The sequence below is a fragment of the Asterias rubens genome, chromosome 6 (assembly GCF_902459465.1).
Source record: "Asterias rubens chromosome 6, eAstRub1.3, whole genome shotgun sequence".
Taxonomy (NCBI): Eukaryota; Metazoa; Echinodermata; class Asteroidea; order Forcipulatida; family Asteriidae; genus Asterias; species Asterias rubens.
The window spans coordinates 1,263,445-1,335,533 of NC_047067.1; positions in this window are offsets into that span (position 1 = coordinate 1,263,445).

Below are 72,089 nucleotides of genomic sequence, written 5' to 3' on the forward strand. Positions count from 1 at the left end.
GACTTGTGTTTGTTTACATGTTTACTTTTTATATTTTGTGTTTATATTTTATTTTAGGCTACTGTTGTTTTGATGTTTGTTTGTGTAGTTTCATGTTATGAATATCACATTTCGTGGCCCTCATGCCAAATTGGACGGGATTTGCACTAATTAAATAGCAATAAATAGTAAAAACATGAAAAAAAATGCGTTCTGTATGTTTTTTATTTATTTGATTGTTTTAGGCGGTTTATTTGGAAAAAAATGCGTATTAACAAGCAATATTAAATAAAAGGAACTGCATGTTGTATGTTTTCGAAAGTTGATACTTTGAAGGAGTTTAGCAGAGTCAAATCTCCCGTCATTCAGCGATATTAAATCCCCCATCAATCTAAACCACTTATGGGTAAATTGCTAATGGTTGAGTTTGTCACAAGTCAGAATCTAACACAAGAACGGAGCCGTTGTCGGCTGTTTTCAAAGCAATATTCAATGAGTTATTTGGAAGATTTTGTTAAATAAACTATTAGTTTTCTTCGGACTGCTTTGTGAAGGTAGTTTTTTGCATAAAATGTATTGTTTTAAGACACTGGACACTCTTGGTATTTGTCAAAGACCAGTCTTCTCACTTGGTTTATTTCAACATTATGCATAAAATAACAAACCTGTGAAAATTTGAGAGATAATTATGAAAGAAAAACACCCTTGTCACACTAAGTTGAGTGTTTTCAGATGCTTGATTTCGAGACCTCAAATTCTAAATCTAAAGGGTCTCGAAATCATATTCGTGGAAATTTGTTTCTTTCTCAAACCTACATGTACGTTACTTCAGAGGGAACAGTTTCTCACAATGTTTTATACCACCAACCTCTCCCCATTACTCGTTACCAAGTTATTTTGAGTAATTACCAATAGTGTCCACTGCCTTTAAATGTTTTTCTTTTCCATGTGTGATCACATTGTGAATTAACTCCGTGAATCGGGTGAAATGGCTTGAGTATAGTTGTTTGTTTTGTTTATTCATTTGTCTTTATATATTAATTATATTGATTGATTTATTTATTTAATATTTACTGTTTATTTAGTTATTTTACTCGGGGGGGCGGTGAATAGAACTAGTTTCTTTGCTCCTGAATGACTCGAGACCGTTTTCCGCAAACGCTTTTTAAGACAAGGTGCTAGATTGAAAAGTAACTTTAAAGCATGTTTTTAATTGATCCGATTAATCAATCAGAAAAATTCAATCCACAAGCTCCTTGATTCTATACAAGCTTATATCGGTTCCAATGTTCTAAATAGATTCGTCTGAAAAAAAAAATATCCCCTAAATTTTCGTTTCTTGCTTTGATTGTCACAATCGAGTGTGAGAAACAAAGTTTTGTAGTAAAACAGAAACCATGTCTCACCACATTGACCATTTTGATTATATTTTTAAAGGTTTGTTGTATGCTGTGTTTCTTAATAAATAAGTATATTTTAACACTCGGCCAAAAAACAAGTATGTTGAACACAGATGTATATATCATGTTAATTATAAGTGGGAATTTTGTCGTAAATCAGCATTATCTTTCGCTTCAACAAACTCTAATTGTATTGTGTGTTGTTCTTAAACTGTTCCTCAAACACCACACACGTTAAAGATTCTCAGAACCTTTGGTGCCGCGAGCAGTTTAAATAAGCTCTTATATCTTTATTAAAAACCTGTTAAGTTTATTGAGTGGTAGTTTGCATGTACATTACGTGGCACGTAATATCAATACCGATACAATCGTTCAATTTGTTTTCTCTCTCTATGTTTTGCTACGTTTGTATTTATTTGTCAAGCGACACACATAAGAGACTAACAAAACAAACATGCAATCACCATTGTATAATTGAAAACAAATTGACGCGAACATTACGGGCGTTTGATTTAAAGGATAACTATGGTCTTATAGATTTTTGTTGTTACCGTAGTGCTGATTTATTGGCCGAATTAGCACGAAAACTACACTTAAAGTCACCTGTGAAGGGTTCAGATAAATACAGTGTCTACTTGCTGAGAAAACAGCACACAAAAACTGTGTTTGGGTAAATGTTGAAAAAGCAGTTTGCGCAATAAGAAATGAAATCAACCATAATACGATATTTTATTTGTATAAATACAATTTCTTAACGGCGACCTAAAAGAAAATGACAACGGTGTCTCCTTTTCGTTGAAGGCCCCCCTCCGAAGATGGAAAGCCAATGGAAATACAATAAATAGTTTCCGATTGCAGGTGTTTAGCACTTATATGACCGAATTTAAAGACACTGCACACTATTGGTAATTGTCAAAGACTATAGTCTTCTCACTTGGTGTATCACAACATATGCATAAAAAAACAGAACTGTGAAAATTTGAGCTCAATCGGTCGTCAAAGTAAAACACCCTTGTCGCACCATGGTCACATGAAGTTGTGTGCTTTCAGATGCTTGATTTCGAGCCCTCAAAATCTAAATATGAGGTCTCGAAATCAAATTCGTGGAAAGTTACTCATTTCTCGAAAACTACGTTACTTCAGAGGAAGCTGTTTCTTACAATGTTTTATATTATCAACCTCTACCCATTACTCTTTACCAAGTAAGGTTTTATGATAATAATTATTTTGAGTAATTACAAATAGTGTCCACTGCCTTTAAGTGTCATATTATTAGAAAAGTTGTATGGAACATTGGCGAATTGTAATGCACACACATCTGTGTTTTTTAGAAAATGAATGTGGAAACATGTTTTGTTTCAAACATTTCATTTCAGTTCATATAAGATCTATGTCCTATTTATACAGAAGTGACATATACCTTAAAAACAGTACACCATCAGTTATATATGCTTATAAAGAAAGTACGTTTAACTTTTGTTTTCATGATTGAAATTTTTAAACAATTCAAACTATTTTGATAACTTCAACCAACATCATTATAGTATGCATTAATACACAAATTATAAACAAACAAACAATACATACATGTTTTATAGAGGAGAAAATTAGTAATCGACTAGAGTTAAAATGTAATTAAGCGATAAAAGCATTATAGATTTATTTTTGTATTTTTGTTTTGTTCGGATTTCTGATTGTTTATGTATTATTGAAAAAGAACAAAAATTTACATCATTATGGTGTTTAAATAATACCCATTATTGCCAACTCAAACACTTTTGTGTTTTTCTATGATGTTAAGTTAATTCACTCTTGTGTATCCACATGTGACAACACACCCACTGTGCCAATGCTATAACACCCATTTTGACAGGATCGATGTATCTACTTGTTGTTCTCCTCAGCCAAAAAGTTCAATCACCTCCGGTGTATATTATGACATAACATCCACCGTGTCAATTTTAACACCATCACTTATTTATCTTGTTTGTTTGCATAATATAGACCTTTTCGCAAATACCGGGGCGCGCGCGTAAAGCTTGGAATTAGGTGCATTGTGGTCTTGCTGGTATCCAAATTTGATCCATATATATCCCACAATGCACCTCATTCAACAGTCTGCGCTTGCGCATTGGTATTTGCGATAAGGTCTATGATAAAGATTCCTACCAGCACCACGCCCTCTTTGGTTCCCTCTTCTTCAACCCCAAAGTTTAAGTTGAACTCAAATGGCTCATAAAGCGTACAGATGTTCCCCTCTCGACTACTTCAGGCCATTCCCCCTTGCTTCGCTCTTTAATGTGTCTCAGGTCATCTGGTCTGCGGAACAAATTCGATTATGTTGAGTGTATTTTGACTTAGCATGTATTTATGTAGCAGTTTAATCATAATGATTAACCTTTGTGTGTTTGTGTCTGGTAGATGCATGTATCAGATGTTGTCAAATGTCTGGGTCCGGGGAATTTTTTTTTTTTACAATCCAGGAGATGAAATCTTGAGTACGGGTTCCTCTGCAGTCGAGACTTGGAATTGCAACTTGGATTGTAAATTATAAAACACTTTAAAGGAAGATGAGTAGTCTCTTGTCAAGGCTGTGGAAACCCTGGGGCCAAAGTACATCATCATTAAGCGATAAACTGCTGCAAATTGACGTTTGTTTAGCAGGAAAAAGTCTATCGACCCAGTTTTGAAAAGGGTCATAAGTTTTACGAATTGTTTGTGACTTTACAATCCACACAGCTTTTTATAGGAAGTTCGACGACTGCTTAAAGGCACTGGACGGCTTTGATTGTCAAAGACCAGTAACCTTACTAGGTGTATCCAAATATAATGCATAACAGAACAAATCTGTAAAAAGTTTGACTCAATTGGTCATCGAAGTTGACAGAAAATATTGAAAGGAAAAGCACCTTTTTTGTACGAATTTGTTTGCTTTCAGATGCCTAAAAAATTGCCTTCAAATCAAAGTCTTTTAATAATTATGTGTGTGAGAAATTACCTTTTTCGCCAAAACTACGTAACTTCGGGAGCCGTTTCTCACAATGTTTTATAATATCAACAGCTCTCCGTTGCACGTGACCAAGTCAGTTTTAATGCTAACAACTACTTTGAGTAATTACCAATAGTGTTCAGTCCTCTACTTGCCGGAAAAAACACCGTCCGAAATGGTAAGAAAAAGTTGTAGAGTTTTCATGCTTATTAAACCGCGGCTTCTGATACTGTGTTCAAGCTTGAATTGAAGCTAATCTTCTATTACCGTTGTATTAATGCTTATTTGAGTAGAGTGTTAAGGTTTGGAAGTGGTTTGAACTCTACCACAAATTATAACTCTTTAACTGCGGTTTTGAGATTGCTTTGTGAAAATTCTGCTGTTATAATGTGTAGGGGGGGGGGGAGAGGAGGTCCTGTGCAGAAATGTCTGTGTACACGTTTCGTGATCACATCTAAAATTAATGTCGAAAAAAAGAGAGAAAAAATATGGTAAAGGGCACAGTAGCTTTAGATAGCATAAAGAAATTTGAGAATAATTGCACTTCGAAGTAATGTGATTATGGAAAAATATATTAGTTTTAATCCCAACAAACTTGAAGTTGAGAAACCTCAATGTCAAGAACGTATATCAGATTGTTTATTCCTATTTCGGATTAGTCTTCCTGCGTATAGACAAACTGCGAGGCTCTAAAAAGAAATTTTGAAATAAAATTTTCACATGTTGTTGAATATTAAGGTTTTATAAAGGTATAAAACAACTAAACAATTCCAAAAACCAAAGATAAACCTTCTCTTTAAACCTTCTCATTTGTTTTTTAACATTATTATAGAAATTTAACTGCAATCTTTAGCTCATTGATCAAACCTGTACTATTCCTTTAAGACACTTGACACTATTGGTAATTGTCAAAGACCAGTCTCCTCACTTGGTGTATCTCAACAATGCATAAAAAACAAACCTGTGAAAATTTGAGCTCAGTTGCTTGTCGAAGTTGCGAGATAATAATGGAAGAAAAAACACCTTGTCACATGAAGTTATGTGCTTTTAGATGCTTGATTTTGAGACCTCAAAATCAAATTCTGAGGTCTCGAAATCAAATTCGTGGAAAATTACTTCTTTCTCGAAAACTACGTCATTCAAGAGGGAGCCGTTTTCTCATAATGTTTTATACTATCAACCTCTCCCCATTACTCAGTACCAAGTAAGGTTCTGTGCTAATAATTATTTTGAGTAATTATTAATAGTGTCCACTTCAGTTAAGAAAGATCTGTTCGTCTAAGTTAGTGTCAAAGTTTGAAGACAACAGATTTTTTCGATTGCAGATAAGTAGAATAAAATAAGTTTTAACAAACTTGTCAAAAACACATGGACAATATTCTTTTACGCGCAAACGTTATCACATTATTCTCAGACGACACCCCTAAAACAATATAATAGCAAAAACATAACTTGCCTTTTGGCACAGCTTCAACTGCTTTTTTATTCGTAGCCAGATCTGATTAATTACCAGTTTGGCAAACATTTAGGATAATACAAAAACATTCAATGCTTATTAAACGCATCAAACTTTCTCGTCCTAAAACTAATTAGGAAATCAATATCTAAGCATCAGTTAAAATGGCTTTTGCTGCACCTTTACGTTCATCAAATAACGCATTTATTTCAAATCATTCAGGTTTTAAACAGCTACAAAGTTAGCCAATCAAAATCAGCACAACCTTTCGAAATGTGAACCACAAGTAGTTCCACTAAGTAGTTCAAAGCCATCCCACAAATTGTGATATATTTTCAGAATTGTGTTTTGTTTTGTCTTTAGAAAAAGTGTAGGGTAAAAGAAAGTACACATTAGTTCATTTGACATTGCCACTCTCCCTATGTGTAAATTGCAGTGGACGCTATTGGTAATTACTCAAACTAATTGTTAGCATAAAACCTTACTTGGTAACGAGCATTGGAGAGCTGTTGATAGTATAAAACATTGTGAGAAACGGCTCCCTCTGAAGTAACGTAGTTTCGAGAAAGAATGTTCCATTAAAATATTTGAATTTGATTTTGAGACCTGGGAATTAGAATTTGGGGTCCCGAAATCAAGCATCTGAAAGCACACAACTTCGTGTGACAATCGTGTTTTTCTTTCATTATTATCTCGCAACTTCGACGACCAATTGAGTTCAAATTTTCACAGGTTTGTTATTGTGTGTATTATGTTGAGCTATACCAAGTGAGAAGACTAATCTTTGACAATTAATATTTTTGTTATAATAATGTTTTCACTTTAATATTCATGTTATTTTTCAAAGCAATTTCTTTACGAGAGTTGCTATTAAATAACAATTCATAAATACCTCAGACAGTTTCACTATTCCTATTGGTGGAGAGCGCGTCACGTGGGTGTGTATAAACCTTTGTTTATGGCCAGTAAAAAGTGTTGAAACATGGGCGTGACACGCGAGCTTGCACCTGTCCCTATAAGACAGTTTCTTCATTCCTATTGGTCGAGAGCAACGATTGAAACAACTGTGCCACATCACGCGATACGCGCGACGCGCACAGCATTCCCTTAAGGAGTTGTCTACCCGAGGGCGGCGGAGGGCTTTACCATTTCGTCTCGGTAAAATTGTCAAGAACCAGGCCTCGTTGGGATTAAACCACTAGTTGAAAACCTCTTCACCACACATTGATTCCCTTATTAATGTTCAGCTAAAAAGGAAGCTCCACAATCATTACTGAGAAACCCGGTCATTCCAACCGTTGTATTCAAATAGAGTACGGCCCGCACGTGGTAGACATCATTGGAAACGCTTAGGATGTATTTACAATATAGTAAGATTTCGTTATCGACCCTACACAAATTAAGTCGGATTCAAAATAAAATTCTTCATGCCGATTGATTTTGAGAGGGAAATATTTTTGCGGAGATTTATTGGTGATAGCCGATATAATAAGCTCTTTGTAAATTATAGGCCTTATAATAAATATTGTCAACTCACTTGTCCGTCACTCAGCGAAAGTATAGATGATGTGACCTGTGACCTCACATGTTTTTTAAAGAGACACAGAGCCTGGACTTCCTGCAGGCATGCTTTGCACACAACTCAATAGAAGAAAACATAACAACTTATATTTTATGGAGATTGCACTGTCTAATTCTTATCAACTGTTGATATGATGAAAAACTTGACCAGCTTTTACTTCACAACTCTTGGTTTTACGTGGAAATTATGACACAAAATGTCAACTTTCCCATAGGACCAGTGTAGTATCTTGCCTGCCAGAATACTCAAAGAATGTACAAGGTCACACTTATTGCAAACAAGGTTCACATGGTCTATATGACTTGTTTCTAGTGGATTATAATATTTTCACTTTCAACCCACCTTGAAGGTACGTTTGGTGATCTCTCTTAAAATGAATGGCAATCAAAACGTAATGGTTAGAAGCCTACAGCAGAAAAGCATTTTGAGAAACATTTCACTGCGAGATAATGTGGGTATGTAAAAAGATAGCAGTTTTTATGCACTACAATTTGAGTTTAAGAACCGTTAGTGTCACGGATTATTCTTCAAAATATCTCAAAACACGACTTGAACACGTTAGTTTTATTGTATACATCCGTGCACTAACATTCGAACGGTTCCAAAAACCAAAGGTATAGGCCTTTACTATGCTTTTAAACGTGCTATAAGTTGGCATCAAAATGATCGATTATGTTAAATGATTTAGCACTTTTTAAGAGTTTCCTACAGTTTCCTACTGGTGTCTCCTCTAAAAAACTATGACATAATTGTTTACTTTTTGTTCATATCAGATTAGTAAAATAATCTCTTAAAGACAATCCTCTTTTTTCTCTTTTTTTTTTTACACCACGTCCACGTGATATTTAGTACAGACCAACACGGTGGAATGAAGCGACGAGTTTTTATTTACAGAATGGACGACAGAGGTCGCTGTTTGTGGTCACCGCTATTTCCGTATAGTCGTAGACTGATTCCCTTCTTATGATGATGTGTTTTGGTATAAATTGACTGACACTCAGAGGGGTGCGAGTGAAGGTATCTACAACGTGTCAACAAGCTAAATTGTCAAGGAAGTTTTCAAAATCATTTTTTAAACGCACACTTTCGGTATTGCTCTTCAAAGAGGCGGACAAAGCCTGAGCCGGTGCCCAAACATGACTACCGTGGTTTCGAAAATGGCTATAGTTGGATATTGCTGGTGACTATTTCATAGGTTTTAGCGACCAAAATCATAATAACGTACCATAAATATAAACATTGTCTTCTTCATTGTCCCTCCTCATTTAACATAAATTAAATGCAAATGTAAAGGAAAACAGAGCTGCTAAAGTCAAATAAACTCGTCCCGTCTGATTTATCCTTAGAAACAATTTCATTATCAATTGCAACCATTGTATTTATTTCCTTCGTCAGCAAAATGTAATTTCGCGTCTAATGAAAAATAAATTAGCAAATCTCGGCAAGGTGTCATATCACGGTAACCCAACGCGGACTGTGTCTCGCAGTAAAGGCTCGCGAGATAGAACGTGTTTGACAAGGGCGCTCAGGGGGGAAGATAACGACATATAGACGGCAGAGTTTAGGTGTGAATTTCCCGCCTCAATCCAACCTTACTGACCGCCCAGTACCGTCTATTTGTCACCTGTGTTCTCTACTTTCTTACAAATCTTGTTCTCACTCTGCGTAGCCTTATACTTGTTCTTCTCACTAAAACCCAATGAGAGAAAGCACTTACTTTACTGGCTCGTCGCTTTAAATTTGTTCATAGATACTAATCACAAGCTTGGCATATCATAAGGTTTGCGGTAACACTTGAAATCATGAAATCTCTCTATGGTTAACCGTGTTCCTAAAAAGAACCATTGATGTAACAACTGGGCCCTTCGTGGATCTGCTTACCGTAAGCACAGAATCGGCGCTTAAGGAAGCAGGGACTTCTGTGCTTACGGCAAGCGTTTTTTCACAAGTAAGCGGCGAATTTTGGCTTCTGTCGTGCGTACTCCACGTTACTAGGCATTTTACGCTTACAAGGTTGGCGCAGAAATTCGGCGCTTGCACGTAAGCGGGGAATCGTGATCGTAAGCGCAGAATTTGTCACTTGACGTGTTGATCACTGAAAACTTCCTGGTCGAAGCTGATATCAGGGTACTGTGGGGACTGACCCGTTCTGGGTCAGTAATTCTGGGTCAGTAATGACCCAAAAGCTGTGCCAGAAAAGTGTCAAAATCATGCAGAATCCGGGTTAAAATCTAAACTCTTGAACCATTTTGTGGGTTATCCTGACCCCCAAAGTGGTATATTTTGACCAAGGAGTTATTACAGTTGTAATATCAATTTTAGTTTCGTCTGATCTCCAACGATTGTTGGTTTTCACTCTGTTACTTTCGCTTATTCAAAAATAAATTGTGTGTGGGGGGGGGGGGGTACTAAACAAAGTCATGTTTTGTTGTCATTAATATTCTTTATTTCTTATGAAAGACACCGTGGTGCAATAAACGGAGCATGTTGGCGTCACGCATTAAACAGCTTCCAACAAAAATGTTTAGACATTGTCTATGATTTTCTTCCGTGAATGTACCTCTTGCAGTGACTTAGTTAGTGGGCCTTCCCACTCCACAGCACAGCTGCTTGGATGAGAAATGGGGTCTAAGTGACTCCAGTGAAGGGAATGATTGACCTATATTTTGGATAACATTACAGCCTCCTGCGAGTGTCTCATCAAGTCATGAGAGTGGGGCATTGCCCTACAACCACCCCGCCTGACTAACTCACCAAACAACTGACATCTTTAAAGATCAATGTTGATAGGTCAAGGTTAAAACATGCTTCTTCGAAGACTGGGACCAGTAAATGTTTCTTTTGGGAGGAACATGTCATTCTCAATGTTGCATGAAAGACCGGGGTCCTAGTTTTATAGAGCTGCTTTAAAAAGGGAAAGTACACATTTGGTAATTGTCAAAGACCAGTGTCCTCACTTGGTGTATCCCATCATAAGCATAAAATAACAAGCCTGTGAAAATTTGAGCTCAGATGGTCATCGGAGTTGCGAAAAAATGATGAACGAAAAAACACCCTTGTTGGACAAATTTGTGTGCTTTCAGATAGGAATAAAAGACTTCTAGCTAGAAGGAGAAATTACCTCTTTCTCAAAAACTACGTTACTTCAGAGGGAGTCGTTTCTCACAGTGTTTTATACTACCAACAGCTCCCCAATGCTCGTTACCAAGTCAGTCTTTAAAGTCAGTCTTTAAGTTAATATTTTTTTTGAGTAATACCAAACGTGTACCATCCCTATAAGCAGAGAATTTTACTGAAACATTTTCTGCTAACCAGAAAAGATCAATGTTGATAGGTCAAAGTTGAAACATGCTTCTTTGAAAAATGGGATCAGTAACGTTACTTTTGGGAGGAACATGTCATTCTCAATGTTGCATGAAAGACCAGGGGCCAAATTTCATAGAGCTGCTTAAGCAGATAATATTGCTTAACAATTTTCTGCTAAGCAGAAATTAGCAGGATACCAGTCACAAATTGTACTTGTGACGTGGTAGTTACGCTGGTAACCTTATACCGGTAAGCACAATTTTGTTGTGTTTGGCTACTCTTTGAAGCTTAAGCAGCTCTATGACATTGGGCCCAGTCATAATGTTTGTTAAAACCATTGGTGTCATGTTGTGAGTTGAACTTGAGTCATGTATTGAGAGATGATCATAGACGGCTTAAGACAAGTGGGACAAGTTCAAGGGGGAGGGGGCATGTGTTCGTACTGATGGATTGGCTTGTCTAGTAGGCGTTGTAAACCATGCAAGCCCATCAGTAGTACCGCTTCTTAGGTTTCATTAGTTTTGTCAATCTGTTACTGACATAGAAGAGACAAACCAAAAAGAAGAAAAAAGTATGCTTAAAAAAGGAGACCAAACCGATCTGTAAGATTGATAGTTTTTCTGGAGGATCCGGTTGTTTTTAATATTAAACTTTTCGAGTGGAATCATTAAGTGTTCTATTTCCGTTGATGTATGAAATGATGTACTCCTGCCATACACCGGTATAGTGTTGACGATAACTATGCGCGGAGTCGCCGCTAGGGGGCGCTAAATCTTAACCATTCCAAAGAAGTGCCACGCGTATGACGGTTAACATCCGATGCTGATTGTAGTTGATTTGACATTACGTTGAAGGCGTTGACCGTGGTGTAGAAACTACCATAGTGTGAACTTATCCTACAAGCTCTGCTTCTAAAAACGGAACCCTCTGCAGTGTTATATTGACCCTATTCACCTGACGTCATCATCAGAATAATCTTTGATGCGTTTTTTGGGTGGTCAATATCAGTGAAGTGCGCATTTTAGGCGAAGCGGCGTATACACGTAAACATAACTGCCAACCAAAATGGTGAGCGTACGACAGTCGCCGCGTGTGACGTGCGTGGAAGGGGCCAATAGCTGTTTTCATCTCGTTTTTGAAATCTGTTCCGTATAAATGTACTTATCTCTTTTGAAACAAGGAAGGTTGTTGTATCAATTAAATACTAACTTATTACATTAAAAACTGAAAGCTTTGGTGGCAACAATTACCTAATCAGATGATCTCTTTTGAGTGATGTAATTTGTTTATACTGTGAAAAATAAATGAACCTTGAACCTTGAAAACAGGGGCCACCATTTGAGTTACAAAATCATTCAAAAACAATGTCCCTTAACAAGCATTATCTTAAGTACATTCAGTGTACCACCGTGCTCCAGTGGCTAGACTGATGCAGGACTTGTAATCACAATGTTGTCGGTTCGAATCCTCCAAGCTAACCTCTGATTTCACAATGACTCTAGAACAAGTATTGACAAGGTACTGAATCATAATTCTTGATTTGCGCAATTCATAATCATAGACGTTAAACCATGTTTTAATGAGAGAGATTGGCTGTTGCCAGCTTGGTGTTTATATCCCCTTGTAAGGAGTTTGATGAGTTCCCTTGACTTGGAAGATCATCTAAATAAACAAACATACATAAAAACAGAAAGCTCTCACAGCGCTACATTATTGAGCCCATCCCTCAAGAATGTCTACATTTCCATCTCCTTCAACACCTGCTTACTATTCACTGCATCTCCTTCCTCACGTGACAAACCCTCCCACATCCAAGAGTATGAAATGACTTCAGAAGCCATGATCACGTCTCCTCCATTCTCCCGAAAAGTAAACCAATTCTTCCGTGAGCAATTTACAATATCCGGACCCACGTTTTTTGTCTGAAATGGCATAAATGGAATTCCAGGTTCATTTGGAATAAGTTTTTTTTTCTCTCTCTTTTTATCTTTTTATATGACACGTCATGAGTTATGACATAGCTGTTGTTGTGTGGTGAATGTCTCCGACTGAAATTGTTTAATGGATTCTGACAACCGACAAACTGCTGATTTAGGGATGGTGCTTGCCGTTGAAATCTTGACTTCTTCGGGTATCGCAGCAGACTCGGACTCCATAATTAAATTGCTTCAAATGCATTGGGTAGTATATGGGTTGAGTAGTTCAGCAATGAATTCACCTGGCTCATGCCGCACTGCTGGCCATTTGGAGAACAGATAAAAGCCACCCTTTCGTGATTTGAGATAAAACTGTTGGATTTTATTGGACATTAATTGTGGGTATACCATTGCGTTGAGGAAAGATCCTAAGCTCAGTTGTTCCAGTGCCATCAGTCAAATGAAATTGTCTTTTGTCTTATGTATATTTTCATGACAATCTGCGATTGACGGTTTCATGTTGCTCTGCAAAACCAGCCCTGAAAAGCAGGTCCTTTTTAATGTTAGTCGAAGATGCCTACAATAATGTTCGAAATAAAGACGGTTTGTCAGAAGAACATATCCCGGTTGGTTTATCATTCCTCGTCAAAGAAATTGTGATTTGAGGTTATGACTTGAAGACATTATACCCTTGTCGATGTGGTTGTGTCTGTGTTGTATGTGTGGTAGTGTGGAGGGGGTAGCAACAGGGCAAGTTATAGCTAAAGGTGCGATCTCTTTACCAATAATGGTTCATTTTTGACATCCTGTGATCCTAGCCACCGTTTTATGTTCGACTAGGAATTATTATTGTGAGGGAAAAACAAGTTGTAAATCACGGACTCCTCAAGCAAGGAAACACTCTGAGACGTTACTACGACTATTGGGTGACAAGTAGTTCCTTTTATAGCCCCAATCTGCCCTCCATACGCTTGCGCGTAGTCAAAGGTGAAAGGTCAAGTAGTGGAACCATAACCGTAACAGTAGGCGTGTCTTCCAGTCTGACCCTAAGAGTGTGACGTCATGGAGAGAAAGCTTTATAGATATTGAAAAAAGGGGGCATGTTAATGATTTTGCTCCAGTCTAAATGTCAACTCATGAGCACGGCCATCCAAAATGTAATTCACTGTTTCCAAAAAGTGGAGAGAAAAAGGAACAAACATTTTAATAATATTATTGAGGAGGCATAGACATGCGGATTTGAGTTCATTGGTTGCACCCACCGGAAGACGTCAGGGCTCTAGGCGACGGAAAGCATCGATGAAACACTGGGGCCAGAGTATAGTCGGAGAGAGAGAAACAGAGCTGAAAAGTGCAAGGCTGTGAAACGATAATGACTGAAGACGATGTTCTTGGGTTTCAACAGAGAATTGTCTTGGGGTTAAACCGAATCAGCGAGACACAGTAGGTTTGATTGTTACTTGAAGACACAGATAGGAAGATCGGATACATCCTATTTTATTAGGTCAATTGGTTGGAAAGCTTCGCTTTGATGGGTCCAGTCAATCAACGCGCAGTGACGCTTCGATGACCATAGTGTCTCAACTTTCAACATCTTGGGCGTGTGTAATACAAAATGAACTTAGCTCATATCTGTGTCAGCTTTGTACAGACAATGATCTATTTATTCTATAGCTGTCTTATTGGCAAGTTCCGGGTCATTGTTTGAAGGGGGATCGCAATCTGGAGACTTTCTTGGAGTGTTATTTTTTATGACAACTAAAATTGGGGAAAGGTGATTGTTAAGGGCAGGTGGGAATAAAATGATGATCACTGATGAATACTTTGTAATCTTGTAAGGAAATTTACATCCGTTCTGTAGCGGCTTTAGAAAGACGGTCGAACATGACAATAAACTTGACATTGTCCGCATAAAAAGGCAGCTCTTGGTGAAGGGGGCTGGAGCAGGAAAGTCGCTTGAGGGCGCTGTCTAAATACGTCCGTTGTGACACGATTTACTCGAGTGTCACCTCTTAAAAAACGCCCACAGATAAGAGGCGTGTTCAAATTCTAGTTGTAAAGATGTAACACGTGAATCATGTTTACAAATAGAAGACAATTCTTCCCATAAAAGAAAAACACTTCTTTTTAAACACTTCAAGACATTATTGAGGAAAAAATATTTATTGTTCGATATAGTTCGGTGGTTATAAAGTTGTTTACCAGTACCAGTACGTTCTCGTCTTTTATCTTACTACCCGTTGTTGCAGTACCAGTACGTTCTCGTCTTTTATCTTACTACCCGTTGTTGCAGTACCAGTACGTTCTCGTCTTTTATCTTACTAGCCGTTGTTGCAGTACCAGTACGTTCTCGTCTTTTATCTTACTAGCCGTTGTTGCAGTACCAGTACGTTCTCGTCTTTTATCTTACCACCCGTTGTTGCAGTACCAGTACGTTCTCGTCTTTTATCTTACTACCCGTTGTTGCAGTACCAGTACGTTCTCGTCTTTTATCTTACCACCCGTTGTTGCAGTACCAGTACGTTCTCGTCTTTTATCTTACTACCCGTTGTTGCAGTACCAGTACGTTCTCGTCTTTTATCTTACTACCCGTTGTTGCAGTACCAGTACGTTCTCATCTTTTATCTTACTACCCGTTGTTGGAAATTAGAGTCAAGTACACAAATAACTCTGACAAAACTAACTGTTTTTATTATTGTTATCAAATACGTTTCTACCGATTCGACGTATAGTGTGTTTCCTGAAAAACACTGGATGGCAATTAAGTCACCACACTCTTCAAAAATAATTGTTTTTATTTTATGGGAACTCCTAAAAAGAATTGAGAGACGATCTGCAACACCAAATGCAGTCATATTGTATCAACAAGCACAACATACGCTGAGGCCTTCATCCTACAGTAAATCGACAATGGCTGAAAACAAATCAATCAAATCAAAATGAAACTCATCAAACCTAAACGTCTCGGTCGCAGCCGTCAAGAAAAAGATGTGGTTCTACACCAAACGCTATCAATGCCAACGACTTATTCCTAATGATGCAGGACGCTTTGTAATTATTATTGAGAAGACAAACTCAAAAAAGAGTAAGTGGCAGATGGGGTGGAGACTACAGTCACAAGGTCAAAGGTCAGAAAGATGTGATGTACTCCTCCCAATCGGCCACCGATGAGGGGGCAAAAAAATGAGGTAGATGAGGGAAAACAAGAAGGTTATGATTGTGAGATTTATATCTGGCATCAATTATTGAGTATGTAATTCGATCAAGATTGTCCGACTCACCTCTTTAAACGAGGCTTTTCTTATGAATAGCTGCCTCAGAAAAAACAGAAGTCAAAGACTTCGTGTATTCAAGTAAGCCGACTTTTCTAACAGCATCTTCAAGGTGTTTATTGGGAGTTGGACGAGGGAGGTGGAGGTGAATTTACGACGGTCGTTCTGGTAAGAGTCTTGAACTCTCCAAAAAGTGCGTGGGAGATAAAACTGTTTTGATCGGGTTGTGTTTCAACGAAACCTCGATGCGAGGGTATTTTAACTTGTAAAGGTACGGGCGAAAGATCAAATGTAGTCATGTTTTTATGTTGTGTGATTTTGTCACGGACGGGAGACAGATGGCTAAGAGGTGGAAGTTTTAACCATAATACTTTCCCTGAAGTCGAGAGAAGTGGCTCTTAAATACGATTTAAAGCGAGAACATGCATTTTCATTGAGCCATCAGGGGCTGTACTGGGAGGCAATGATGGGCGGTTTATGTGTTGCCCACAGTGGGACAACATTTCATTCACATCCGCTATAGTTTTTTTTAACGTCACTAGTTTTTTTATCTCCTCCTGTGGACATTAAAGGCAAACAAAATGAAAATCAAACAAGAGTAGCCGTGCTCTTTATTATAAGAGCAAAATCTTCCTATAAGAAGACAACTTTTTAGTGCTTCTTATAATTTGCAATAAATGGGAAGACACTATATTTATTAGAAGTTGATATTTAGCTTCAACTTTAGACGCTTCTAGAAAACAGTAGTCACGGCTACGAAAACGGACCTACTCACATCATTCCCACTTCCCTTCAATCTGTCAAAAGAGGGCGCCTTATTGGCAGCCCATCAGAACGATCCTTCATCCGTCTCTGTCATTAATACGCGCGGATGGGGAGGTCTGGTGACGAGTCTGCAATCAGACATCCTCACGACGGCTTTTCATGTTTCCTCCTTTCTACAATGGCGCCCAGAATCTCCATAGCGCTCTCAAACTGCAGGGTAATACTTATCAACACCACGGAAAGATAAGCCTTGTTCGTTGAAAACTTGAGCTTTCCATATTTGTACACGGTGTTTTACAAAACGCCATGTTTTCATTCTTTTGCTATACGATATACATAACTACTGCAAATGTACCAGTTTGTGATGGAACACTATGCTATCCCTAAACAAAATCCCTTGTGGGGTAGGAGGGGTGAATATAGTTGGTGTGGGTTTTATCTTTTACACACTGGAAGTGTCACCATACCCGGGGGCTTTTTTTATGTACATCAAAATTGCCACTGTCAAAGTGCTACTGAATAGGGAATTTTTTTGTTCTAAACCTTAGACAAAAACTGAGGAAAATCTTTGATGATGGCGATTCTATACAACAGAACAAAATTGTTACCCGTTGTCCATCCAGTTCGAAACAAAGCTGATGGTTGGTGTTGTTATTGCTTCAAGACCACGAGTCGCTTCTTGCGCCAACTACACGCCCCTACCTGACCCATGACATTGTCCGCTTAATCGGTCATCATGGTTCTTACATTTACGAATGATTGTCCAGCAAAATAGTTTAACGTCTATCGACCTTTCACTCTTTTTAATAATAGGCCCCTAACCCCCCCAAAACGTAAAGAATTTGGTTCTGACAAATTTAAAAGTAAAGTAAAACTAAAAATTTTGTTTCTAAATGAAACTATACTACGGATTACAACACATCAAATCCAAAACAATGAAACAATGCTCTGTCCTAGTTAAAAACATCACACGCATCTACAAACACGCTATTCCAAACGAAGACATGATGAAAACATTGTGACCAAAAACCAGAACAATGAGAGAATAAAACTCAAGTTCACATACAATTTCATTCTGAATGCTCTCCCTATATACAGACCACGCAGTTTCCCCAAGAAGAAAGAAACTAGATAAAAAAAAAACACAGATCAAAGACAAACTATTACCCGAACGAGAACAAAGTCATAGAAACTTTGCCCAAAAAACACAACACTGATTTTAATTCAATCGTACTGTTTTTATCTTTTGCATTTCGCCTGTATATTGTAATACTTTTCAGAGATGGTTATATTATATTTCGATGTATTTTTGTAAAAATTGTAAATTTTTAGTGTAATTTTTATATAACATATTTTAAGACACGCAAAACCGAAAGGCATTTCACTGTACAAATATTTGTTTTTTACAAGTGACAATAAAACATTATTCTATTATTCTATTCTATTCTGAGAGAATAAAACCCAGATTCCACATCAAATTTTCCTGTTGAGTTCTTTTCCTAAAGACAATAAAGTTCCCCCAAGAAGAACGAAATTCTATAAAGTCAACAACAATTAATTCTGATTGGCTCGAGGAAGCCTCAGTATAAAGCGGAGGCGTTCCATCTTTAGTGTGAAGTTTGTTCGTGCTGAATGTGAGAAAGTCAATTTGAAAATCGTCCACAAGTGAGGTGTGGGTGGATTTGCAGAATGAGACAGGAGAAACAAACAGACAGCAACCTTATTCCTCAATATATTAAGACTCTATCCATTGCCAGACAAAATACAGGTTTGGCAGTTTGTTTTTATAATTAATTTTCATTTTATTTTAACCTGAAGCTGAAAGCTCAGTGATTGTCAAGTTCATTACAAAGACCAATCCACCAGAGATTCCTGAAAGTGTTAGAATGTGGATTAATTATAAGAAGGACGCAAAGAAAGCAATTTTACAAACAGCCAATGATATTATTATACTCAATTAAAAAGTTTCTATCGATTGCCAGACAAACTACAGCATTTGTCAATATTTGATTGACAACAATTTGTTCTTTAAACCGAGTGTAAAAATTCAGTGATTGTCAAACTCATATCGAACACCAATCCGCAAAAGATTTCTCATTGCTATTAATGTCGGGAAAAAACATTTTAAATGGATCTCACGTAACCCTTAGCGCTTAATTCTGCTCAGGTTGCTGCAATAGAAATAAGCAATTAAAGACAATGGACACTATTCGTAATTGTCAAAGACCAGTCTTCTCACTTGGTGTTTATCAACATATGCATAAAATAACAAACCTGTGAAAATTTGAGCTCGATTGGTTGTCGGAGTTGCGAGATAACTATAAAAGAAAAAACACCCTTGTCACACGAAGTTGTGTGCTTTTAGATACTTGATTTCGAGACCTCAAATTCTAAACTTGAGGTCTCGATATCAAATTCTTGAAAAATTACTTCTTTCTCGAAAACTACGTCACTTCAGAAGGAGCCGCTTCTCACAATGTTTTATACTATCAACCTCTCCCCATTACTCGTCATCAAGTAAGGATATGCTGATAAATATTTTGAGTAATTACCAATTGTGTCCACTGCCTTTAAATGTTATTGAACGGGCACAAGATCCTTGACCAAACAAACACACCAGATGCATCTTATTACACCCTTTTTCACATGTTTGTCTGAATGGAGTGTTTTTATAAAATACATAAAGTCACCTGGAAATATATTTTGTTTTCTTTCAAACATAAGAGTATATGCTTACGAACAATAAAACAATTTTTTTAGTAATTGTTTGTCACGATTTATATGTTTAAAAAATATATAAAGTTTTTTTGGGGGGCTGACTCCGCCTACCCCTATTGTGACGTCAATCGAGGCAGACTTTGCCTGCAATGCGTGTAGTAAACACACGTGCAAAGTACATGTATGTCCAAGTCGTGAGTTGGTACATTTCAAAAAGTTTTTTTCTGCATTAAGCAGCAATACACCTGGTCGGCATTTTGAAACGTACAAACTCACGACTTGGTCCGTACATGTACTTTGCAATTGTGTTTACTCTACGCATTACAGGCAAAGTCTGCCTCGATTGACGTCACGAACAGTGCCCTCTCGGGTCGGGGTCTACTCTTAAATTTGTAAATAACATAATAACTGATTTTTTAAAACCTTAGTTAACTGTTTATTCACATTCCACTCATCAAAACACATATATTAGTGACAAAAGCTTTATTTTGAAAAAATACCACTTCCAGGTGACTTTAAGCGGCAATGACTTAACACTCTCTAATTTCGAATGATGTTTTTTACTTTGTTTACATGTATACAACGAATGCAATGATCTCAGTCCCGTCACATAATTATGTGTCATCCACAAAGTGTTACGTGATTATTTGGTCGTGTTTGAAGCTTTGGTATCAATCATATAGGAAGACTTGCGTCAAATCATGTCTCAAGAAAAGAGCCCTTGTTGTTGTTGTTGTTGTTGTTGTTGTTGTTGTTGTTGTTGTTGTTGTTGTTGTTGTTGTTGTTGTTGTTGTTGTTGTTGATGTTACTGCTGTTGATGTTGATGTTACTGTTGTTGATGTATTTTCACAGCCAACGCTCCTCACATACAGATGTACACGTGTTGTGCCCAACTGTATTAATAGTTACTTCCTATACATTTACATGTAAATAAGTTGTTCATTGTTGGTCATCCCGCCAAATCGACTCCTACAATCCAGTATTGATCCAATTTGTATAATCCAATTTGTAGCCAGAGATTCCCTCTTTTCGAAACCACGTTGTTTGGCTTGTGCTATGGACTCCTGAAGCCACCGTACCGAAATCACACAATGTTCAACATAACTATACGGAGTCTAAGCCAGAGCCAAAGTCAAAGCCGTTGTTTCGAAAAGACCAAAATATGCAGCATCACGAATCGAGACCCATTTTATTTATAAATGTCACTTATTAGGCCTATAATACGTTTTCTGTCAGTCCGTGGTGACTGTATTTCCCTCCCTTTCCTGTCATTCTCACTTTGTGTCTACAACTCAATTATTGCTTTCGAGCACTGTCCATTATTTGTAACTCCATGTTGTTTTGTTTTGTATGTTTGTTTGCTTTTATGTTGGGGTGTTTGTTTATTTGTTGGATTGTTGGTGTGTTCGTTGGGAGTGTTGGTGTGTTTGTTGGGGTGTTGTTTGTTTGTTGGATTGTTGTTCGTGTTTTTCTGTTTGTTAGGGGTGTTGCAACACCCATGTCATGTGGGGGTGTTTGTTTGTTTGTCTGTCTGTCTGTCCGTCCGTCCGTCCGTCCGTCCGTCCGTCCGTCCGTCCGTCCGTCCGTCCGTCCGTCCGTCCGTCCGTCCGTCCGTCCGTCCGTCCGTCCGTCCGTCCGTCCGTCCGTCCGTCCGTCCGTCCGTCCGTCCGTCCGTCCGTCCGTCCGTCCGTCCGTCCGTCCGTCCGTCCGTCCGTTTGTTTGTTTGTTTGTTTGTTTGTTTGTTTAGGTTTCGGGGTGTTTGTTTGTTTGTTTGTTTGTTTGTTTGTTTGTTTGTTTGTTTGTTTGTTTGTTTGTTTGTTTGTTTGTTGAGGTTTCGGGGTGTTTATTTCGGTGTTTGACTGGGGGTTCGGTGTTGGGGTTTTGGGGTGCTGCATTGTTCGTTTATTTTGTTATTTGGGGTTGGGTTTCTATTTTTATTTCTTTCTTTAAGGTTTTTAAAACGTTTAATATCCCGTGAGTTTACTCCACTTGGCGTAGAAATAAGAAACTTCTCTCTCCAATCACAATATTACGTAACACCATCCAGTGATTCTTAAAAAATAACATGGGCTTTAGGGGATATTTTTGTTTTTCTTTATTTATATCTTCAATAATTTATTTATTTATTTACTTTTAGGTAAAAAATGTTCTCTTATTTCCCCCTCCCTACAACAGAGTAAAATGGAAACTCAAAGTCACCCCAAACACAGACTCTCGAATGTCCTTAACTAGCCATTCCATCCAGCATTGACCACCTCGACTTCCTCACCAAAAGGTTATGACATAGATGCCGCACTTTCCCTGACCGCAGACGACCCACCGGTCCCTGACCCCACAGCACCGACCAAGACAGCCACAAATTGATTACCGGTGGATTTGTGACAAGTTGTAATTTCATAATATTAACATTATTGACCACTGGAGCTAGTTAGTTTGCTAATTGCACTGATCTCTTACCGGACTCTCTCTAGCAAACCGGGCTGTGCAGTGTTGTTAATTACCTCGCAACGCCCTCGTCGAACCCTCGCATCTTTATCGGCTGAAGTTACACGTTAATCCTCGAGGTCTGTAAGTGGTTATGGCACTGGATTAAAGAGGCGCTTAGACTTGATTATTATGAATAATGAGTACATACGGCATTTAAGTTTGTCATTTATATTTCAATAATTTGTTTTATTAATTTGTTTATTAGGTAAGTTAGTCAGTTAGTTAATTACCCATGTATTTTCATTTGTCTTTATTATATTCTATTTATACTATTTGTTCCCCTTTTTTCTTTAATTTTCATTTTTTTAAAAACTATTCTCATGTTTTTTTTCTGTTCAATTTATTTATTTATTTATTAACTTTTTTGATACTTTTCTTCAAGAATTACCTAATTGAAAAACATTCAAGGCTATTTTTAGACGTAGCATATTTTTTGTTAATTAACAAAATAAGGTTTGATTTAAAGTGTGACAAGATTTCATTTTTGTCCTCAAATTATAAGAATGTGTAAGAACCCCCCCCCCCCCATAAAATCCATTGCCAGGATATTGCTATTAGTTCACACTCGATCTTGATATCAATCAACTTTTGAAACAAATATAAGTTTATTGTAGTTCCCGCAAAACTGCTCTGCAGAAATACTAGCATAGTTAATGTTTTCCAATATTTTTAAGTGAAGTTCCAAGTTCCCCTAATCTTTTCCCATAATGGCAGAAGAGCGAAGATAACCTTTACACTCTGGAGTTGTTACTATTCTAGCAAATCATACAGCAAACCGTCACAATCTCCAAACCCACCCACAACTTCTGTGCCTCCGTGACCATACCGTCACCCCCTCCAGTCCGGACTCTGGCTGGAACCCTTCCTCTCCAAGTTAGAATCCTACTTCCATTCTAGAACAACCCCTTTAAATCACAGAGCATTCACCCCAAGATGAAGTAGCCATGAAAACCCACCCCTTTGCCCGACTCAGTGAAATATGTGTCTTTCTGATAGAGGTTGACAATAACTCTTTAGCCAGATGTAGCCTTGCTTCACAACTGCATGCATTGAAGCTTTCACAACTAGACTTAGCCGGTCATTCGCCTGGTAAAAAAGAAACTACGGATGCCCATGAAGACCAAACAATACTCTGTATCTTGACATGGTGTGATGAATTGGATTTTCAACCACCCGGTTTATATTAGGATTCAAGATTTTTACCTTTTTGTTTTGAATATGAATGTTCTTGAAGGGTAACAACAACATCTGCCCGAAATACAACAAAATTATACCGATAAATAATAATAATAAATCATTGAGAATAGCTTCGGCGTTATTTATTATTGTTTTCGATTTAACTTGTATATGTAAGATTAGAGCAAACAATGACTTGGGGTTGTGTTTTGTGTGTATTTATAAAGGGTGTCGCGGACCCCAATCCTATTTGAATACGGAGGGGTATAATGTGTTTCATGTTGTCTCTTACGTTCTACCGTATTCCCAGCACGTCCGTTGAACTGTTGATTAATTACCATTGCAGACGCTATATTTCGGTGGCCGGGGATTAGGGCGTCGGGAGAAAAAAATGCCTCGTTTTTCCAAAAAGTCTGGACACCAAGAATTTCCAGCCGTAAATTGAATTTAGCAACTTGGGGCAGTGACCAGATCGATCCCTAGTTTTATCTAGTTTGTGAAAGACAATGTGTTTGTCGGTGCCCGACTATGTGCCATTAGTTAATAGCGGATCGAGCCATCGACCTGGGACAGTTATTTCTCGGACATTGTGAGGGACCGGGTTGTTCGGGTTGCTCATGGCCGATTAGCGAGCCGGCAGACCCGTTGCCTGATTAGCAAGACCGTGGTGTACTACGCTGGTCCAGTTTAATTAAACCCCCAGTCCGGGTATCTTGCCAGTGACCCCTTCGCAAATCAATCAAGAGCATAAACCACTCGGGGACGTTTGTTTTGGAGTCTATTAACTGAAAAGAGCAACATCATAATATTGACCACGATGCTACGTTTTGCTTTGGGGTCAGTAGCATGATGTCCTTCCTACCCCCCCCCCCCCGTCCTCCATTGTCCTACTGTCTTGTAACACTTATAACATTTGGAAAGCATGGATCGACCACTATCAGCTATGAAACGTACCGTCTCTATGCGAAACTTGCATAATTAGCTTGTGCGCAATTCCAAGTTATTCAAGGGATCTGAATTTAGAAAAATAGTTTTTAAATTTTGCGTTCGATTGATAATTTGAGTTTAAATGTTGCGTTTTTGATAATTTGCTAAAGAGGCTAGTAAAGATAAATAATAAAGCCCTCTAAACAGAACCCATATCATCAAGAAACAATCGTTAACGAGAAGATCACAGTGGCTGCAACTAAACTCAGCGGAGTACATTTTCCTCAGGAGAAAATGAGTGGCCTTTGTTTAAAGTAGTATGGAAAATGAGGATATCAAGTTTAACACGGATGTGGTCGCTGGTCAACGTCTCCATGTGACATGTTGGGCGTGGTTGGTGGGTCATCTGAAACAAACACGCCCCTAGCACCGATAAATGATGTCACTACGTCACTGCACACAGCAGGGGGTTTTATTGAACATTTAGTTATAAATGAAAACAGGCACAACGTGGACGCCTTTGATTTGTCAGAGCAATTATTGTTTGTCTGATGTCGTTATATCTGACGATTTTGGCAGTTTCTTCAATGGAAATAAAAAACACCCAGTACGGCATTTGCGTTATCGACAACAAACATGTTAATTTTGTTTTTTTGTTAGCAATATTAAACCTAAAAGTGTTACACCTATTCCTTAAATTTGAACACAAACAAATGTGTTTGATATGCAGTAATCTTTAAGACTGTGTGACATTTTACTTTTCGAGAACCACTTCTGTGCCAATTCTTAAAATACATCTTAATATGAAAAATGGGACTGTAAACCCCAAACCTATCACCTTGTTTTATGATCCACTTAAAAATATTCACAGTTTATAACTTTTGTGAAGACCACTTCTGGCCAATTCTTAAAATACCTGAAATGGGTCTATATAACACTGACTAATAACCCCAAAACCTATCATACCCTGTGATGGAAGTGGTTTCTAAAACAACCCAGAACCTGACCCAAGGTTATGATTCATCTACTGACGGTGTTAAGCTTCACAGGAGGCAAGTAAAGTGAAGTCATCTAGAGATACCCGACCAGTCTGGGCGTTACCAGGGGCTGAACATTCACAGCAACATCCTGAGGAAATTGAGTGGCGGGAACCATGCGGGAACCAAACAATGCATCCCAGCGTGACGGCAGACGGGATCCTTCCATGATCCCTCACCCAACCCCGGATCATCCTGCCGGGGGTCCCTCACAAACCGGGAGAGTTTGTTTTGACATTTCGCGCCAAACAGTGACAGGAATATGTTTAAAGACAGTCCAGGTGATAAAATACAACGCTTTGGGTCTTGAGATAGTAATGGATGTTCGGAAGTGCATAGGTGAGGCAGTTATTTTGGACTTGGCAAATACACTCATTTAACCATGCCAGAAAGTCATATTTTTACTATGATCTATTTTTCAATTGTATTTAATGTAGGCATGATGTGTATAAAACACTGACACTTGATCAATAAATGTCAATTAAAGACAACAGCATCGGAAATCATGTCACGAAACAATCAGCTGAAAATGCTTTTCCATCTTAGAAAACAAAGTTTCTTCGAAGATGAATATTGCTTTGAATGAATTTGAAGCAGCAATACTCAATTAGAGACCGAAAACAAAGATAAAGACAATTGGCAGCCAGACAAAATGTCTTCCTTCACAATTTCAGAACGGCTAATAAAGTTCATTAAAATGATACCACACTCAAATTGTGAAGCCAGATTTAACTTTAAAACTCATTCTCAAAATGGTAAAACTACAACACAAAGTGAACCACCCTCTCCCAAAACAACAAATCTAACCATATAAATGTAAAAATGTAATTCATGAAAAATAACAAATAATAAACAAATTATAATAATAACTATTTGATTAAAAAAAATGAATGTAATAAATATTTGAATATACAAGGTAAACTGGAGAAGCAAAGAAATACAAAAGCAACCAAATTCCCATTTCTACTTTACAAAAATGTAAGCTTTAAAGACAGTGGACACTATTGTTAATTGTCGCAGACCAGCCTTCTCACTTGGTGTATCCCAACATTATAATACCAAACCTGTGAAAATTTGAGCTCAATCGGTCGTCGAACTTGCAAGATAATAATGAAAGAAAAAACACCCTTGTCACACGAAGACTTCAAATTCTAAATCTGAGGTCCCGAAATCAAATTCGTGGAAAATTATTTCTTTCTCGAAAACTATATGTTACTTCAGAGGGAGGCGTTTCTCACAATGTTTTATACTATCATTGCTCATTACCAAGTAAGGTTTAAAGCGAAACATTATTTTGAATAGTTACCAATAGTGTCCACTGCCTTTAAACAACAATGAACTCTCGGTTCCTGTGTGAAGTATAGCAGAAGCTTTTTTTAATTATTTGTTGCAAAAATGCTGGTAAACAGTCTCTGTGAAGATGCCCCATCAAACTACTCATTTCCATTTATTTCAACAAGTTTTCTCATCAGTTTTTTGTTTCATCGGGTGACTATGCCAGACTCTCGTTTTTTGACCCCTTTCCAGCGACACACTCACACATCATGCAGAAGAAGAAAAAAAGGGCCAAGCGTAGTCACTCATTTAGTCCAGCTTGCGCGCTCGAGTCAACGGCCGGGAGTCTCAAGTTCAACTCTACAATTATCTTTCCGATAATAATAGAGTAAAACCCCGACGTATACAGTGAAGTGACGTGTAAGTCACCAGCCTCTAACGAATTCATTTCCCTAACCCGGGCAAGTTGATGTACACTGCCTCCTGGTTCGGTTGCATCGCGTATATAATGCGTCCTGTGCTGAAATATGATATTTCCGTGGGCCGTTATTGGGTCCACCTGTATAGTGTAGGATATTTTAGTCTGGTTGCGGAGTGTGTTTGTCTATAGGGGTTGTATGGAATGAGGTTGAATGCGAGACGCGTACACTTGGCTTGTTGTGTCATCATTATCATATTATTATTCAGTGGATCGAAGATTATATGAAGTGGAGTTGTTATTGTTGTAAACAGCTTAAAAACAACAACTATGAGAACATAATCTACCTGGCAAGTAGATACACACATGGTGAAACCACAAACCACCTCACCATGCAATGCCTCAAATCCCATCAATTATGGTTTCAAATACCTGATGACTACTTATTTGTCTTGATAGATGTTGCCACTTTTCTGGTAAAAAAAAAATCTGCGACGATTACTCAAGTTCTCATCGATATGCTATTAGCTTTCTGACAAAGTGTTCGAAATAATACTCCAAGCAAGACATTGATGTCGATTGTAAGATATATATACTCCGTTATAGTAAAATAATGCTCGCATTTACATGATTTGTTAGAAGTGACTGAAATATAAACCAGCACAGACACAAGTCAGCTTTGAAATATAACATTAAGATATTTTCATTTGATGTCAACCAAATTGTGAGGACGGGAAAAGAAAGAAATGGGTTAAGGTCCAGTGTATATGGAACCTCCATGCTGTGTCGTTTACCTGCTTTTAGACGAATTCATGTCGTTTTAATCCAGTCTGATGGCAACAAAATTGCAGCATGTTCGCACATGCAACGTATTAGGGACCACTCTGAATCTGAAATATCAATTAAATGAGTTGAGACGGATGGACAAATTAGAGGATATTGCCTGTCAACATAAATAAAGCTAAAATGTGAGCCTGTGGGCTCCTTCGGGTTGGAATGGGAAATGGTCGCTACTGCACGGTTATTGCTACGGACTTAGCTGTAACGCGCTACCCGACGAGTGACACTGGTAACCCCATTCTCGCGTACTCTGACCAACTACGTATTTAGTTTGTTCTTTAAGGAACCGAAATTAAATAGGCAATTTTCTCTTTTTTATTTGCATCCTATTTATTAACTTGGGGTCAACTTGAGTTTGATGAAAGCTTACTTCAGCAGGATGATTTACGCCAATAAATGTGTTTTTATTTTTCCTGGTCATGGGGTTGTTTTGGTTTATACCGGTGAAGCAAAGTGATGAGAGAAACGTGATTTTAATCCATTGACAGAACACCCCCCCCCCTCCATCCCTAACAACGATCACATCATTGAAATAAATAATGGAGATCCAACAATAGACAGTCCCCACTCAAAACGTCAAGGGATGAAAATAATTGCTGTTTAGTCTGTCGACTATGAGTCTAGCTATTAAATACACCTCATTATTAGCATGTTTTTCAAGTTACCAATAGACTGACATTGTAGGCATTCTTTGTTATAAACAGTTTTTTGTCATTTGCTGGAAAAAAAGGAATGATATTTGTGGTTCGTGGCTTCCTTCTTATTGTGAAAAACATGCCATCAATTTGACGATTGCAATTTGCCAGTAGCCGATGAGCAAAATGTGAACACCCGAGTGTTACATTTAGTGTAAATCTAACAGTTTCACTCCAGGTTTTATAAAACAGCCTCGTTTTTCTTCTGGGAAAAAAAGTTGTTCTCAAAGAGCCGTCAGCTCTTTAGTAGGCGTGTCTTAACCCCCTGGCATATGGTCACCGTTTCCACCCAGTCAGTCGACTACGACTGACATTTCCCGAAACCCATCACTCATTTCGTTTCACAACCTTATATTATGGCACTTCATAAAAACAAAAATGGGAATCCTGTGTTTAATTTCAATAGCAATTTGGCACTTAGAGGCTTCCGTAAAAATGCACTGATCAATATTAAGCCAACGGGAAGTATCATGTTTTATTTCAAACAGCAATAGCATTTTATGGCTTCCGTAGAACTGTCAAAGCAGACTTATAGGTGATAGATATTCTTTAAAGTTGGTTAGTCGATAAGTAATGTTAAGTTTGTAGTGTAAAGCTCACTCTTGTACAAAATAATTGAAGATTTTCCGAAGCATTTTGGAAATAGATATATCTCTCAACACGATAATTCACAGTGTCATGTATCTGAAGTCGGAAATGGAAATAGAGTCAAACGTGACTTTTGTTATCTGTACAGAATAGTTACAGAAGCGTGTGAGGAAATAATATGTCAAATGCTTGCCAGCAGTGCGCAGTCAGATCAAAAGCATGGTTTACTGCTGGAGAGTGACTAATGATAAGTTTAAAGCCTGCCACCAAGCGGTTGGTTCGCTCCATGGCAGTGGTATGATTATAAGTCTACGAAATAAAAGTAGGAGTTTGTTACTAAACCTAAAATTTATTGATCCATAAACAACTCAAATTTATAATTAACGTATTCCTGGATTATGATGGTCATAATGGGGCGAATAATGCAAGTTTTTATTACCGGAAAACCGGGAAAGTGGGCTTTTTATATTCATGATCTTTGGGGTGAAGAAGGGCAAGTATCCCCGCCCCGTTAAACAGGCGCCCTTTTTACACACTCGGTTTTATTAAAATATCACACGTATGATTGTGATTAAGGCCACTTTGAATCAAGAACTCGATCATCAGTGAGGATCATTTGGGGCTTTTTCTCACTTAGTGGATGAATTAAAACGTCTATTTAGATGGTCCCGCGCAACCATCCGATCCACAAATTGGTCATAATCGAGGATGCGGTAAATTACGGCGAGCTGATGATGTTCGACTCCTGTGTTGTCATTTGTTATTCATGGAGTACTTCAGACAAACGGCCGTTAAGGGGGTATAGAGGGGGGGGGGGGGTTCTTAACCCTCGATGTCATCCCGAGGTGTTGAGGGGGGACTGTGTGCTGGCTACACGCTTCCTCGGAGTCGAGGAGGGCATTTTGATTCAACGGTTCTACATGAGTGAAGCTTAGCGTTACGGTTACCCGCTCATAAAGCCGGCCCCCCTCAGACGACACAGCAGATGTTTCAAGCTGATAGGGTACCAGTCTTTTTAGTAAGGAAGTCACGTACTGTCGTCAAATAAACCTCATTTGGTGGAGAAGTGCAACTGCGTAGGCAACACCTCGACTTCCCTCCCGTTGGTTGGTTTCCCTTCCATTCTTTAAGCGTAGAGATGAGTTGTAAGAAAAAAACAAACCCAGATAAGTGCAACCTTCGGGACGCGACTGTAATGATGTACACGGGTTGAGGTGATGCATCGAATGACGTAAAAGTGGCGGGAAAAGAGTCCATCCAACAAGCCAAGAATTTGTGGCGTGTCGATTTCTCTCCTCTGGGAGGCGCAAATTTCACCAAATGCGTGTAATCATCTATTCATTAGTGCCGCCGGGACAAAAAAATCCTCGAGCCTGACGAGCGAAAAGATCGCGCCTGTTGGAGCTCTGCGAGCCGGCCAAGCGGAACGACGCGCAGAGAACATGCCGTGCGCAGCAGCAGCGCTCCTTGCCTGTTTAAAAATTGAAAAGTCGTTCAAATATGAATTCGCTATCACAAGTGTTCCCTCCCTCACGTCATAGGGCATAATGAAGTCGATTAATTCACGTAACGGCCGACTGGACACCAAAATAACAATCTGGCACGGATAAGGTTGTGGTTTACTGAGGTGGCTATGGTGGTAGTGGAGTATGCATTCGACTCACGTGCTGGACAGAGTCTCGTCTGAATCTCGAGATTGCATCCCTGGAGCACGATGGAGAAAAAGATGAAAGGATCGGAGACCCACAAGACTTGGCGTAGACACTTATGGTCCTAGAGAAAAAAGTTGGAACACTCCGTCTGTCTTAAAAAATAAAACTTATTTACTGCAATCCCCTGTCGTAAGAAAACAGACGCAGCTCACCTTTATCGTTTTTGAAAGATATGAAAACATGAAACTTGTGGAAAGGAACTGGGCTGATTTCAAAGAGAGGGCGAACTTTATTCTGGTGAGAGTATAGTTTCCAGTCAAAAGACGCAACAAGGCCGATGAAAAGAGAAGCGAGAAATTTAGAAACAGGGTGTCTGTAAACCTATCAAAATAATTATAGAAAATAATTTAATCAAAAACTCATTCAGTCAAAAACTCATTCAGTTAACATTTTCCATGCTGTCGACATCCGATCTTGAAAATTATGTCTACCTCGTGCAGGAAATTTAGACTCTAAACAAAATTCGGCAATATTTCCTCAATCCCCACCAGTAAAAATTATTATTTGTTTTTTAATAGTGTATTTTTACTCCCAAGTTTTACACAAACTGAAAACTCTTTTCATTGAACAGAAAGATTTATTATTTATCCGTCTATGGGATGCAGTCACAGTAGCTATATTGATATGCTAATTGTGCTGCTAAAGTTTAATGGGAACTACGTGTAATATACAGGAGCTCACTCTAATTGTTCACCCTCTCAATATTTCTGTTGATTATCACTGCTGCTGTTCAATGCCAACGACTGTTTCCTGATCTTCTGATGTATCCGTGTCTCCCAAACGCAAAGGTTTCATTCACATATCATGCTCTGCAATATGCAAAAAGCCCCCAGTTTAATGAGGCCATTCTCAAAGTCAATATTTTTGTCATTAGAAGCGAGAGAGCTTGACATTCTCCGATCCGAATGAACCAATATCACGAGGGTATTTTATTGGCTGGAAATATGAGCAGAGTGTTACAGAGCTCCCTGGATATCGTCAATGTTGACTAGTTGCTCTTATTTCTAAGCCACTGTCCTCCGCTGACGGATACTAATTTTTCTTGCCCTCATTTTCTTGGAGAGTCTTCGGTGGTCCTTTGAGACTGAGTCGCAGTTATTTACCGAGAGCTCAGGGGCTAGACAAACGGGCAAGAAGGGCTGGACATGGAGGTCGATGACAGGGTAGAGTCGTGACGCAGCGGGGATGACCACTGACCATATTTCATAAAAAGGGGTTGGAAACTAGAATAGGATATGACAACAGAAATGTGTAACGCAATAAAAGATCGAGACAAATCACTACATGAAAATAGACAGCTGTTTCAAAGCCTTGTCACTGTGAGTAAGAAGGTGGTCAGATATCACTTTAGTGCCCCGGCGTGATTCGAACCGGGGTCATGGAGGTGGAATGCGAGACAAGATACCAATACGACAACCAAACCACCGGGCTTTCACCTTTAACCAACCATTTAACACTTCTTGTTCGAAGACCGGACATACCATGTATTGAAGGGCATTTTATTACAAAACGTTAGTCCAATGAAGCCTAAAGGGTGATGGATGACCACGTCATAAACGAATGTATTTTTTTCGTTGTCACACCATTAAACATTTGAAAACTTGTCAAACAGACGAAGATTTCACAATATACAACAGTACGCCATACGAGTGATGCCTTTGATGTGTCTGGCATAAAACAAAAACAAAAGTATTTGTCACACAGTCAAAATATCATCATAGGAAATACATTTTTTTTTATAGGACAATCGAGATAAGTTCTTTGAAAAACATATTGGCTCAATAACAATCGATCTGGGGCCATATTGGAAATTTTGAAATATCTTGTCTGGACAAATCTGCGATGGCCCTTCAGCCAAATATCTTTCTGATGACGTACTATGACTGTGTGCCCAATTCCAAGCTTGTATCAGCAAACGCCGCCATAGTTTTCTGGGGGCCACCATTGTTTTCACGTTGAATTGATTAGTGCCGTACTGAGTCCCGGAAAACTGAACACGGCGGAAGACTGAAACCGCCACACCTGGATCAATTCGGGGTACCCGTGGGTTGGGGGTTTGTGTTGTTTGTGAGCGCGAGCGTGTAGTAACTTTGGGGTTAGTCTACCCTCGGGTTGTCAGGGGGTCTGCTGCCCTTAATGATGTCACAGTCATAGCGCGAGCATCTAGTACTTCATGCGTACAGTGGAAGCAAATAACAAGGCGATGGGCGCAGCCACTGCAAGTGATGGGGAACGTGCGCCCATAGCCTCATTTTGGGTAAGGTTTATGACGTCATGCATAAATATTAAGAGCAGCGTATTACGAGGATCACAACGGAGGCACGACGGAGGTGTTTTTATTTTATATTAGAGCACGTGGGAGAGGGAGAGGGTAGGGGCACACAGCGGTACGTCTTTGGAACGGGGGACGGGGAACGGCAAAAACAAAACAAAAACGGATAAAATGAACAGGTCTGGGGTAGGGAAATGAAGAAAAAAAGGGAATATGAAGATATGGGATTTTGGAAAGGATCAGGAAAATATTAAACTGAACTAACTGGGGAAAATCAAATCGTGAGAACGGGGATAGAGCCACTACAAGCGGGACCCGCGCAAAACTGGAAACATGAGTTATGGGCAAACAGGCAGGACGGGAGGCAAGGATGCGGGGGAATACGGGACGGGGAGAGGGAAAGGGCACTCGGTGGGACAGGGAGTGGAGGGACGGCAAAATAAATGACGGGAAAAAATAAACTGGGCTGGGAATAAATATAAGGGAAAGATAAAAATGAAAAGGGACTTAAATAAAAACGATACAGGACAGGAAAATAGTAAAGCGAACGGGAACACAATAAACGAAACGGGTATAAACGGGACTAGGTAGAACCACTAGCGGGACCCGCGCGGAACCAGAATCATAGATGGGACCGACAAATAAAAAGAAACGGGACAAAAGACGGGCAAGTGTAAGGTCTTTAATTTCACAAAGCACTAAAAGGTTCGTCGTGACTCAGAGTGTCCCTCCAATTACCCCCCTTCACCACGCTACTTGCAGAATTATATATACCAGTACGCAATGATTTCCAGCGGGCGCCGCATCGGGGTATAACGGGACTTGGAAAAAAACACTAGCGGGACTCGCGCGAAAATGGAAAACATGGGCACAAAGTGGCAAGCAAAGAACAGTTACAACACACGGGATCGCGGGTAAGAAGGCTCACATACAGAGGCTCGGGTTAGATAATGGGACGGGAGAGGGAAGGCTGGGGCTCAAGGTGGGACAGGGGTCGGGGGAATTGCAAACAAATAAATGGGCCGGGGATATAATACGCCTACGAGAAAGGGGCAAAAAATCATAAACGATACGGGATAAAAAGTAATAAACTGAACGTGGAAAAAACCAGAAACGGGAAATAAACGAGACTGGGAAAAAAACACTTGCGGGACCCGCGCGGCTACACTTGAAAATATGGATGGGGAGACTTACCCCCCCCCCGTACACAACGCTACGTTAAAATTACGGCATTTTATACACAACGGTTTCTAGCGGGGTTGCCGCGCGAAGCGCGGCATCCGGCTAGTTTATTAGAAAGTTGCGGACAACGACATAGACTAAACATATACGTCGATTTTAAACGGGATACAACGCATTGTTAAAGAACGTAATTAGAATATACAATCTGAGAAACGTGTCTGACAAAAATGTTTCTGAAATCCAAAGATGTGAGACTAGAAGGTGACGTCTTTCACCATAGCTACATTACTTCGAATTAACGATTCTCAAAAAATTATCGAACGCTACTGTATTTCTACTAAGTAAGTTTTTATTGCCATTAATTTCAAGAGTGGTTGTCAAACGTTACATTCCCTTCATTGCATACACGGTGGCAATAATAAGTTTACAGAAGAAACGAAGTCCATATCTTAGACGCAGAGACGACAATGACAGTCACAATGACACAGAGGAATGACAGCCACAGTTATTGACCATAAAACGTCCATCCTTAAATAAGAAATGAAAGACCAAAACATTCAAGTTCTTCATTCACAACGACAGAAGACAAGATAAAACAGTTGAGCGGAAAAACTCACGTAGTGCAAACACATCTTCCTCAATCATAAAGCCACCACTATACCCTCTTTAACACGTTCACAGTAAGACGTATCTTTACTCAATCTGTAATGGCTGAGCCAAAGGTTCCAACCCATCCCCTCCTTTTTCCTCAAGACTAAATAATGTCAGCCGACGTGTTAATAACAAGACCCCTCCCAAAAATTACCCTGGAGTCTTTCTGGTTTTTTTTTCTCTCTCTTTTTTTCTTGGCTGCTGAAACTCCAGGCTAGTTGGACCATGAATGTGTAAGTGAGGGGAAGGAAACGTCAGTTGGGCGCAGCCTGGGCTGTGATAAGTCCACAGGCCAACATCTCTCTGGCAGGACTCTAGGGGGCTCCCAAGGGCTGCGTTGCACCTTGGTGTGCGTTTAGGTTTTGTTGGTGACGCATAGTTTAAAGACGGGCCATTTGTCTTAAATTTTTACTTTCAAATACAAAGGAGATTTCATATAAATAGGCTTACTGGTGGTGCATTGTTTATTCTATTGTTTTTCTTCTCATTTACAAGGTATGTACTTGAACCCGTGACCTCTGTTGACGTGCCAGCGCTCTACCAACTGAGCTATCTATGGCATGAGACCACCATTGATATTGATCAAATACTTATAACATATATTTGTTCAACATCTTTGTTCGGGGTGCCAGTCAGGTGACATTCATTTACGAAATTACCCTGTCAATTTCCCTTGTGGTTTATTACATGATATTATTGAAATCTGTTAAGTATTCAGTTTTCAAATTCAGACTTTTGCATTTGAAACCGTCAGACTTTGAACATTTTTTAAATTTTTTTTTATTTTTTAAATTCTAGTCAAAGCAAATAGTGAGATTTGAAGGGTGTGAAAGTGTGGTCACTCGCACCTTGCTCGTGTGTGAATACACTGAAACAATAAAAATGGCCACCGTGTGCTTGAGATCGGTGTAAATCCTTGGTGTGTGTGACTCAGACTAAAATACCCATGCTCTAGGCTTCAACTTTGTAGTGTACAAGTTGCTAGCGTTACTTCGCCATTGTTATTTTTTCATGTTTAGACGAGAAAAAGAAGAAAAAACATGGACCCGATAGACATGTGTGAAGATGATGTGATAGACCAATCACTCAATTTCAATTAGAATCACTGTCAAGTTAAAAACAAAAATCAATATTGGGTATAAGCCCCCGGCGCCAAGCAACAAGCTGGCTAACAAGAAGCACGGATGCACGGCCGTTGAGAGCAGCGTGCATTCAGCCACTCATCCCGGCCGTCAAATGAAGAGATAGTCGGGCAGGTAAAGCCGAAGAAATCCTCCACGGACGGACACCTCTCGTACAAACTCGAATTGAAGCCGTTCTCTGAATGGTTTGATGGACCCAACAAACTCAAGGTCATGACGCTGTAATCCACCCGTCAATCGGCGCATTTCACGGCAGCGATTATTGCCTGGATGAGGGTTCATAATGTCGGGCGAGGCTCGAACCCGGGGCGACTCCTGCGATCGGGTTACTTTCCACTTCCAACTGAAGTCGAAGAGGTAATTCGGCTGTGGATTGGAAGTTCAGAAGGCTGTGTCTCGATCTATGTCGTCACCCGTGTCGTGGGCGTTAAATACTACGACTTCAGAGCACAAGAATGCACCTACTGTCAGAAGACATTTTCTGCTCCAGGCCAATAAAGGGATACTCAAAAATCTGTCTTTATTTGCTTTTGTTGTTAATATATTTAAACTGTTGATGAACGTAATAAACAATTACTCGAGTTTTGAAACTGTTAGCAAACGTTAGACAGGAGTGTTCAGGGACTGCTGTTATGTCGTATAATTTAAAATACTTTAATTTTTCTGTTAACTGACTATTGAATTATACAAAATTAATTTTTCGTAAACAACAAATAATGTGATGACTATCAAATTATAAGCCACAATATTTCCACGTTAACATAGTTTTTGTTTAAGCGTCTTAAGGAGGGCTTGGGATCATTTTAGGTAATTAAAGGCTTGTTAAAGCCAGGTTGAAATTAACAAAATAATGTGTTGTAGACCTTTTACAAAAACCGCCAAAAAATTGCCTCAATGCAAATGGGCCTTGTTTTAATTGAGCCCTGTGATTCGAAGCAATTTGTTTGCCGGCCGATCTGCCTTTTTTCTTTGGGCTTATCCTATTTTCTTAATATGTAAATTAGGGCAGATTTAAAAATGGCGACTTCTGAACATCAACCGACCACCACGGCGGCACGCTGGTTGTCTGTGCGTTACCCCGGTTAGTGAGCTAGCAGACGTTATAAGACCAACTAATAACAGAATTTGCGGGAAAACTCTAGAGGACCAGGACGTGCGTCCCATGAGAGATGTAACCTCCCGCCGTCACGGTGATAGAGGGCAGCTATGGTTAGAGTTACACGACTCTATCATGGCGATGACTAGATAAACGCGATATATCGCCCTTGTTTGTTCCTTTTTTATGTAGTTATAGAGGGAGATGAATTGATTGCAGAATATGGTTCAGTTTTGTTAACTGTAATTTACAACATGTTTTTTTTTTTTTTTTTTTTTTTACTTCTATAGTTGCGTGGAGACAGATGCAGCAATCGACGAATGTGACAGTAGTTTGTATCCATTGACAACGCAGCCATTACGCCTAAAACTGGAAGTGGCTCAAGAATAGAATAGCAGTTTCATTTGCAACCTTAATATAAAAATGGTTGGATTAAATACACTTGACAAATTAAAACTTGCTTTAAAAAGGGTGTTGTATTGTAGTGCTATACTTTCCAACCAAGGTTGTTTAAATATTTCAACATGATTCATTTGGAAGGATAAATGCATTATCATTTTATTTCTTTATATATTTGCCGACATCTACTGCACCATACACTGTTTTTACTCAAACTTTCACATCATCGATCCCGAAGATAGGATGGGTCTTATCCATCCTTTCATCAGGTTCGCGAGTCATGGCATATGCCTAAGAAGTTCAAATAAAATTTCACAATTCCGTGTCAAACAACTCATTTTTAAAGTAGCAAAAGAAAATCTTTTTATTAATTTGTCTAATCTATTTTCGATATGTTTTACTCTGTATCTGGTCTCATAAATAAATGTTCAAATGTGTTTTTACTGTAATTATTTATTTGTTATTTTATTGATATAATTCCTCATCCCTTCCTGTTTTCAGGTAAAAATAAATCTACTTGTACTTTTCTTCCTGTTTTTATTAAATTTTGGAAATTTACAGTAATTTACTGTTTGTAAATCACATCCAGTTTGGTTTGTGGGCCACGCAATGTGATGTTAAAGACAACTACAATGGGTACGGCCCATGGGTCACAGCGCGTGGGGGGAATTCCCACTGTCCCCCGGACGGTCCAAAGCCTGACGAAGTAGACCATGTAAACAAAATCTCATCAAAATCTAGGTGTTTGTATACATACAAACATGTTTGTATTTAAAGTTTAGAGTTTAAACGCACTATGTTTTGTCTCTAAGGCAAGACACCGTAAGGTTTAAGTCAAGAAGCATCTCTGAAGACGACGAATAGCATCCGTATCGTTGACTGTAAATAACATCTAAACATTGATGTATTGTTATCAAATATCTCACAGATTTTGCTGTGTCATAAAATTGTGTTATTTGAGATATTGAAAAAATTGAGGAAGTGTTCGTTCTCTCTTATATTTGCTCATCATTTTTGCTCTCTTATTATTAATTTTTTAGTTTTTAAAATACAAGTTCGCGAGCATCATCAATAAATTATATTTTCGGATCTTTATTCTGAATTTGACGTACAGATAAAGTAAAAGTTGCCTTGTGTTGATTATCTCATTTATGCTGTTGTTTATTCTTTCTAAAAAATGTTTACTTGCCTGCGTCATAGGAATAAAACTCACAGAGACTCTGACAAAAACAGAATCGAAAAATACTCATGAATTTTTCGAGTAATATGAGCAAACACAACATTATTTGTTTCAAATGTCGAACTCTACATCAACAAAATAAACAAGTTCACTGTGAGTCAAATCATCACATAAAACCTATCCGATAAGCTGTTTTTAGTGTTCCACATCCAGAAAGCACGTGACACCCATCCAGAACATACACATTGAATGTCAAAGGTCAATTCCCTGAGTGGCATCACAGCTCAGTAAGCGACGTGGCATGCCATAAGGTTGAGAACCAATGAGTTGTTTCATCACAGATGAAGAGACCGAACTCTTAGGCGACTCGTACCAAACATGTCACTGCCGCACAGCGTCAACTCATTTTTACCCGTCAACTGTTTAATAAAACCTCTAATCCGGCACTAGTCCCGAGATGAAAGCTAAATCAGGGACATGGATTATGATTCTGGGGACACTTGGGGATTTGTTGGAGCTATAGGAGCCGGTTTCACGGCGAAGACAAGATGGGGGAAAGTGGAAGATTTAAAAGTGACGCCGCCATCTGTAAAAGGAACAGTTCAACGTACGATGGAGAGGATGGGCCTTGTTTAATTAAAACTGAAGATTGAAGAAGAAGAACAAATCGGAGGACATTTGATCAAACATATTCCTACAAATCTAGGGCAAGTCTAAAGGAAACTAAAATGAGAACGGTCTTAAGAAAAGAAATGAGCCACCGCAGCATAACAAAATAGAGGGCAAATATTGAGTCATTTAAAAATTGTATTTCGTAAAATTCAAATAATTATTTGACGTGATCAACTGATAAGATAGTACCGATTACTTTCTGACGAACATCACAAAATAGTTTTATCTCCATATTTGTCCACAATTTTTTCACATCCAGTGGGTTTCATTAATTGTTTTTTATTTATTGATACGGTATTCCCAACCAAAACAAAATAGTTAAAAACCCTGACCCTTGTCCAAAGATAACATTTTTTAAAAAGCTATTAATTTATTTGTTTATTTTAATCTGTTTGTTCATAAATACAGACGAATGTTATTGCTATTATTTACATAATTATGTGATATTTATAATTGATTCAGAACTATACCACAATTTATAAACAATACTATACGCAAGTGTTAATGTGGAACAGGGTTCCAATAGATATTTTCAAGTTGCAGGGTTTCAAATCCTATGTGCACGATTGAATAACGAAGCCCGTAAATCTCTTAATTGGTAAAACCTTAAGAGCCAAGATTTGTAAAGAATTTAGTCACGTCAGTAGTGTAGTTTACACCAAAATGCTAAATCAACCAATGTCCAAACAATGATGGGTCAGTGTATGTGAAATTGCGTCACACAAAATAAACCAGTTTTGTGTGTTAAAGCCCAAAATCGGCATACTCACTTATCATTTGTCTTCCAAAGATGGCAGTGTTTCAGGTTGACTGAATCTCGGACCATCTTATTTCTCCCATAAGAGAATCGTGTCCCATGCTAGCATGCCCGGGTCCAAGGGTCCAGAGAGCAGCAACCGCGCTTCGTTATTCTCTATAATTGCACCAAAAATGACGGTGTTAATGTCTCGCTAATGAAGTTTACTGCAACTGACTTGGATGCCCAGTGGCTCTCAGCTGCTTAGCAATGCAAGACTTGGGGCAGAAAACACAATCTGAATCTGCAGGGCAAACTGCTGTGGTGTTAAGTTTTAAGTAAGAAGAAGAACGAAAAATCCCGTAATACTTCACTCAGAGTTGAATGGAAGCTTGTTTTAGGACCCCGATGTCACATGAAATGTTTTTGTCGGTATTTGAAAATCACAACATTGCTTTATTTTGCTATTTCTTCACAACTAAGTTGCAATTTTTGTTCTTAATATTCAACAAGAAAAAATGTGGTGTGGTTTTTTGTATTCACGATCAATTTACTCTTTTGAAAACTAAAAACCCTTGATTAAATTTGTAACTCGTCAACAATGTAGATTTAGAGTTAATCACATTATAGGCTCAAAAGAGAGACTTAAACAAATTCAAGGAAAACTATACATAAACATGACGGTTGTTTATTCCAATCGAAAACTGGCTTCCGTCTAAAACGACTGATACTTGTGAAATCGAGTATCTGATAGAAACATCGAAGACGAAAAGGTTATCTTCAATTCAGATTTTGGGCTTGAAAGTTTTGAAGAATCAATACTTAGTTGCAGTCAAATCATGTTTAGGGCCGAACGGATGGTAGATGAATTTGACAGCGGTTATAGTACACACAGTGTATATTTAATTACCTATCATATAATTATAATGTAATGTGATATAATAAACGTAGATATGAAATCGTCCTGTGACTACAGCAAGATTTCAAATCAAGATTCATCAAAAATTGATGATTTGTTTTTCACTGTTCAAGAAATTGCATTGGTTTGAGTGGGAGACACAGATTTAGCAAGTTACCCCACCACACCACAACGAATTGCTGTTCACTAAGCGTATGAATCATCAACTAATGGGTTTCCCGAGCTCAATAAAAGCTTAATTTTGTGTTTAATCTCATCCATAATACATTATATCGTGAAGCCTTGGTATGGTGTTCCGTGCTAACGAGGACTCTTTGAAGCATACGTGCTGTCGGGTCGCTGATGTTGCCGACACGGTAAGTGCGAAGATTTAGCACGCCGTGGCGTGTTGGCCAAGGGGGGCTATGCATTCAAGGAACGGCCGTGGCGTCGCAGTGTCGCTCGCTCGGGTGCCCCCTCACGCACGTCAAACACAAACCTGGCTTCATTGAGCATTCATTGAATTTTTATTATTTCAAAATGAAGCTTCGAGTGATGTAAATTTATTCAAATTACCTCCGTATCATCTTTCCATATAAACAAAACTGAAATGGAATGCGACTAGGAAAATAACAGGTAATTTGAAAGGATTTTTTCTTCTGCTGCTTATAAGTGGCACTGGGTTTCAAACCAGATAACTTTTTCGAACCACTTTAAATAAACAGTTGACTTATCTGTTATAAGGTTCGCATAAGGCATTTAAGAGGAATCTTACCAGAGGTTTCTTCAGAGTCTAATCATGTATATGTTATTTTAATGAAAATACAAGTGCAGAAAGTTGTTTTTTCTTCGCAATTTAAGACTTATTTTACACTGTGTGTTTATGCCTTTTTCAAGTTTTCCTTTTATGTTTCATTTAATCGGGGATCATTTCTTGTGATGATTGAAACAAATAACCTGTTTACACGAAGTTATTTTCAGTCCATAAATTGCCAAACCTTATAATCAACGACCGTTTTATGTTTTCTTTAAAATAATTTTACACCGTATAGTGTGATTCTCAATAACGAATTAATATGTAAATGAAAATAATGTTTATTCTGTACTTAAAGTTTCAAGGTAAGCTTTAAATTAAAGCTCAAAGCTAATCTCTCAAAATAACAACAGATTATCGTGGATGCAAAAACCATTTGTGTATATTACCTACTATTTTTTAAAAATGCTAATTATTTCGACTATGCAAATGTCTGCATTGAAAAATACAATTTGAGTAAAACCTCACAAATATAACCTTTGGAAATCCTTTTGCAAATGAACCAGTGAGGTGAATTTCTAACTCAACTCTTTGTCTTTGTGTTAAGCTTATGGGATTAAACAAAGATTAAATATAAATAAAAAATAAACAATCCAATGTATACAAAAACTGAATCTTTCTTTCTACAGTGAATAGATTTCCAATGTAGGATTTGAAACTTTGCATGGTGGAAATACGATATGGAAAGGTTTGCGGTAACATCATGTAATGACTATCTCTAAATGTGTTGGGGTGGTTCTGAAAAGTTGAAACCAACGGTTCTTTTCAGAACTACCCCAACTCATTTACAAATAGTCATTACATGGTGTTACCGCAAACCTTTCCATGTAGATTTCCAATGGGTAAACTGCTTTCAGATCTCTCTCTACACCACTGCCTGTAGTCACCAGTTGTTGTTCTTTATCAGGAATGTTGTTTGTTTCCTTTGTGAAAATCAGTCTATAAGACAACCCAGAACAACAATATGTAACAAGAATTCATCTCGTACGAACACATAAAAGACAACTACCCCATCAGTATGTAACAAGAATTCATCTCGTACGAACACATAAAAGACAACTACCCCATCAGTTGTTTAATTAATTTACAATGCCCCAAGCCTGCTTTTCTCTTTCTGGGCGGCGGGCACAAACATTTGATTTAATTTCACGGTAATCAACAGTCTTAATAATATGAATCAACTTCGTCGATTCATGTTATAAATTGTTGCATTTACGTTCCAGCGTAAGCCGCTTGTTTATCCCTAAAAAATCGAAGTAATATATGGGAATCTGTATGGCCACTTTGCCCTCAAACTGCAATTGTTAAGGTCGCATTTAGTTAGACTAATAAAGGCTTTACGGGCAACAACTTTGCCTGAAGCCTCCACTTCAGACTTTTTATTGTCTGTGTGTTTTTAAAAAGCGTCGCGAGAACAATTCATTTCCTCAAGTCAAATCTAACATTAATGTTATGGACATGTGCGACCTCAGATGTTTTGTTGCCTAAAGCGAACAACAACAACAGCTCAAATATAAACAAACGTTACCCTCGAAACAATTCAAGCAGTTTGTTTGTTGTTGTCAAGTGCACCTCAAGGTAGTGGTCAAATCTTGTTTCTTGTTTAATATAGAGTGATTTAAATAGATGGTTACTTTCCTAGACTATAATTACTTGATACTTTTTGAGAAGTGGACGCCATGTTTCTTACTGTTGGTTCCGACCCACACTGCTGTTTGCGGAACCGCACGTCACCGGCTGAATTTTCTGACAACAAGCATCCATAAAAGTCATGTTGAGCTTTCCCTGGTCGTAGATATAAATGGACAGCCATGGTTCAATCAAAGTTCTTGACAAGTTCCTGTCATTTATCAAACTAAATTTTCTCAGGTTGGCTGTAATTCTAACGAATTTAACACTGTTACAGTAAAACATCTTGCGTAGACAGGCCTGGTGACTCCAAGTGTATCTACGTGATACATTGTAACTTACCAAGCGACAAGATTTACCTTTCTTTGTGGATTTTTCGATGCGGTTTTTACCCGCCAAAAACTGCCGAGTCAAAAATCCCCCTCCCGTATCAATACGAGGCTATCGCGTCACTGATTCAAAAACACATTCGTTGGAACACAACTGGACGAGTTGAGTTTAACAACGGGATACTTCTGAGTCTGACTACGACGCCATCTTTGGTGTATTGAAGCAACCCGTTTGGGAACAAAAGTCTGAGCGGATGAGTTGTTTTTAACCCCAGACGTTGATGCACCGGCCGTGGAGCGACGTCAGAAGAGCTTCAGGACTGCCTGCCACAGCTGACTGCCTCAGCACTTGCCTGTTTAACCCAGCATCCCATTACAATCCAAGCACTGCTGCTATCTTTGGTCCAAGAAAGGGGCCTAGCATAGGAGAAGACTGTTCAAAAATAGGACTGAACCCATGTGCTGTAATTTCCCTGGAGTGTTAAGGCCAAAATGTTGCCCATAAGGCAGACGCAGTAACATAGTCATGACACTCTCATGTTTTCTTTCAATTATGTGGCAGGGAAATGTAAGTCGGGGTAAGCTTGATGACCGTATGGCGTTGGTGACTGGAAGGGGGACGCACCGATGATTTCACCCGGGACTGTAGTGCAGACGTTGCGCTCCACTGCCAAATGCAAAGCCGTTGTTTTGCTGCAGAGTTATGATCTTGGATATTGCTCCACAAACTGAACCCTGGTGCTGAAGAACAAAAGTTACCCCAGTATAAAATTCTCTACTACACCACCTGAGTGTGTGGTATGTGATTAACTCTGCACTAAACTATGCGAAGCAAATGTCATCGTATAAATAAACTCGTATTTTAAAACAAAACTGGTAGGCCCACCGCATCAAAACCAGCGGCAATATTACACAAAGTAGAAAACCAACCAGAACACTCAATAATTGATATTTCAGATTTCTAAAACACGACAAAACCAATGAGTTATACAAGAAATTCCACCAATCCAAGTGTACAAACCAAGTTATTTTCTAAATGGAAAGTTTTATAGTGCGATCTTTTTTTCTCTGAAGAGGTCGAACACCTGATGAAGCGAACATCAATACGATCTAACTGAAACAAACATTCAAATCAACATTCCTGATTTGTCCTGAACAACAGACGAGTTTTTTGCATCACTGAAGAAAAAAACAAACTAAATAAGACATGGGGGAAGACTACTTTTTTACGGGTAACCTGCCCGAGACTTAATGGGTTCGAATCCCACCAGAGAAACATTGAATTTAATTGTTTTAAAAATACATTCCAGTGCGGCAAAGGCCCGACTCCGAAATCTTTAACAATTTAAAAATAATAAGAGTTTGTTGACAACATAAATTATAGAAAAGACTCATATCAGTAATTCGAAGTTAAAAACCATCTCTTTCAATAAGATTGATACCTTTTATTGCTTTTGCTTGAACAGTTCTGTCATCGTTTCACTTATTATGAATTTGTTGTGTCTCTGATCTATTCTATATATCTTATGTCAGTGTGTCATTTCCAATGTTTGTCAGTCCTTCTGTTTGCCTGTCTGTGTGTTTGTTATTTTGCTTGTTAGTTTTATTTGGCTGTTTTCTATAAGTTTCTGTTTATCAAAACAGCCTCATACTCTATAGTATGTTAACATTTGTCCAACATTTTCTACTTTTGTACGTGTCGTTTATTTTCATAATGATATGGAAATAAATGTCCATCTGAATCTGAATCTGAGGTGTCTCGACCTCTGTCTATTTGTAAAAAAATGTCTCCCAGACGTCAATTTAAGACACTGGACACCTTTGGTATTTGTCAAAGACCACTCTTCTCACTTTATCTCAACCATGCACAAAATAAAAAACCTGTGAAAATTTGAACTCAATTGGTCATCGAAGTTTCGAAATCCTAATGGAAGAAAAAACACCCCTGTCACACGAATACAGGAATATTAACCTACAAATAATGTACCCAAAGTGGAAGAATAAAACGAATCTAATTTACAAAGATCACCAGTTTGACTACAAGGGGAAAAGAAAACATAACATCCAGCAAAGCGAAACTACATGCAGTTCATGAACGTGCATCGACTCAAGGTCAAACTCCTTGAATCATAGTTTGACCCCACGACAAATTAGCATAACATGCATCACGTGTCTCGAAATATCCAACCAATCAGGATCCCGGAGGCTAACAGGTGAGATCCGGTTCAAGCCAGTTTAGTCCGAAATCGGTGCATATCTTTGACTCTGTTACAGAGTTTGGTATTGTCGTTATGGATTAAAAAATGTATTGATTGACAGAAATACTTAATATGTTATTGGTGCAATAAATATTAAATACAACTAGTGAAACATTTTTCTGTTAGGGGAAAACTCGATTACGTGTTCAATAGACATCAAATCTGCCCTAACATTGTTCGTAAAATGTCCCTATTGTGATTTGATCGACATTTTTGGCTTGAATGATTGAAAAGGGTAATATGAAATTAAAGCCTACAGCCCCTGGTAATATTTCGAGTAAGATCAGCATTTTCATTGTGTGCCCTAAAATAAACCTTTTGAGTGGCACTAATCGCTGGGTAAACACCATTGCCTGCGGTCCAGATGTAATGCCACAATTACAAAAAGCAAACATATTATTTGAAAGAAAAAGAAAAAACGAAAACCACAAAACGTAAGTTGCTCGTATCGCGGGTCAACTGAAAAAAAAACCCACCCAATAGCAACACCACCCACTAGGACGGGTTCAACAAACTTGGAGCCAATGGTGACGAGGTGGGAATAATGTGTGGCCTATCAGAGCTGACCAATGACCAAATGATGTGTATGAAATAAACTGCTAAAGACATCAACTGTGGTGGTCAGTCGAGAGTAGATGATCCGTGACAAAATCCCGCGTCCAACCACCCCCTCAAATTAAAAAAAGGTGTCCACATTTCACATCGATTATGCTCCAACCAAGCTCTCTCCGTTTGTGGGAAATAAAAGAAACTGAATAAAAGTCATGGTCTAACGACGATAAAAATTGCTTGTGACTGCGTTTTTAGAGATATTTTTGACAGGGGGGTTGTTGAGGGTTAATGTTTTATAGGCCAAGGGTTTCCCTTTCAGAGGGTTCACCGTTATACGGGTCAGGCAGCGTGGTTGGACACACATTCTTATATTTATATCATTTGGTTGCGACACGTGAACCCATACAACTGGTATTGATATCAAATAATATTGCAATTTCCTGACTCATTATGTCAGTCGCATCAGAAAAAGTAACCAGTCAAGTACGTTGCCGTGGTAACCTGGAAAAAGATATCTGCCCGTTAAATGTAAAAGCAGACAACATGTGACATTCGGTTGTGTTAATGTGAATCGCACATGTGCACGGGCCAACTTCTCTTTCCCCAAAGTTGACTGTCGTTGCTAACCTTTGACCAATGGGACTCCCCCGTGATGCCTGTCAACCCGGCCCGAGAGGGCGTGGTTGCCCCACATCACGTGACTCTGCGTCTTACCTCGGATTTTTCTTTTCTTCTGTCACCCCTCTCTTTATTGCCATAGTGGTGTTTTGTTTCCAGTGTCAAGTTCAGCGATTACTCGGTGTTGGGCCTCAGGGTGTGTGGAACGTTGGTTAAATAGCTGCAGATCAGGCCCAGAAATCTGACCTCGCAGTCATTTCCAATCGTGGGGATAACTTTTACGTCTGCAAATGCAAAAAAAAAATTAAAAAAGGGGAGAAAAGAAAGGGGAAAATCAAATCTCAAATCTTTGTTGAGCAATAAAGAATACCCAATAAATAAAATGCATTTAAAGTTTCCTATGTTTGAATGTATTTCATCGAAAACATGAAAATAATTGTTTTCTCATAGCTCAAAACAAATGGGTGATTTCACATTCCGATTGTGCAACTGGTATTCCATTTCTAACTCTTAAAGTCCACGGTGGGGGGATTTTGAACTCTTCTAACAACCGAGTATTTACAGGCTTGTTGAGTGACTTTAGTTATGACTACTAACAAAGCTTTCCCCTAACGGGTCGTATACGCTCATGTAAAGCGGCACTGAAGTTGCCATTGTCAGAGGAATTTCACTATGATTTATTGTAACCCACTCAGTCAAATAAAAAGAGAGAAGAGGGGGTGGAATGGGTATGGGTTGACGACCTCAAGCAGTAGCCCAGTAGAGGGTTGACCTAGTCAGTGTGACCTCGGCACGGGGGAGTTTTGGCGTCCCCACAGCCCCACTATTTTGAATCCTGGTTTGTCGTCTGGCCCTCCCCCCGTGCCCTATCGACGCAAGAGTCCCAAATACTAGATATACATGTCACAATAATGATGATGAATCGTACTCAGATTTAGTCTCCCCCCCCAACCAAAGTGGTTCCCTCTTGCCAGGCCCCCCCTCTCTAAACTTGACAACGTATTCCGGCTCTGCAATTGGTCGACCCACAACATTGCTTGATGTCCAACTGATTCAAAGAGGAAACTCCATCTGCATTGAATTGGGAGCAATTTAACATGACGACTTTACGAAGTTGAGAACTCGTTAACAAGTCAGGCAAACCAAGGGCATTGACCGAAGCCCTAGCTCCTACGACCCCTACCCCGTGGGAATGTAAGAGCCCTTATCCCAAATCGGTATACCACTACGCTCTGCTATACGACCAAGCTACGAGAACCTCCCCACGGGCATGTAAGAGCCAAAGCTTGATTTCACGGAATGCTTTTCCTGATCGAAGCAGTTCTTCGATCGATCGACTTTTAATCAACGAGGCCAACCCCACTGCGTGGTTACGTAAGCTACGGCGGCACCTTCAAAGGGAAAATAACAAACAAAAGCTATTGAACTCGGACAAAAGGTCGAGGTGTCTCATCTATTATACCTCCCGTGTGTTAAAATCGCAAACGTCTGGTATAGCAATAACCGTTATGATTTGCAGCGCACATCAAGAAACCCAGACATAAGATAATGACGTCAGACGCATTACCAAATCAGAGCAAGAGAGGGCGGTTCTGTTGGGCTCTTGAAAAAACGAGCTGTTAAGTGTTTTTTTTCCAGGAGTCTATAAAGTTAGAAAGCAATTTATATAGATGCAGTTGGGGATTAGCGTATGTCGTCTCATGTATTCATGTTTTGGTTCAGCGAAGAACCTTGTTTTTTCGAAACAAAAACTCAAATGTTCAAACATGTATGTTTTGTTGGTAGATTTGGTTTATTTTTATTGTACAATTCTTCCTCTGAAAGGCCCAAGTCAAAATTGAGAGTCAAATGTTTTCTTTGAAAGTTCGGTATCTTGAATAAAAACCAAGCACAATGAAATAATGCTTACGGAATATAGTTACCAGCCAAACTACCATGTCACAATTACAATTTGTGACTGGTATCCTGCTCATTTTTGTTTAGAAAAAATTGTTAAGCAATATGTTCTGCTTAAGCATAGATTAAATAAGGGTAGATTAAATTCACTGACACAGCAGGTGGCGGGATTGTCCTGTTCCCTCATCCAATTTACAGGAAGTGGGTAAACAAAATCTCTCAAGACTCTCAAGCAAATTAACCCCAGAAAACAAAACAAAAACAGACTCTGCAGTCCCAAGTTCAAGGCAATTTTCTTATCACCAACCACAAAAAACGAGCACAGAATCACACCGAATGAAGCTTCTCATTTTCCACGGCCAATCTGATGGAATCAAATTGATGCTGACGATAAGTGTTCATCTTGGCGCTTTTTTTTCCGCGCTCGATATACACCGCCTTGAATGCAGTAGTGAAGAAATGGCGCCTAATGGAGTGTGCACAAAATGACATCACCCGGCTCCTTCGCAGCAATGTCAGCTAGGGATGAAGACTTGAACAAGACAACAAGAGACAAGATCTAGGAGATTGGTTTCGACTTTTCTTGTCTTTTTTTGTGTTTTGCTTTCCTCCACTCCTTCTTCGTCCTCGTTGATAACAAGGACCGAGGGAAATCAAAGTTTCCCCCGGGAGTTGCTGAGGATGACTCGACGTGGTTTAGTGCTCCAAGAAAACCATAAGATGTTAACTCTGCGAGTAATGCTTATTGTTTGCCAAAATGCCCACCACTGGTATTATCAGTAACCGGCAGGTCATCGGAAATCATTCCATCACTTTTATGAACTTTGTTACAAAACAAACGGGATCATAAAATTCACTTTACAAAGTGTTATGTGTGGTTACCGCAAACCAGAAGGACCATTATGTATAGTTTTGCAATTTTGTATAAAACTAAATATAGACTTTCGTAAGCATGTGGGCAGCGCAAAGTTGATCTGGTACAACCAATATTGCGCCGTAAACTCAACCCACAAAACCAGACTTTGCGGTTAATTGTTTAGAGAGGCTTACCTTTTGGCTTCAACTTTACTCCGCGTTTCATAATTTCGTTGAAAAATACCTCTTTTGTTTTAATTTCTTTATTTTCAAAATACTTTACTGGTTTGTTGTATTTCTCAACTAAATTAATGCTTCAGTATCAGTCTCGAAAGACCAATATTACATCATTCTGATTGAAAACAAGTTGTCCCGACAAAGCAAACTTATAAGGATACGGCAAATTGCATCTCCATAAAAATATTGTAACTTTTGGCAATCTTCTATTTTTTTATTTTCTTTTTAAAATTAATTAGTTAATTAATTTAAGTTAATTACGTTTTAGCCCTAAAGGTTATTGCTTTCTTTTCCAGTTTAATTCAATACAATTGCGTTCCTTCTCTCAAGTTGCTCACATACATTTTAAAAGTGTTGTTCTTTGAGTGGTCCTAATGGTATATTCCCATACATAATAATTCTATTAAACAAAATACTAAAGCTCAATTAATCTGTCTTCTCATCACTCATTCCGTCAGAGAAATTTCAAAACGGATCTCGTTTCGAAACAAAATTCAAAACAGTTGAAGAACTCATTTTGAATAACTTGGAGTTGCACGTGGGTGGATAATTTGATCTCGCTTAAAAAAGCTTATAATAATTTGGTTACAGGGGAGAAAGCAATAACTGAAGAGAAGGGAATTCTGATGATTTATTTAACGGCTTTGTGGCATTGTTTGTGAGGTATCAATGTATATTAAGTTTGCCCACGTATCTCTCTGTAGATTTGTTCTTAAGAACGTATTTTGCTATTTTTAACAACTGCCGCAGAGAAAATAAAGGAAATCGGGAGACTATCTTAGTTCTGAAATGAACTGTCCTGCTGAATTCCGAAACCATAATCCGCAGAAGTAGAATGAAACAGCAAGACAAGTTCTCAAGAACAAATCCGTTACAGCAAATTAGATACGCAAGATGTGTCTGCAAACTTATAACATCCATACATTGATTTAGGTTTCTATAGGTCAAAGAAACACACAAGGGCCTCAACCATAGATCTATGTAAATATGATTTTTAACTATCGAAACGAAATTTTTTTTCTAAAAATTCACTAATGAATAAAGATCGTGCCATTTACCCATCCTCTAGAAAGAAAATATTTCACTCTTAAATATCTGACAAAATACACGAACATTGCTCACGATTGCCACTTCTCTCTCTCGCTCAAACCGCCATTACATTGTTTCAAGTTGGCAACCGAAATATAAGAATCGACACCGTACGAGACAATGCCTGACGAAGTGTTTTCCTTTAAAACGAAATCAACTTCTTAGAACAGGTGTTCCCAGGTTAGTGAAGGTCTTATGAAAAATTAAAGGCTGGAAAACCACTCGGATTTCGGGAAAACAATTTCATGGGTTACTTTTACGCAAGACAAAATGTCTGAATGCAAAAATCAAGACAGTCATAGGGTACCGATATTTGAAAACCATCAACACCAAACCAACACCAAACCAACACCAAACCAACACCAAACCAACACCAAACCAACACCAAACCAACACCAAACCAACACCAAACCAACACCAAACCAACACCAAACCAACACCCTAACTTTGTTGAGTGTTTAACCGAATATTATTTCTTATCACATATTTTTATTTTTTTTGTAAGAGTCCATCTTCATAACAAAATTAACTCCAGCAATTTCAATGGCCTGAGAAACTTCGTTCAGACTGTTTAGCTGACGTGTGAATATTTCTTCCATAGCCTCCGTTTATAAACTCCTACAGGGGTCTGTCTAAGGCCTAAGGTTAGTCTCCCGTAACAAAGTTATACATTTTAATTAAATATCAAAAACTAAAATAAAAAAAAAGATATTTTTTCATTTTTTTTATAACAGTGCAAGCAGCAACAACTATCACAACAGTCAAACATCTACTCTGCATACCCTAAGATTGGTATAATTTGACATAATATTTTCGCAGGGTTGTCATTCAAAATGTCATTCTTTAAAAAGAACATTCTGTCATACATTGTTTAGAAGTATTATTTTATTCAAGACAAGACATGAATTAACCAGAATTTGGCCGATTCCACGAGTGGGATTTTGGGCTAGGGGTGTTGTCTTCACAAGTTGAAAGTCGAACCAGAGTAAATAAAACCAGAGGTAAATACGCGTTTTTAAGATAAAGGCCTTAAGTGGGTTTAGTTTTCTTTTGAACAATCAGAAAAACGTCATTCTTCAAAAATGTTTACAATTTTTTTATTAAACAAAAGGACCATCCGTCATGATGTATCTCTATTAAAATGAGTATTCCTTTTAAATATATCTTTACTTTCCGATCAACCTATCTTTGTGCCTGATACTGCAAGGAATTTAATCTAACCAAAAACACAATGTAGTTTTACTTTAATAAGAATATGTCCAATTAAACTTATCAACACTACACCGAAGCCTCAGACGGGCTGACTACACCCTCTGTTCTCTGTTTCTTCACCGTAAAAAAAATGCAAATTATCTCGAGCCATACAATATCGAGTGCTGAAATTCAAAACTGCTTGGAAATTAGCTCATTGATTCCTCGTTTTGGGTGCTCCCAGAAGAGTTAGTGTCATGGGGTCGGCTGGCCAGTGGATGTAGTCAGGATAGAGGCTTTGCTCGTCTTCTATCATCGGTGTAGGCTGCAGTGCATATCCGGTTTGATGGTTTTTACTTTTCTCTTTTTTGTGTGTGTGAAGTTTTGATTAAAATAACAAGACCTTTGTGGATGTTTTAAGAGTTGAAGGAAAAGCGATGCAGTAAATGGTAATGGTGATTAGATTGCATTTGTTTCCTTCATTATAATTCTTAAGATGTCTTTACAGAAAATGTACTGACCATAATTTGAAGTGTGACGTCATCGAACGTTTTTTTTTTTTTTTGATAAAAAAATAATGTGGGCTTACAGGGGTACACTATGTCCACCCTTTTACTCTGCACCGCAATAAGGGTGTTAAAATTAACACCATGAGTGTTGTCACATCCTACCAAAAAGTGAATCAAAGTTAACACCATAGGGTATTAACATAACACCAACTTCTGGAAAACAATAACATTTGTGTTATTTTGACACACTATGATGCCGATGTTGATTCTTTCTTCGGTATGTGACAACACCCACTTGTCAATTTTAACACCCCTGTTTTTGCAGTGTGCGGTTAGACACTTGTAACAACACTGTAACCATTTTCAAAATATATTTAAAACAAAAATTCAAATCACTCGCTTAATTTACTCAGAATGCAAAACACAGACAGATTTGATAATAAAGTTTGAATGTCTTCCATAGTGGGCGTGCATTAAAGAATTGCTTTTGCTTTCGGTGTTAAGTTGTGTAGTTTTTTTAATATTAGGGATAGGTACTTGAGTATGATCGAGACGATGAAGTAAAAACAAGCCCAGGCAGCTATGGGTGGATAGCTTTTGATAAAGAACGTATCCACGTTGCGACTTGGAATTGGAAACTCCTCTTCTAATAGATAAAGTCACATTACTGTGAGACTCAATTATAAGTAGTTACAGCATTAGATTACCATCAAACTCACATCATGTCCACATTAACTGTTGTGCGTTATCCATACCTCGACTTCCACTGGGGATGCGAGACACAATATTGACTTTGTACAACTTGCATCCTCCTAGGTAATTCCATCCAAGTCAAGGAAATCTGGCATGCTCGTCAGGCAACTAAGATGGGTGCCCTATCGTATGACTGCATGGAAGATGGAAGTATGGGTTTATCCCCCCATGACGGGAACCTGAACCGCAGCGTAATTTGGACGGAGCGGACGCCGTTGATCCCCCGGTGCGGCCCCATCGTGACGGGGATCGGGGACCGCTTCCTCGGGCTCAGCAAGGTGCGAAACGGGGGAGGGTTCAGCGTTAAGGAAAACAATATCGTTTGCAGATGAGGTGTCGGGTTGGGGGATGTTCGTGAGAAAGCTTGAGGAAACTAACGTGATGATGGCAATGATTCAAAAGATAACGTCGTCAAAATGAGGACGAGATGATTGGCATTGTAGTGGAAGATTTCAGAAACTGGCGGGGTGGGATTTGCGAGACCATCTGAATCAAATAAGACCAAATCCCTTAAATAATGCTGGTACAATTTGCAGACTAAGTAAATCGAAAGTGAAATTCGACACCGATTTGACAAGATTTGATGGGAATGGTTAGGAGCTTCTACCTCGGTTTGCAAAATTAACATTTACTTTAAAATCCGTCGACTAAACAGGTTTTTTTTTTTTTAAATCCTTCCCTAAAATGCTAAACTTTAATTGGCAACTGAACATTGTGCACCTGACCATTTAAAATTTATACGATTTTTAAATGCATGCTCAAGATTACAGGGTATTTTGATTTCCATATTTAAAGAGCGCAGACCGTCCGGAGAGTCTCAGATGTGATTAAGAAAGAAATTCATTTGAATCAACAAACACAAACAAAGTATATAAAATATAATGTCGCAGAACAGCTGAGTTTTAAAGTAACCACGGGACCGTAGTTTGATATTATAACCCGAAAGCACCATGGAATGTACCTCTTTTTGAACGGGTTTAAAATTGTCAATTTGGTAATACACTGGTCATAATTACATAATCAACCGATGTTCCCAGCTCCCCTTTCTCTCTTTAGACTTATACAGGAAAATATAATATGCTTATTTAAATCATTTTTAATTTGTAGGCCTACGTCAGTAAAGATTATTAAACATCACCGACAGTAATCTTGTATATAAAAAGAAAATACGCATTGAAATTGTCTACTCTCATAACTTCCGTTTTAGAAATTAAAATACATTTCATGCATGAGTTCTGTTTGATCCCTTGATCAAAGTTCTTGACCATTTCACGAGTGGAGAAAAAAAAATCTCAACAGAGGTATGACGAGACTACGGGGTTTGTAGTATTGATCGAGCGTGTCGAGACGAGTGGGTCTGCCGGGGTTCAATGACCAATCATGGGGAGATGATTGAGAGTCCTTCTTGGCCATATCACGGTAGTAATTAAATGCCCCCTTCGTTCTACGACCCAGGACCCGGTCAAATCTTCCGGCCTCTTCATTTTCCACCGGCTTGGATTGTTTGAAGACGGACGGGTTTATCGCTGGCATCCGCGGTCGATTGCAAAATACGCCATGGAGATAATCAGTTTGCGTCTTGCTGGTTTTTTTATTCTCTCCGGTTCTTATAAATTAAGCAAATTAGAAATTTATTTTGCCCCTTTCATCATTTAGCTTGGAAACCGGTGGTACATGTAGATCAGCATAAAGGCCGGTTCGCTCAGTAACCGGTGGTACATGTAGATCAGCATAAAGGCCGGTTCGCTCAGTAATCTTGTTAAAATGTATCTTTTACTGCCTAAATATTCTATCTGGATGCGGTGCAGAGATGACTGTCAAACATTGTCCGTGTGTGACAAGACTTTCAGCTTTTATGTTTCAAGACCTGAAGCTGCTCATAAGACAAAGTCTTGTTGAATGTACGATTTAATGGAAAAAGAAAGAATGCTGTAATATCTATCAAAAAAGAACAGAAAAACACTTGGTGGACCCACACAGCTCTGTGTTTCAGTCACTTTGTGGACATGTCCTTTTTTTATGCCCAAATTTTCACAGGTTTGTTGTTTCATGTAAATGGTTGATTACACAAAAAATGAACACTATATGAGACTATTATGTCAGCTCTACCAATCCTGCTTAAAGCCAGTGGACACTATTGATAATTGTCAAAGACCAGTCTTCTCACTTGCTGTATCTCAACATATGCATAAAATAACATACCTGTGAAAATTTGAGCTCGATTGGTCGTCGGAGTTGCGAGATAACTATGAAAGAAAAAACACCCTTGTCACACGAAGTTGTGTGCCTTCATATGCTTGATTTCGGGACCTCAAATTTTAAACTTGAGGTCTCGAAATCAAATTTGTTGAAAATTACTTCTTTCTCGAAAACTACTCCCCTTCAGAGGGAGCCGTTTCTCACAATGTTTTATACTATCAACCTCTCCCCATTACTCGTTACCAAGTGAGGTTTTATGCTAATAATTATTTAGAGTAATTACCAATAGTGTCCACTGCCTTTAATACCTTTCAGGATTTATTGTTGTCATTTTAAGATTTGTTCAAAAGGTTTTTGAGTCTTATTGATTATGTTCACTTGAATTATTCCTTGTCATTCTAAAATGGGTTTCCGGTGTCATTTGATTCCAATAGATGTTTGTTCCTTGATCTGTCAGGGTTACTGTTCCATTCTAACATCAGTAAACCATTTTGGTTTTATAATATCGGTGTATGGGTAAAAACCAAAATTAATATTCTTTATCCCCGATGCAACTTTAACATCTACTATATTGTTCTAGTTACCAAAATATTTTAAAGGCACTGGACACTATTGTTAATTACTCAATGTAATTGTTAGCATAAACATTTACTTGGTGACAAGCAATGGAGAGCTGTTGATAGAATAAAACATTGTGAGAAACGGCTCCCTCTGTGAGGTAACGTAGATTTTGAGAAAGAAGTAATTTCTCAGTCAATACAAATAGTCTTTAACTGAAGCCTTTTATTAAGCACCTGAAAGCGCACAAAGTAATTCAACGAGGGTGTTTTTTTCTTTCTTTAGTTTTCGATAAAGAAGCAATTTCTCACTTAACTATTTACTTTTTAATTTCAAGACCTCAAATTAGATTTTGAGGCGTTTTTTTTTTACTTTATTTTCTCGCAACTTCGACGACCAGTTGAGTTAAAAATTTCGCAGGTTTGTTATTTATGCATATGTTGAGATACACCGAGTGAGAAGACTAGTCTCTGACAATACCAAAACAGCTCAGTGCCTCTAAATGTATACATTTTGTTGTATGTGTGTTGAAATGTTAGTCGATTTCCGATTGAAGATAAGCATAACCATTTTTGTTGGTTTTTTCATTATCAATTAGTTATTTTATTTATTATATTTAGTTACCTATTAATTTTATATTTTTTGTGTTTTTTCCATTTATTCACTATTTGTTGTTTTATTTTCTTAATTAATTTTGAGGTGTGTTTCTTTACGATTGACCATGCTGTGTTTACACAGTTTCTTTTACAAATTCTCACGTGAACAAAACATTACATCGTAATTTTTATACAATAACTGACAATTCCTTGGGTCAAAAACTTCTCAAAGAGCAAGCCCTTTACACCTGTTGCTCTTGCATGACATAGGGAAATATTAATAAATGCATCTATCTATTGTGGTACCTAAACTATTAATTCATCTGTGCAAATGTGTATAGAATTGTTAGGACTAAACAAGCTGAGGTGAGGGTAGCATATTTGTGTTTCAACAACAGACTTTGCAATTAAATCCAACCGGAAGAAATTTGAATGGTGTTTCTCTTTAAAAGCAAACACCTTACTTGTTTTTCGTTTTTTTAAAGTTTTTTTTAGTGTGTTTGTTTGTTGTTTGTTTGTTGTTGTTTGTTATTTGGGGGTGGCTGTGGTGTGGTTGGGTGGGATCTGCTTTGGGTTTTGAGGTTTTTGTTTTTTGGTTTGGGGTTACTTTTGCTTTATATTTTACTTTTTATGATGAAATTTTGTCATTTCGACATTCCGAACGAATTCAACTCAACTAACTTTTTAAAATGTGATATTTAATTAGGAATGGTTTCTCATTCCGATTTGGACCAATATTAAAACAAATACCATTCCCCATATATCAAAACTAATTGGCTTAAACATACCGACACATAAAAGTCATCTACAATCATGACTGCCAAGTTGACCTCATTTGAACCGGACCCCCTCTTGAAATAACACCCCGTGTAAAGACATCGCGGTAGACTGGGTCCCTAAGATGCCATCCCTTTGTTCCCCTATTAGTCTTAGATGAACAATCTCCTAGTTCCGAGAACTGAGCAATACAGTTCCCCATTCCAAATCGATCTATAAAAGCATTCGCCTTCCCAGACAACCTTCTGCGTGGCTTTTAGCTGGCCTTCTAGTGTCTGTAACTCTAACGGTTTTGTGGGCTCGAAAGTGGGCAGGTCGCCAGACAGAGTTTGGGTCAATTATTTAAGGTGTCCTTTTGTTGCTCTGTTGAATTCAGGTGTCAAAGCGTAGGGTCTTTTAGAAGGGGCAAGTACCGACAATTTTTTTTATTGGGATTGTGTTGGCTTCTTGACATGGGTGATGATGACTGAGGGGACCAATCGGTTGTGACAGCTTGAAGTATTAAAAGGAAAGTAAGTCATCTACACATCTTCAAACCATGGAGGTTTAAACCAATCTCATAGGTTTCTATCTTTCTCTCAAACTCAGCCTTCTTGTTGTTACGATAAATAAATAAACAAATCAAAAAAAAAACTAATTTTAAAAACATGTAAAAAAATAAATAAAAAATAAATAAATAAATAATAAAACAATATATGTAAACAACCGTTAAATAAACAATAAATTACTAAATATTTATTTTCAACAGCACGTAATTTCTTCATATAATTATATATTAAAATTAAATGTCTTGAATGATACATCAGAAACAACTGATTTCTCAAGAAGAAACAAACATTTCACCAAAGTATAAGCAATAATATATATCAAGAGAAGGCGATCGCGAAGATGCTCCTAGCAACTTTTAAGTTGTAAAAAAACCATGAATCAATAACGTCTTCAAACACGTTGTTTATGCATGTTGTTTTTTCCGCGGTGTGTCATTTTATGCTTAATGATCAATAACATCGATTAAACTTGTTTTTCCTTTTTAGTCAAGGGCAAAGCGTATCAGTTACTTAAAAAGAAGAAAAAAAGAGAAGACGGAAGAAAGAGAAGACGGAAGAAAGAAAACACATGTGTAGTCTCAATGCGGGTTCAAGGAAACTCTACCGCCCTACCCCCCCCCCCGAACGAAAAGAAAGTCTTTTCTGATTTGACCGGGAGTAACCCCAAAAGAAAATGCCACAAACACAAGCCGCGCAATTTCTACTCCAAGTGTTTTACGGTGATGGTTATTTTTTGGCAAGTTATTTTAAAAGACTCTACTTAAAAGGAGTAGAGCACATGCTCTCCAGAGGGAAAAATGATATCCGTCCATTAATTTAAAACAAAATAAGAATTTGCATATCCGTTTTTTTTTACGATTATATTAACTGTTTTGTCACTTGTTCAAAAGAAACAAGCTTGCATTTCCAAGTAATTTGATTGGTTTGTCTACGTTTTTGTTCGCGTTTGAAACAAAATAAATAATTTGCATTTCCAAGTACTCTAAACAAATATACTACGTTTTTGTCACTTGTTCGAGAGAAGGAAAACATGCATTTCGAGGTATATTTTAAGTTAGTATATATACGTTTTGTTATTGGTTCGACAGCAGGGTGTATCTCATAATTACAACTGGAATGGAATCCAATAATGGTCTTGGGTTGAGAGCTTTAACTTTCGGTAGGAAATAGAATGACTGACGTTCTTCGTTCAGACAATTAAAAATGCAAATCGGGTTGCTTATGACTTTACGAATTTCGAACCAGCTTGTTCCTGATTGGTCAGTATAGAAAGGGACTCTCGCTAAACTTAAAAGAAACTGAAGAATTATAGTTTTCTTTTCCTGTCCGATTTCTGTAAAAGGCAACAATTATTACAAAGTATGCTTGTTGATGTTTCCTACCGGCCCAGTTCATACGTGAAACATGACCCTGAGACTAAAGTAGGAATTAAGAGGTTGTTGTGAAAAGGTTGTGGGTTGTTAAAGGTGAACTATACAAAGCCAGCAATTGTTGAACTGCACCTTGAGGCCATGTGAATGCATACAACAGTCAAATTGAATATGTTACAAGTTTTTACTCTTGACAAAGTTAAGGAGGAGTCAATGGTTCTAGTCGAGCCGGGCCGGCCGTCGTGTCGCCATACACAAACACCCTTCGTATTTTATACAGGCTTCCCTCTCTAGTCTCAACTATCAGGCTGCGGGCGAGTAAGTCACAAAAGCACCGAGGTGACTGACCGCTGACGAGACTCGCTTTGGTTTGCCTCTTCGTGCCGTGGTTTTCGCTACCTCGCTTGAACCGAGGTGTCGGCAACGCCTTACCGTGGCTGGCCGGACGGACCGGGCGTGGAGGAGCGAGAGGGGGAGATGACGGTGCCGACTTGATCGAGCGTTGCTCCCGGTGCCGTCCACATCGGCACCTCTACCCATACAAAACCCTAGAGGGTAACACAACTCAAACCCTTCCCCCCTATCCAGTCCCCCCCCCCAACTCTCCTGACGACCTCCAAGAATGTCAATACTTAAGGCACGATGCTTCAAAATGCTGAAGGGGACTGTAAGAGTGAATTCACGGATGCCTCTTCTTCCCTGGTCGTCCAACCTGCCTAACCAAACCAAACCAGCCCATTTTACTCTCCATCCCCCCTCTCCATATATACCGTGTCCCAGCCAGCTGGCGAACAATAAACAGCCCCCACATCTTTACTCCAGCAACAAGGTGCCCACTGGCGAAACAAATAGCAACTGTTTCTAAATCGTGTTCCGCTCGGGGCATTCTCCCTCCATCTCCCCGCGGCTTGTGACTCAGCAGAGAGTGGTTCGATACGTCGCCTAATACCCACATATTTCCCATCTCCCTCTCTCTCTCTCTGTTCCTTCTTTCTGTTCCTCGGTGTTTCTGCTCTATCTACGAATTCTTATCTTTGCTTCTTGCGGGGGTCATCCTGTAGAACAATACCCTAAACTGGACCTCAGTGTCACCAGTTGTTATTTCAACACTTTTCCCATTCACCGTCCCAAATCGACTTTCATTATTTTTTTCTTCCGATGCGGGTAGAATAACTAGCTTTAGGATATTTCTTCTCTTTTTTGTTTACCCCTTTTTTTATTTTCACCCCTGGCGGACTGATTCGAATGGCGACAGATCTTTCGCTTTGATAAGTGAAGGGTAGAAAATGAACCATTGTTCACAGCATCAAGTTATTTCTTTGAGTCGATCTATCTAGCTTGTAGTAATAAAGCGGGCGACAGTCAGCACTTGGCCGGTTTAATTGCTTCTATGTGATATTATTAATGATATTCAATCTATAACACGCCGCACTTCAAACTCAAGAAGCAATACCACTGGGTCAGTTTTTACATCGGAGAGGAAAAGCCACTAAATTTCCACATTATTAAGGGTATAATAATTTCAACATCACACCAAATGCCATCTTAAAATGAAAAGATCAACTTAATTTATATCCCGTATTGATCCACGAGGCTTAACGGGTTAACAACATCTTCACTTGGTCAAGTGTTAATCTTAGAAAAGAACGAGGTCTTAAAATAACGACGATGTAAAACTTCTGAAGGTACTCGACGTTCGTCCGTGAGATCTTGGGGTACATGAAATATTCTGGAGTGTTTTTTTGTGTGGACGCTGAGATCAACAGAGGAGCGCGCGTTTTGGTTAATTAGAAATAAAAGTTGTTCTTTAGAGGGTAAAAATTATAAAAGTCATTAACTTCACTTCATTTGTTTCACTTTTTGCTTTGCGCTTTTGTGGCTCATTACAAATGTTTGTTTGCAGCAGAAAATGATCAGATATGACGTTTAGTTGCTTGTTTTGTTAACACGTTAATTAACTTAAATTAAATTAACTTAAATGCATTTATAAAGCGCTTTAACACTGTTTCAAAGCGTTGTACAACCAAGAAAAACATTAAAACGCAGGATTAAAAAACATGAGCAAAAATAGCAATATGTTTTTTTGTAAATACGGGTCATTCCATGTCAGACCAACGCACTTTTTTACCTCATGTCTTCCGATTTTGATAAAAATTGCTGTGCTTGTAGGTCCTAATGAGCAATGAATGCACACCAATTTTCAGCCCGATCGGACTTTCCATGTGGTCAGGGCAGAAACCACTAAAATCTGACATTTTTAGGGTAAAATACCACCTTTTTGGTAAAAATATGTCATAACCATGTCAATTGTTATCACATATATGCAAATTTGGTATCAACTTGATGAGAATTGCATGCTCAAATCAATTCTTTCATCAACAATAAATTTTCTGAAATGTAGGTCACTGTAATCTTTAATATGTTATCGTGACCTTTGACCAAAAATCAACGAAGTAAAAATCATTTGATAGAGCATGTCTTCCTCTATCAGAATCCACTAAGAAACAGTTGGGCTCTTCAAAATTTACAAGTTTATGACTATTTTTGTACAAGTCACTATGATCTTTAATATGTTATCGTGACCTTTGACCCAATTTTTGAAATAACGCATCATTCCAAAAGTCAATGAAATGAAAATCACTTGATAGAGCATGTCATCCTCTATCAGAATCCACTAAGAAACAACTGGGCTCTTCAAAATTTACAACTTTAAGACTATTTGTGTACAGTTGGTAGGTTGAACAATTAGTCAATTATACATGTACTTTCCAAAGTTACTAAATTTGTTATTGGTTTGGGATTTTTTCATGTTGAGGGCTGATGTGGTCTAACCAGAATCATACTTTAAAATACCAGCAGTGATGCACCCAGGATTTAATTTGGGTTGTGGGTGGAGGGGGTGGGGGGGGGAGGGCATTTTTCCGAAACAAAATTCTTTCCATAATGGTAAACAAAAAATGTCACCATGCTGCAACTCTGACTTCATCGGAAGGTTAGCATGCCTTTTCGTGTGCTATACGGTTAAATGGAAATCGCACAGTTAGCACAAAATCTGCTGCTGAGCAGCTCTATTAAAATGGGCACTGAAGTCAGAGTTGCAGCATGGTGAACAAATTGTTCTTGAGGATTTCTCAGAAAGTTACTATGCATTAATTTGTTGTTCAAGATTCATCACAGGGGGTTAAAGTAAGACTGCATAAGTTGGTAATCTACTGAAGAAAGGCAGACAGCTTCTCCATCTCAACCTTGATGAAATCTCTAACTGGGATCACTAATAATCACAGTGGTGCACCCGAAAGGGGGGGGGGGTGGGGGACGATGGGTCTGGGGGATTGATCCCAGCCCATCCAAGGTATTCAATTTGTTTGTTTGATTTGTTTTGATTTTTTGTTTTACAATCTTCGAAAGACATTTTTGGGGAAAATATGGCCCACCCCCAAAAAAATAATAAATCCTGGGTGTGTCACTGCTGATAGTTTAAATTCTGATTCTGGTTAAACCACATGAGCCCTCAACACGAAACAAATCGCAAACCACTTTAAGTAACTTTAGAAACAGAAGAGTGAGGTTTGTTGGTGGATTTATTATGTGAAGTATATAAATTGACTAGTTTGTCACCTAACAACTGTACAAAAATTGTAATAAAATTGTAAATTTTGAAGAGCCCAGTTGTTTCTTGGTTGATTGTGATAGAGGAAAACATGTACTATCAAGTGATTTTTATTTTGTTGATTTTTGGAATGATGCATTGTTTCACAAATTGGGTCACAGGTCACGATAACATATTAAAGATCACGGTACTTGTACAAAATAGTCATAAAGTTGTAAATTTTGAAGAGCCCAACTGTTTCTTAGTGAATTCTGATAGAGGAAGACATGTTCTATCAAGAGATTTTTATTTCATTGATTTTTGGAATGATACATTATTTCAAAAACTGGGTCAAAGGTCACGATAACACATTAAAGATTACAGTGACCTACATTTCAGAAAATTTATTTTTGACAAAAGAACTGATTTGAGCATGCAATTCTCATCATTTTGATACCAAATTTGCATATATGTGATGAGAATTGACATGGTTATGACATATTTTTACCAAAAAGGTGGTATTTTACCCTAAAAATGTCAGATTTTCGTGGTTTCTGCCCTGACCACATGGTAAGTCCGATCGGGCTAAAAATTGCTGTGCATTCATTGCTCATAAGGACCTACAATCACAGCAATTTTTATCAAAATCGTAAGACATGAGGTAAAAAAGTGCGTTGGTCTGACATGGAATGACCCATACACAACAGTGTTCAACTTACGAGTAGAGGCTGTTCAGGGAAGAGCAAAATGTATAATACAATATCTTTGCAATTCGGTGTGGGGTTGAACATAGAGATTGACTGGGCGAAACTTTAACCAACGACCTCCGATTTAACGTACCAGCGCTCTACCTACTGAACTAGGTTGGCGGTCTCTATTTTGTCAGTGTCTTTATGAACAAAACTGCCATCACAATTGTCTTCCCCTCTGTATTATTTCATAGAGTAGAAAAACAAAAAACAGTTGGTATAATGTAATCCAACCCTGCAGTCCTGAACATTATAGATCATCAGAATGCAAAGAGCTGCCTTCAATACGTTTATAGCTCTCCTTCATTATTTACTTGAAATTTGTATTGCTTTATTCAAGACCAAACTTAATTCCTCCATTCTTTTTCATGCTTAATTTTAAAATGTAAGTTTTTATTCACTTCCTATATATTAAAATGTTAGACATCCTGTGCCACTTTTTCAATTTTTGTTTTGATATTTTTAATTACACACATAGAACAGTTGAAGGGAAAGCACATGGACTGTCTACACCGTCAGCATGTGGCCGGCTGTACATGTGCTAATACCCAAACCTAACAAACAACTCGACGGACCACGAGAGCAGCTGGCACGGTGATTCAGGACCTAAAGCCCCCTTCTCTTGTCATATCGTAACAGGTGAGGAGCAGAGAACCACATTGGGGTCTAACTCCAACGATATGGTGTTCGGAAGGAAACAATTTCTAGGGTAAGGAGCCCACATTTTCGCCCGTTGGTCGCGCTGGCTTTCCATCCCTAGTCATCCGCCTTGGTTTGGGCCACAATTTTTTTCTTCCGAACGTGTGAATCAAAAAAGGAAATGATGTCAACCGATATAACTCAGTCAAAAGCACTCAAATCGTCAACTATGTTTAATTGTTTTAACAGGCCTAGCTGTACAATCTTCCAGTGGAAGTAATTAAGACTGCCATTCAACATCATTTTTACGAAACAAAGAGCGGCATCTTTTATTACTAGTCAAAACAAGTTGAATGTTGATTTTGTGTTTTAATAAATACTTGGGTTTGTTTTACAGTCAGGGTAAAAAGAAAAGCTAACAATATGAACGAAACAACTACGCACATTCTATAAAAGTATGCTAGTTTCGATGCAACCAACAAACAAACAAACAAACGAACACACAAAAGAAAGCATCAACAAACAGACAACAATGTCCATAATAGTAACCGAACACCAAACTCCGAGTTAGTCGGTCTTTCTATTTTTTCCAAAACAATTACAGCGAGAGTCGAGCTCAAGATTGGAATGTCAATAACGGAACTGTTGGATTTTCTTCCGGGGATCACGAGACCTTTGACCCAAGGGCGGGGCGCCCCCAGCGTCCGTCCATCATCAGGATGCTACCTGATCAACAGAACTTGTGTCTGTGCCTCGGGGATAACCCACCAGTTCACACGGGTCATAGAGGAGAGAATTAACTTTCCTCGTGGAGTAAATCTGTTCACACACAAAGTCGACGAAACAAACAATCTCATATACAACTTGATTCATAAACTCCAGCTGGTCCACAAAAAACAACGAGTTTTGAAGACAAAATAAGGCTTGGATCTAGAAACTGTTTGGGATGTCACCGGTTGACACTAAATGACAGCATTTCTGTTTTATATAAATGGGTTCCAAAATGCATCTGTGGGAAACTATGGTAACAGAGGGATCTTTGGGGATCGTGAAAGTTTTAGAAATTAGCAGGTGCTGGGGTAGATTATGTTTTCATTGAGCAATTATTGGTGACGTCTTTGGTTACATCGGGATATGCAGAGAAGCAGAGACATCATTACTTGAGACAAACCCAGGTTTATCAGCCACATTGCAGCACCGAATTTCCAAAATTAAAAATGTGATAACTCACATTTATTGAAATATGGTTACCAAAAAAGATGAAGTAACCACAACAGCAGTTTGTTACAGGGCAATTTCTACAAGTGGGATATGTGGTGCGATGCCTGATGGTGAGACAAACAGAACGTTAACAGGAACCAAAAACTTACGGTAAACAGGATGAACCAATACAGAAGTTATGGAAACGGTTTAAAGGAACACATTACCTTGGATCGGTCGAGTTGGTCTGTAAAAAGCGTTCTGTAACCGTTTGTTATAAAATCGGTATGGTTAGAAAGATGTTGTACAAGTAGAATACAATGACCTCTACACAAATATGCCTCGAAATTGCGTGGTTTTCGTTTTACCTCGTCCAATAACACGGTCTTTTAAAACATCTTTCTAACCATATACATTTCATAACAAACGGTTTCAAACGCTTTTCATAGACCAACTCGTCCGATCCAAGGCAACGTGTTCCTTTAAAGTGGAACTTTTGCTGACAAGCCACAGTGAGAATATACTATTACAGACACTAAGACTAAGAGAGGACAGCTCTTTATTTTCATGTTTGATCTACAACGCAACGCAAGCATACGGTGGGACGACTCTTTTAAAAGTATGCAAGAGAATGTTCGAGTAAGCAAACTTATGTAGACCAAGTTCATCAGCAGTGATCGGTTCGAGTAAAGAAAACTTACTAATCAATTCTACAAGAACTATACGTCAAATAGCCCTTTTCTCGATTGTATTGAGAATTCCTCGATCAGAATCGCAACAAATTTGATGATAAAAACGAACCAATTAATAGAACTTTATACAATCGGTCACTACCATCAATTTAAGTACATTTGGGATGTTTGATGGAATGACGAAATGCCGAGTTCCATCTGCTTATATCATCAGAAAAGACATCAAACCAAGAACGGCATACAATCATCCCCAATAATAACAACCTAACCATACAATTTGTTTTGAAGTCATCATGCTGGAAAAACTGACCCAGATTTATCTCTAAACGTACCCAGGTCTCTTCTTCATGTTCTTCACACATAGGAAGTAGACCCCGGAGTGAGCCAACAAAAAAAGGACAAATTTACAGAAGGAAAAAGAGAGAGAGGGCACGTGAAGTTTAAGATGGATTGTGGTCGGCAACATTGCAGCATAGGGTCGTACTATTTAGGTCGCGAACAGGTTTGACTAGACAGGCCAATTTAGAGTGATTGCTGGTCAGGAATACTCCAAATCCTTACCAGATCTGCGCCACGGGCGACTTAAGGAAGGGGCCCAAATACACGCCACACAGGTCTCATATCGAGGGATTTGAGGGTGGTTAGCGTTGGGCGGCAGTAGGAGTTAACTGTACCCAGATAACTTAAAGACGACTGTTTTATGAACTTTGAATTCTCTCTTTCTCCCTAGAAGTGATTGAAGATTGATGCAGGGTTGGCTGTTGGTTGTGGTTTGGAGATCGGAACACAAGTCAAGATGCAACATGGTGGACCAAGAACTGTGTCTCGATTCTCCTTTCAAAGAACTGTGTCTTGATTCCCCTATCAAAGAACTGTGTCTTGATTCCCCTATCAAAGAACTGTGTATTGATTCCCCTATCAAAGAACTGTGTCTTGATTCCCCTATCAAAGAAATGTGTCTCGATTCCCCTATCAAAGAACTGTGTCTCGATTCTCCTATCAAAGAACTGTGTATCGATTCCCCTATCAAAGAACTGTGTCTTGATTCCCCCTATCAAAGAACTGTGTCTTGATTCCCCTATCAAAGAACAGTGTCTTGATTCCCCTATCAAAGAACTGTGCCTTGATTCTCCTATCAAATAACTGTGTCTTGATTCCCCTATCAAAGAACTGTGCCTTGATTCTCCTTTCAAAGGACTGTGTCTCGATTCCCCTATCAAAGAACTGTGTCTTGATTTCCCTATCAAAGAACTGTGCCTTGATTCTCCTATCAAAGAACTGTGTCTTGATTCCCCTATCAAAGAACTGTGTCTTGATTCCCCTATCAAAGAACTGTGCCTTGATTCTCCTATCAAAGAACTGTGTCTTGATTCCCCTATCAAAGAACTGTGTCTTGATTCCCCTATCAAAGAACTGTGTCTTGATTCCCCTATCAAAGAACTGTGTCTTGATTCCCCTATCAAAGAACTGTGTCTTGATTCCCCTATCAAAGAACTGTGTCTTGATTCCCCGATCGCACAACAAAACCAAATCGTTCAACTTTACCTTACCATTCCTCCATAACCTTACCGACATTATCTTCAAGAATCTAAACAACGAACAACTATTTTAGCTCAACATATTACTGCCATTGTGCACGTTTGGATTTGTTTCTGCACTTCCCGTATTATTTCTAGGTCTGGGTTACGTTCTCTAACAAATCCGGTGTTCTTACTATATGGATGCAATATTACACTCACGTATATTATTATAAAGGAATAACTCTTCTACATAATTACATATCGAGGTAAACTCTAACTTCGCCGAAACAGAGGAAACTTGTCCTCTTAGGCCTGGATGTCAAAACAGTTAATACGCCAACCATTTGGAAAGTTGCCACGTAGTGTGAGTGTGTTGGATAATAGTTTGTTTATCATTATTTTTCTTTCTAGAATGAAATAGTTTGAATATGTTATTTTTTACATTGTTTGGTGCGATTGATATTGAGTTTTCTATGTTGTTTTACTCTTCACAGTAAATAAAGGATAAGAATTCATTTAATTGTGTAATGAATATTTCGAAATATGACAGTGATTGAAACAAGAAAGACGATTAAGGAAAAAATGTTTTTTCTAAATTTACTCGGCCACTGATGGGGCAGAAGTTAACCATAATGACTCATTAAATAGGTTTAAATGTTACAGTCACTGAAGTGGCGTATAATGTTATGGTGTTACGTGTAGGATACTACGGTAATAATGGACCTAGTGACGGGAAAGGGTTGGCTATGTTGACATTTATTAAAATGTCATTGTTCTCCCACATTTTTTTTTTTTTTTTTTTGGGGGGGGGGGCATGCGCTACCCTCACCCTCACATGACCCTACCCAACCTCACCTCTACCCTACCCCGACCTATCCTTCCCCTACCCTTATACCATCCCACCCTTATAACCTATACCCCCCATTTCCTACCCCCACAACTACCAACCCTTACCCCCACCCCTATTCACCCCATTAACCTAGCCTCACCGCCACCCCTACCCCAACAACACATGACCCCATCCCAGCACCCCTACCACCACCCCTACACATAACCCACTTAGAAATGAAGACATTCGATGACTTACTCACACAAATAAACCCCATAAAAATGTTTCACTTAGAGATGATATAGTATTACAAATCATCACCGATGTAATTAATAGAGACATTTTCTTGAGAATGTATTTGTGATTTTGCACGAACTCCAAATTGGTGACTTCCCTATTTGTGCGTTACTCAGAGGAGGCGATCGCAATCTGTAAGACATCATTTAGACATCAAATATTCTAGTTGACATTTTTGTTGCGTCGGGAACTGGTTTCGGAACAAATATGAATCAATTGGCAACCGCAGAGTCGTGTCACGTGACACACACCATCGATAGACCATGTAAAACGGCCACCTCATTTGCATAATGACGTTCAAACTGACTCATTTTTTTTTTTTTTTTTTAACAGAATTGTGTCTATACGCACAAATACATTACATAATATTAAATATGGTGGATACAATATACTCTAATAACAATCAATTTACTCACTGGCTAGATAAAATGTTGTATCCTACTCATACCATGGAGGAAGGCTTCCTCCATGTTCATACACTGCAAAAACTGAGGTGTTAAAATTATTGAAATAAAGAAACCGAAGTGAGAATCAAAATTAACATAAATGGTTGGGATACACAATTACAAAGTGAGGATACTTGTCTTTAGAAATAACAAAACAGTTAACCCTGCCTTTAATTGTCCCTTTCCAATGTTTTCAACTTAGTTTATAGTTTCGTATGTTATTCTAATTTATTTATTGTTAAAAACTGATGTTGAATTTATCTAACGAGTGATAGTTATTTGTGTTGGGTTATTGAAATGGCATTTGTTGTTGGATTTAATTTGGAGGGTTTTGGTGATTTTTTATTTATATTTAATTGTGCTTTTTTTAGGGGGGCTGAATAGCTGGTCCCAGTCAAACATGAATCAGTCGTCGACATTTCTTGATCCCCAGAGGACGCTCTACTACCAGTTACTGATTACTGCACACGGGACTCCGTAGTTTGTATCAACACAGGTTGATGAGGGTTTGGTTAAGGGGCGCAGCACCAAAACAAGACGGCACGAAGATTGAGTCCGTCAATTCACACTCCAACAAGGGCACACCGTATGGTTACCGGTATCTAAACACGAAATCGGACACTAATTCCACACACACCTTGGAAAGTTGACGGGGGGGGGGGGGGGGGGGTGGGGGGACACCAGGAATTCTTTGTGTTTACTTCGTGTTTTTGGTATGTGAGGAAGTGTAGGTTCAGACTCATATTAAATGTTACCGTTTCCTAAAATTGGGGATTGTTGTGTAGTCGGTAAGCATTCCGAGGAGTTATAAAAGACGAAACAAGTAGCAAAACTTTAAATCAAAAAGGCGAAGTATGGTGGAGGTTACATGTGTAAAAACTTCCTTTAATTTGTATTTCAGCTTAAATTGGAGAGAAATACAGGGTATTTTTGTGTATTGAATATAGGTACGAAATAACAGTAATTTGGTGCAGACAACTAATAACTTAAATATTGTGCTTGTATTATAATGCAAGAGAATCAATACTTAAGATCGGGTCCCAATTAAGCATAAAACACTTGTCTGCTAAGCAGAAATGAGCAGGATACTAGTCACAAGTTGTACATGTGACACTCAGCTGGTAACCTTATTCTGGTAAGCCCATACATTATTGTTCACTTCTTCAATAACACCATTGACCCCTAAACATTTAAGATATTTACTGCCCACGCCTTAAAGACATGGTTTTATGTAACTTGTTTGTCAACAAAACTTATTGTTAGTCTCACTCATGAAACTTTCCCAAATTCTTTGAGATTTTCCACGCGTCCCCAAAGGGCTATTAAAGCAGCAAGGCCTGGCCGCTGTATCGACCCGTGCTCCCACCGTCCCGTCGCAGGGCCGCCGCACCGTTCGTCGGTCAGTAACTCCTGGCCGTGATTGCCTCAGTATCGCGGCTCCTTTGGGCATATTCACAATTTCCAATTTCATTCACCTCCTTTATTTAGTGTTTTTTACGTCTCTCTCCTTTTTTTTAAATATATAATCGCGATCAAAATAATTACTTTTGCTTTTTCAAACCTATTTTACTTGTGAGTGCTTTAATAAGGAGACCCTTTATTACTTGGGGATGAGGTTTTAGTTGTCTGTGCTAATTTAACCATCCATAACCCAATGCGAAACCAAAGTGATTATGACGACATTTGGATGCTGAAGACTAAGACATTTCTGCTTGTTAACCTTGAAGAGAAACTTGAAGAGGAAAGAACAACAAACAAGTTCCCCTATTACGTCTTCCCTGACGTCAGTCCAGGACAAACTGATCAATTGGTTTTGAAATGTGACTTCTTTGGAATCACAGAGCCGGGAACATTGTTTATTCATTTCAAATTCAGCAGATCGTATAAACGCTTTGGTAAACAAGATTCAACTTCTGACTCAATAAATGACAGAATTCAAGAACCACTCCAGATTCTACGTTTATGTTATGCTAACCTTACAACAGTATAATAACCACCCTTTGTCGTATATCTAAGATGTGCCGAGTTGTTTTGGGTTTGAGTCTCATACCCCCCCCCCCCCACTACCTTAACTAATTATATATTGCCCGTTGGTGAAGTAAAGTGCATCTTTGTTAATGTTAGGGAAATGTGCACATGAAACATTACGTGAAAAGCCAGCCTACGTAAGTTCCATGTAAGGATAATTCAATATATAAAGTGTTTTTGTGGCTTCTCTACAATTACGCAACATCTTGTTCGACACTTCAGTGCAGTCTACAAAGTGAACAGTCGCTAGTTGTACTTTGATTAACTGATCATTTTCCCAGATAACGACACTGTGTGTAATGTTTTCCTAGAGTTAGAAATATTTCTACCGCAATGGTTCCCAACTTCAGCATCCACAATAACCCCTCGGCCTGGTGCTGATAATAATCACGACGCTGCGAGTCGGATACCAGACCGTTTTCTACACAACGGTACCTGCTGTTTTGGTAATGGCAGTGCCGTAGATAAAACGATAACGGGCGTGTTTCTTTAGGGTCACCCGTGAGGTGACCCGGTACCCCCACGTTTCTACCCCTCAATCTCAAGGGCACGACGC